At 48.3% G+C, this 60,948-nt stretch overlaps 3 protein-coding genes and 1 long non-coding RNA gene across 4 annotated transcripts; all 4 read right to left on the bottom strand.

The window, feature by feature from the left end:
• Positions 1 to 6,626: 6,626 nt before the first annotated feature.
• On the bottom strand, positions 6,627 to 11,413 carry FMO4 (flavin containing dimethylaniline monoxygenase 4). The gene is made up of 8 exons (XM_054384388.1): positions 11,267 to 11,413; positions 10,777 to 10,965; positions 10,244 to 10,406; positions 9,732 to 9,877; positions 9,185 to 9,384; positions 8,658 to 9,010; positions 8,286 to 8,355; positions 6,627 to 7,014 (listed from the first exon to the last, which is right to left on the bottom strand). Exons 1-8 carry the CDS (start codon positions 11,396 to 11,398, stop codon positions 6,627 to 6,629), a joined length of 1,641 nt encoding a protein of 546 aa, XP_054240363.1. The 5' UTR covers positions 11,399 to 11,413.
• Positions 11,414 to 14,168: 2,755 nt separating this feature from the next.
• On the bottom strand, positions 14,169 to 19,588 carry FMO1 (flavin containing dimethylaniline monoxygenase 1). The gene is made up of 8 exons (XM_054384180.1): positions 19,463 to 19,588; positions 19,062 to 19,250; positions 18,815 to 18,977; positions 17,996 to 18,138; positions 17,463 to 17,662; positions 16,590 to 16,945; positions 15,708 to 15,780; positions 14,169 to 14,511 (listed from the first exon to the last, which is right to left on the bottom strand). Exons 1-8 carry the CDS (start codon positions 19,586 to 19,588, stop codon positions 14,169 to 14,171), a joined length of 1,593 nt encoding a protein of 530 aa, XP_054240155.1.
• A 9,620-nt stretch (positions 19,589 to 29,208) lies between these two features.
• Positions 29,209 to 35,107, bottom strand: LOC128969353 (flavin-containing monooxygenase 3-like). Its single transcript, XM_054384179.1, has 8 exons — positions 34,976 to 35,107; positions 32,933 to 33,121; positions 32,215 to 32,377; positions 31,543 to 31,685; positions 31,212 to 31,411; positions 30,713 to 31,071; positions 30,200 to 30,272; positions 29,209 to 29,557 (listed from the first exon to the last, which is right to left on the bottom strand). The coding sequence occupies exons 1-8, from the start codon at positions 35,105 to 35,107 to the stop codon at positions 29,209 to 29,211; spliced, it is 1,608 nt and encodes a 535-aa protein (XP_054240154.1).
• A 15,670-nt stretch (positions 35,108 to 50,777) lies between these two features.
• Positions 50,778 to 55,621, bottom strand: LOC128969568 (uncharacterized). Its single transcript, XR_008489160.1, has 3 exons — positions 55,561 to 55,621; positions 54,275 to 54,337; positions 50,778 to 50,901 (listed from the first exon to the last, which is right to left on the bottom strand). It is a non-coding gene; the product is annotated as an uncharacterized LOC128969568 (long non-coding RNA).
• Between the last annotated feature and the right edge of the window lie 5,327 nt (positions 55,622 to 60,948).

The following is a 60,948-nucleotide window of genomic DNA, read 5'->3' as shown; positions in this document are numbered from 1 at the left end:
CAGATGGATGTTGAACTAAAGATTTAGTTGCTCTTGGCTCTCTGTTTATTCCACTTAGCAAAAAAAAAAAAAACAATCCCACATGTCACTTGATACTCTGCTTTCAAGATGCAGTAGGTAAATAATTAAGGCTCAATATATTATCACAATACCTACCAATAAACTTTGCTTTATTCACAGCTAAGTGCATCGCACTACAAAGCTCTGTCCGTGGCGATAGCTTGATTTGTGGCATAAAAAAATATCCTACCAAGGTGACTCCATAAAATCAACCAAGTAGCTATGCCACAGGCCAAAGGCAGGTTTTTCTTCCTAAAACAAGTTTTTCCTAATTACACACACTGGTAAAAGAAAAATGTTATTATTCCTTCTTAAACACTTGCACTCTGCACCTGTACCTACACCTAGATACATTTGTACAGGAACCACAGACTGTCGTAAACACTATTATAAAAAAGCACTGTAAATACAATAATTTTTGCAAATTGCAAGCATCAATGCATTGATCTAAAGATAGAGAGGTCCTTCAATGGAATATATGGTTACTTTAAAACAGAAGAAATATATTAAGTTCTAAAGCATATCAAGTCTTATAATGCCTTCTCAAACAAAATTAGTATGTTCCTGCACTTCAACTTTAGCTCAAGACTCAAATGAGTTAAATCATGTCTATTTTTCCAAGAAAACTATTTAAGTCTACAGTAATAACTGTGAAGTACAAATAAAAAAATTGGAAAGATTAAATCTAGGACTATTAAGGTCACATGCTTAGAAAACATTAGTTCTAGAAGCTGTAGCTGTTTATGTGATTTAATGAGTAAAGCCTAAAAAGGTCTGCTTTTCTAAATAGAGAGCAATAGCTTTCCTACCTTAAACAAGTAGTGCCTATCCTTTGTTGGCTTTATTATGAAAAACCATTTGGAACCATTTGGAACCATGATGAACTGATTATTACATCCCAATTAACTAAAAATTGAGTGAAGCTGCCATTTCACTTCGGAAATCAGCTGTATACCAATTTAAAGAGAGATTTAGTAGACTTCTCTCAGCCACCCAGCACCAGGTGATACCACAGTTCTTCAGGCACTACTTGTGCATTCTGATGTATCAGAACATAAAGCGCAGTAATTCCTCTCTCTGATGCTGTAAGCAGCTGAAAACATGGCCCATGTTATTTCCAAATACACAGCAGTTAAAATTCATCATCAGCATGCTTTGGATTATATATATATAAAATGTTGATTCTGCACTGCAATTTCACCATTAAACAGGCCAGTGTCAGACACAAACCCTGGAGCAACACAAACGATACACAGCTTCTCTCTTTAATACGTGTTTGCGATCTGTAATAGACTCATTCGTTAGTGTTTAGTTACAATGTTATGTAATCCTTGAGGTATTTGTAATAAAAACAGTCTATTTCTGTCAGCCTGTTCTTCATAGACATGAAGGCTGTCTTCATCTGATTTTTATTAGGACTTCATCATCCTCTGCTCTTTATGCATTTTTTTAGACTTCTGTGCACTCCATCTTCATTTCACCAACACAGAGTATTATCCCCTTCCACCTCCTCACACAAACTTCAGCTTTCATTTTTGCACCTGCTTTTCACCAATGAGAAGTTTCTACAGTGTTCTCTGAAATCCAGACTGCCCTCAAAAATGAAGGCATGAAGCTCAAAGAAAAAATTTCCTACAGAAGATGAACAACTGGTTCTACCAGTAAACCACCACTGGCATTCCCATCACTACAAGCCCAACATCCATCCCTAACTAGTGGAAAGGTGGTGCATTTTCAGAGTAGAGGTATTTTCTTCCCCTCAAACTCTCCACTTACTGTATATGGTCTCTGAAGATGTTCCACTCTCCCTTCCACAGAAGGGCAATGTTTTTTCTTCACTTATGTTTCCATAACACTACACAAGGGTTTATTCCTCTGCAAGAACACACTGCAAGGGTTCAATTCTTCTTTAAGAGCCACCTTTTTCTTTTTATCTCTACATCTAAGCTTCTTATCCATGCCATCCTTATATGGTATTTAGACTACATTTTCCACCCTCTTGCCACTTTCAGATAGCTGCTATTAGTTAGCCTGGACAAAGAGCTTGTATTTTCAGCAACTCAGGACACCTGGCCTAAGTCAATGCCATACAACATACCCACTGCTGTGACTTACATTCTTTCTCTTAATTGACATATAGCATTAGTTTAGACAAAACAAAATCTACACAAGAGCTCCCTTCTGAACTGCTTTGTCTTTTCCTTGCTCCTTGTGGCCCTAGGAGACTTGAGGATGTGGGAAAACAGGACCTAAACTAGATGCACACTATAAATATGTACCAAACAAGGACTCCAGTAACCAACTTAAAAATGTAGACTGATTTAACTATTTTGCTCTACAAAATGCTTCAAAAACCCTTACAAGGGCTCCTGTTAAGTCTAAATCAGAGTAAAGAAATCATAAATTGCTACTAAGCTGCAAAGACAGAATATTTATATTAGCAAGACTCACAGAAGTGACTATGTATTGATTTATTCATATTTTACAATCTATTGTTTACCAAAGAAATAAACTTTATGCAGGAAACATATACACACTAAGGCAGAGTTCTAGGTGACAGAGCCACACACAGACGCCATAATCATGGTCTCCACACGAGTACTGGCTTATGAGACAACTAAGGTCTCACTTCAGTTTAAACAGCCACCTCCTAAGCTCACATAACCAAAGCAGTCATATTCCTCAGGCACTGAGCATGAACTTCTGAAGGACAAACTGCTCTTTCACCGAACATTCACTGAGTTCAAAGAACTCACAAAACTTTGAGATTCTTTAATCCCAAGGAGGAGGCTACATCAGAGCTGCATTCAAATACCTCAAAATTAACATTGAAGAAAAATTCTCTAGAGTAACTAATTCAAAGAAAACTGACAGCCATTCAGCTCCTAGCAATCACTATTAAACGGTAATCCTTTTGTTTCCCACTGATGGGCAAATGAGATCACGTCCTGTTTCCTCCTCCCTTCAAAAGCAGTTTCTTGTCTGAGCAGAGCTTTTAAGACTAGACAACGGGCAGGCCTGATGCCTCACTGCAGAGGTATCAAAGCTATTAAAAACCAGGCCTATCCCTCCTGTTGGAAATAATGTTAATTTCTACTAATGTACTTATATGACCCAAGGAATCAAAAAAGCAACAAGAAAAAACAGTCCTTTGATGATAACCAATCCTAGACCTTTCACAAAGGAACACAGCAGCAGAAAAACTAGAACGTTCCATTTAACGCCCAGCACCCCAATCTCATGCACTCACCCATTCCTCATAAAGAGGGCCTGAACTAGAAACCAGCTGGGGCATCTTTAACCCCAATATTTTCAATCCCTGCACCCCTTGGCGATGGCTCCCATTATGCCCACTGCACACTAACTGCGTGAATTTTACCCATGTCATCTAACCATGCTCTCAAACTCCTTTAAGCACTATCAATAAGAACACTCCTGACTCTGTTCAATTCACCCCTGCATAAATCTTGTCCTTAAAAGCAGAAACAATACCATCCTGAAAGGTGCTTCTCCGAGTCTGATATCCAACAGTCCAGGAACAGCCTTCTACCTTACATCTCAAGAGCTGTGGATGAATATTTCAGAGTTAAAAAGCCAAAGCACTGTGCCCTGCGTGTGCCTCCAACATCCCATAAGAAAAGGCTCTCCCTCTCTCTACGGTTCTAGAGGAAGAATCACAAAGTGAATGCACATGCACAGAGGGAACGAGTTTCTTGAGTAATCTCCCTCGAAAGAGGGATACTTGGAGCCGTTAAAAAAGGAAAAAGGGCGGGGGAAAGGACAAACTGAAGGAAAGGCGGGAGAAAAAAAAGCAGCACACCCGCAAATGCGGGCCTCAGCCGCCCCAACCACAGCAGCCCCCTCCTGCCGCCCCGAGGCAAGGCCGGCTCTGCGCCCGGTGCGAGGCGCGCCTGGCCCCAGGCGGCGATGCGCTGCGGCGCGGCCCGGCTCGGCCCTGCGGCGCGGGGAAGCCCGCCCGGCCTGCCCGTCCGCCGCGGGCCCAGCACCGCCTCCGTCCGCTCGACTATGGCGTACAGCGAGATACCGTCTCCCGAGGTCACCCCATTCCTCGCCGGCCGCGGACTCGTGGGTGGTGGTGTCGCCGCCGCCGCCAGGCCGGGCGGAAGCCGCCCCCGCCCCGGGGCCATGCGGCGCAGGCCGCCTCCCGCTCCTCCCGGCACCGGTCGGCGTCGCAGACACGCGGAGCGCTGCGGAAAGCGGAAGAGCCGCCGCTTACCTGGAGGGCAGCGCGGCAGGCCGGTGCTCCGGCCTCCCCGGAGGCTCCCGGACTTGGCGAGGCCGCTGCCGCTCCCGGCACCGCGACGCCTCGCCCCAGCCACTTCCACACAGGGCCAAGATGGCGGGCGGCCAAGCCGGCGCCAACGACGTCTGACCTCACCGCGCCGCCCGCGCGCGCACCCGCCAGCGGCCCCACCCCCGCGCAGCCGCTCACGTCGTCACGCTGTGCCGCAGTCGGGCGGGCGCGCGACTTCCGGTGCGCCCCCTGGCGGCGTGGGATAGCGGGCGGGGCCGCTGCCCCACCCCTCGCCCCATGCCCGGCTTTGGCCCCAGGCTTGGGGGATCGGCGGCGGCTTGCTCTCGCTGGTGCCGCGCCAGAGTTCCTCGGCTGCAGACACGCTCTCCTTGCTGCTCAGCGCCTGTCCACGCCGGCACCCGCGGACACGTGGGGAGGCTACGTCTTGTTCCCGTAGGCTCCAGGTTTCCCTACGAGGCTGGGGCTGCTCGGGCCACGGCAGGGACACTCGTCCATCTGGGTTTGTCACTGTACATAGGATTTCTTAGGATAGGACTCTCTTAGAATCACAGCCTTGTTTGGGTTGGAAGGGACATTAAAAGGCCATCTAGTCCAACCCCCTGCAAGTGAGCAGGGACATCTTCAACTAGATCAGCTTGCTCAGAGCCCCATCCAACCTGACCTGACTGAGGTATCTACCACCTCTCCTGGCACTCTGGGACAGCGCTTCACCTCCTTCAGATTAAAAAATGTCCTTATATTTAGTCTAAACCTCCCCTCTTTTAGTTTAAAACCATGACCCCTTGTCCTGTCACAACAGGCTCTGGTAAAAACTGCCCCTATCTTCTTTTTATAGGCCCCTTTAAGTATTGAAAGGCTACAATAAGGTCTCCCTAGAGTCCTTTCTTCTCCAGGCTGAAAAACTCTAACTCTCAGCCTTTCTCCATAGCAGAGGCGCTTCAGCCCTCTGGTGGGTTTTGTGGTACCCTCAACCCACTTCAATAGGTCCATGCCTTTCACATGCTGAGGACCCCAGAGCTGGACACAACACTGCAGGTGGGGTCTCACTAGAGCACATGTTGCCAATTCACGTTCAGCTTTTTGTCTACCCGTACCCTAAAGTCATTCTCCACAGTGCTGCTCGATCCCTTCACTCCCCAGCCTGTATTGATACCAGGGATTGCCCCAACCCAGTTAGTTGCAGAATCTTGCACCAGGCCTTGTTGAACCTTATGAGGTTCATATGGGCCCACTTCTGAAGCCTGACACCCCCACTGAAAATAAACCATTAATAAAACCAGCCAAGAAGACCAAATCCGTGAGGTTTATTTGGGGCTCCCTGCTTCATGTTCCAAAAGTTACCAGACTCTGCTGGTTTGAGGCCAGCCAGAACATCTCTTGCCCCGAAAGGGACAAAAGAATGACACTCACACAAATGGATTGGAGAGTGATGGAGAGTTTAAATGGAAAAGTGATTGGTGAAACTACAGAAAAACTACAAAGCATAGTGGCAAAGAATATCCCAAAGCATATACAGTCCCTTACATAATTCCCAGAGGCTTCCAATCCTTCCCTCCTCCCACCTGAGGGTATACCCAAACCCCCAGGGCTTTCTTCCCCCCTCCCACTGCTAGGCAAGTCTCAGGCTGGCCAGGTCTGAGACTGCCCCCCCTCCATTCTCCTCCTGGCATTAGGCCTAGACAGGCCTAAGGGGCCTGAGATACTCCCCCACCGTTACCCGATAAGAGAGGACATCTCCCACGGGGGCAGAGAGGGAAGAAAGAGAGAGATAACGACTCTGCAGATGGCTTTATAGGGCGCAGGATTCATGTGTAGAAATACGACATTTCCTGTGTCCACCCCTATTGGGTAGGCACCTGGGACACCAGAGGTGTATCTCATGTAGCAGTGGCAGGGGGCACCCAGCCCAAACTGCCACACAGACAAATACAAAGACTTAGTGTTTCAGAAAATCTCAAGATGTTGTGGATCTTGCTGAAATGCTATGAAGCTCTGCGTGAGCAGAAGGGAAGGAAAGCTGGCTCTGTGCACACCAGCCTGTCCCAGAATGGCTCTTCCCAAAAGCCCTCTGGAAATCCAGCCTGGTGCTGGTGCAACACAAGCAGAGATTGCAGCAGGTTTGGGGTACACGCTCTGTACACCCTTGGTAGGTGTGAAACATTTGCAGGAGGAGCTCAGACCCCACGTGGCACCAGGATCTAGGGTCCTGTGGGTACTGGGCCAGCTCCAGCCCTGGTGATAGCACCAAGCAGTGGCACAGCTTGGCACCATCCTCAGAACTGGGTTTCTTCTACAGCTGTAGTCTTGCCCAGGTACTCCAGCCTGGTCGGGGGTATTTAGAAAGGATGAAACCTGCTGTTAGAGCCACTGGCAGGGCCAGGAGACACAGCCAGTGCCAGCTGTAAGAGCTGTTGGAGGAGTCATCCACCACTCGAGTTCTCAAGGGCTTCAGCGTCCTCTGCCACTGGGTCAGGATGGCGTCTCTGGCCCCACTCCACTTCCCCCGTCCCACCAGTCGGTACTGGTAGGGTGTGCAGGGCCCAAAGAAGACAGCCAGGGCCAGCCGGGGGTCCGTCAGCAGCAGCCTCAGCACACTGGGTTTTATGCCAGCATGTGAAGCTATTTCATCCATGTAGCTGAGAAAACTTAACTTCAAGTTCTCTCTCTCAGATGGATGCCTTCAGTGGGACAGAAAAGAGACCAAATCAATAGCATCATCACATCGTGGTGCCCAGCTTCACAGAACACAGAAGCTCTGGCCATTAGCGAAGCCCTGGTCTCTGGGGCCCAGCTCCCTCAGCCCTAGGTAACCCTAAAGGCATCCAAAGAGCCTCTGCACGGTTGGTCCCCAGGAGTTACCTGGGGCAGGGAATAGGCAGAAGATGGTTTTGTCTCCACAGCCTAGTTGTGGCCTCAGAAACGGTTCTGGCATAACACTGCTGTCACTGTAATGCCACAAACACCCCTGTGTTTGAGAGGCACAGGAGTAGGCATTCACAGATAAGACTGCCAAAGTGACTGGAGAAAACTGGAAGATACGGAAAGCTTCCCATGCTGGGAGGGGACTCCAGGATTTTTCTGCTTGAGGCCTCATCACCCTTGCGGGAGGGAGGACATGTGCTCAGTCTGCTTCAGCAAAGTTGGGACAGCCTTGTGTTGGTCTCTGTGGCACCTCAGACTCCCCATATTTCTGTGTAACAGCATTGTGTCTGCAGTTGCTGGAGCTCCTGATGATAATCCCCATGGCTGTGTTTTGTCCCATATTTTCATCAGTGTCTTAAGAGCCAGCTCTGTCTTGCTGGCAGACCTAACCCATCCTAAATCCACCACTTGGCCCAAGGTCCCCTCCTTGCTCCAAGGCAGTGTGTCCACCATCACACGTGTCACAGCCTTGAGGACATGTCTCCACCTCCTGTAAAATCCCAGTGCCAACAAAGCAGCATGTTAGCTTCCACATACATGATTTCCAGCCTTGTCTAATACTCATCCTGACATATCAAAAACTGCCACCAGACTGTCCCCAACCTACATCACCCAGTGGTGTTTCTGGGTGGGGCTTGGCCCTGACCCCAGTGCTCCCAACTGCCTGGATTCGGAAGAGAGAAGCCACAAGATGGCACCCTTAGTCTGGAGGAAACCAAACCTCTGTCTTGGCACGCTGGAATAAGGACATGGCCTGGAAGCCCGGTAGGGGAGATCTGCAGGTCCTAGGTCCGGCCATGAGCTGATGCAGAACATTCTGCCTTGGTGTTTTAGTCTGTCACCCATCAGGGAGCCACAACAGCATTTCCCCACCTTGCTGCAGGCGGTGAGGGAATAAATACATCCAAGGCAGGATGGGATGCAGAAGGACCTAGGCATGTCCCTCCTACAACCACTACATGATAATCCCTGGGATTATCCTGGCACATGGTGACCATTGCAACCCCAGCACAGAAGCATCATGCACCTTTTGACCGGCGGCTTCTTCTTCAAAACATCAGCCATCATTGTGGTGGCGGGAGGGAGCTTGTTCCAGCCTGAGGAGAACACAGAAAGCAGATATCTCCAGCAGGACCTTAAGATGAAAAATTTGCCCCTTTCCCACGCTCAGAGACCCTTTACTGAGAACATTTACACTTGCTAGTTACAACAGCATGTGTGAAGCAGCAGGAATATGAGGATGTGGTTAGGGGGCAGAGCCTATGGTGCTTTTAATGGCCATAGCCACCATGGATACTGTGGCAGGAACCAAAATATGCCCTAAGCTCTGTGGACAGCAGATCAGGCTTCCCCAGACCTCCCAGCTCAGCAGATCCCAACTCTACAGTCCATCTCCCACCTGCAAAGATCCCTGCCACCCAGCGCGCCTGCATCTCTGATCCCACCATCACCGAGCCTGTCAGCTGGACTAAGCCAATGATGGCCAGCGTTGGCTGCTCCAGCTGGGGAGGGAAGATGCGTTTGTAGAGAGAACGGTTGTCATCAAAGAGGCTGCGAACAGACTCTTCCAGGAAGGGAAATGTGAAGATGTAGCCTGTTGCAAAGAGCACCACGTCGATGTTGTCTTCGGCTGTGCCATCTTCAAACACAGCAGAACTTTCAGTGAACTCCTTCACGTTAGGCTTCAACACAACAGTGCCAGAGAGGAGGCAAAACGGCAGCTCTTCGTTGACAATTATGCGAAAGTTGGAGCTTGCAGGTGGAAAAGAGTACAGCAATATTAGCATCTGGGAAGGACCCCAAATGTCTTTTGTGGCCAGTTCCCCTTCAATGGTTTGCTATTTCTCAAGTATCCCTGAAATTAAAACTTGAGCATTTCATACCATTAACCCCCTGATCAACCAGCAAAACAGTTAGAAAGAGCACCTTTTGGTGGAAGCCAAGCCGTAGTTTGCATGGTTAAACCAGGAATTGAACTTCCAAAACCTGAGCCTCTTTGTGAGGGCTGATGGGAGAAGCCAGTCAAGAAGGTGTTTGAAACGAGTGGTGTGCACCATGTCAAAGGGGAAGCCATGGTCTGAGACCCGGCTGAACACCCATGTGCTGCTCCTGGCGCTGAGGTACACCTGTGGGAGAAGACAGGTCTCAGCCTTCTGCCCAGACAGCTCCTTGCCAGTTTTGCCCTTAATGGCAAATCTCATCTGTACTTGGGAGCCACGACCTTTATCCTAAGGGAAGGACAAAGCATCCAGATGAGCTGAGCAGCTTGTGGTGGCTTCTGCAAAGTTCCCACAGCTGCTGAATGGCCACTCCTCAGGTGGCCCAAACTCTTCAGGAACTGCAGAGCTTCTTCAATTGCCCTGCATTTGAAGTGCTATTTATTGAGAAACTGGTGAGCAAAGTTTCCTGTGTATTCCCAAGCTGCCAGCTCTTGTGGTCCCTGCTTGTGCTCAGCACCACTGCAGACCTGTACCTTCGCAGCCACACGGCTCAGCTCCACAGCAAGGTCACCGCCGGTGTTGCCAATGCCGACCACGAGGACTCTCTTTCCCCGGAAAGCCCCCACATCTCTGTATTCCTGGCTGTGCAGGTACTGGCCTTTGAAGCGACTGTTGATACCTAGGCAGAGATCAGGGATCTTCTCCTACTGCCAGATAAGTTACTTGTCCCAGCCTCATGCCTGGACCTTCTGTATCCCCCCAACCCTCTACCTCCCATATCTTGCAGCTGAGAAGCTTGTGGAAGTGTCAGTTCACTAGGTGATGCCACCCTGCAAGAGCCTGGCTGCATCTTTATGAGGTGTTTTTCCCATTCCCAGGAATGCCCCCTGCCATTCCCATGGGGTGAGAGTCATGCCTGCCCCAGCATGCAGGCTTTGTGCAGCAGGAAGGCTTATAGATGAAAATGCATCCAAGGGGCCCATGGGTGCTTGGTGAAACTCCAAGGGGCAGCCCCAGCCCACCCCACTGCTGAGGCAAGGCTCACCTGGGAAAGAAGCCAATGGCAAGTAGGGCTCCTGGTAATGGCCAGTGCAAACCATGACAGCATCGAAGATGTGCAGCTCCTGGATGCCATCAGTCTCAGTGACCACCTCCCACTGGCCTGAGGCAGCGAAATCTGGGCACTTCCTCACGCTCAGAGCTGTTGTCTTGAACCAAAGTCCAACAAAACAGCAATCAGGGACTGTGCTGTGTTTTGGGGAGGATTTGCCTGCAAAGGGTTGGGGCTGCTGGGAGCAGGCTGGGTACCCAGGTAGCTGCATTTCACCTCTTAAGCTGTTAAATCCCACCCTGCACCATTACCCTGGTGATGGCATTGTGAGGAGGATTTACCAGGCAGCACATGTTTGAGCAGCCTAATTAAAAACATGGAGCCAAAAAGGCTGCATTCAGGATGCAAAAGGCAGGTGGTCCCTGCAGGACTGCACTTGGCATCGTCCCATCCCACCCAGGTGGTGCTCTGGTGTCTGCAGCCGCTGCCAGCTCCTCTCCCCAGTGCTGCCTGGGGTCTCTGCTCACCTTGAAGCGTATGTGCCGCAGGAGGTCAAAGTGCTGGGCGTACATCCCAAAGTACTCCAGAACGAGGCTGTGGTGTAGGTAGTTGGGAAAATCCTCTGGGAAGGGGAAGTCACTGAAGCAGGACATCTCCTTGGAGGTGTTGGTAATGACCGAGCGGTACACACTGATGCCCCTGCTGTCCATGGTGTCCTGTGTGAAGCCAGTGGTGCCATGTGCAAGTGTGCAGAGGACTTTCTCCCCACAAAATATTTGAGTATTTTTCCCCCTTATATTTGGGTACAAGGAATAAACCAGGACTAACACCTATTGAATGTGGCTTCTACTCCCTTTGTCTCCTTCTCCACCTTGGAGTCGGAGAGGGCTCAGTGTCTGGGACAGGGACAGTCCCTGAGGACACGGCTACCCTTTCTTCTTTGCTGCAAGCAAAGGACATCTGAGGAATAGGAGAAACCCAGGGACAATCCTCCCCATGCATGCAGTAGCCACTGACCATGTAGTGCCAGACACCCCCGATGTCCTCACTCCTCTCGAAGCAGGTGGGCTCCAGCCCCTCATCCAGGCAGCACTTGATGGAGGCCAAACCGCCGACTCCAGCGCCGATAACAGCCACACGCCGCACCATGCTATCCTGCAGCAGGCAGTGGGGCAGCTTGTGAGCAACTGGAAATAAAAGCCCAGGAATTAGCAGAAACACCAGGCTCTTCTTCCCATTCCCAGCAAAACACCCCTGGTCTTCTCTGGCTGCAGGTGTCCACAGGGGAAAACTGTTCTTTGGAGAAAGCCATTGCTATTGTCATGGACCCATACTGCTCACAACCCTTCCCACTTTGCTCAGCCCACACTGAGGGCTCAGCAGTTCTCCTGCCAGTGGGGGGAAAAGGAGGCACCTTTAAACCTCACCGTGGTACTGCTTATATTTATTCCCTTTCCTGGCCCAAACCAAGGCATGCCAAGAAGGGAATGGGGCTCACAGCTACCACCTACTGCCTGCATAAGGTGATCCTCCTGGAATCTTTTCAAAAAACAATTTCAGCCAAGCTCGCTCATTTTCATGCTTTCAAGTTTCTCATTAAAGGGAATTATTTTGAAAACTAAAAGGTGCTTTGTTTTTCTTTTTTTAATAAAATAAAACAAAGGTGCTGCCTGACTGAGCAGGGGCAAGGAGCAGAGATTCAGAAGTTAGCACGGTGGCAGTGCAGCTGGGATTATACAATACACAAAAGGTAAGAAACCCAGGAAACGCAGGGTATAAATGGGAGGAACTCAGAGCTCAGGGTGTGTAAACTGAGCTGGGCTGAGCTTGATTAGAAAGCAGAGAAACTAGACAAAAATGGAACGCACATGAACTTTGATTACATAACAAACATTCCTACCCCAGACTCTGAAGAAAGAAGAATTTTAAACATTTTCCTACCCATTTTGTGTCCAAAAGAAAACTAACATAATCAGGAACTGTGGGAAAGTGCAGAAAACCGTGGACAAATGAGGGAGGTGAAAAAAAACCAAAAACCTTCTGCGTCCAAAAGCCCAGTTTGAGCCACTCCTTGAATTGCATGAACATGGCAGAACGTACCAACATTCACACACACCCCCGCCCCGCGCCATTCCCAAAGCTTCCCTTGGCATTGGGAAAGGGAAGCAACATGCCCAGGGTGCTAAAGTCACCCCTCTTTGCCAGCACTGCCTACAGACAGCTTTGCTCCAGAGGGTCCCCACGACCCCTCCCCCCCCCCCCCAGCACCTTCCAAACCCTGCCAGCAGTGAGGTGAAGCTGTAGGCGAACACCAAAACCCCGGAGAGCTGTCTGGCCAGTTTTAAGACCTGCAAAGCCCAGACAGAGAGAAGTGAGGCGCAAACCTTGTGGGGCAGTGCCCTTGCCTTCGCTGCTCAGGCTTCAGCCAAACTTTGTTTTGGAGTTTCTCACTGCAGATTCAAGGGGAAGGCTGAAATCCGGGCAGCTCACCACGACCCTTGCACTGCCGACCTTTACACCCACGCTCTCCCGCTGTGCTTAAATGTTGTGGCGGAAAGCGAACAACCTCCCCGTGGCAGTAAATCCGGATTGTGATCCCAAGAAGGCCGCTTGGCAAGACCCAGTGTGCTGGGCTCACCGCTGCTCTAGCAGCATGGGACTGTCCCGCCACCTGCTGCCTGTGCTGAGCAGGCGCTCCTCAGCATCCCTGTAAAGCCAGCAATGCATTCTGTGCGTCTGCATGCCAGCAGACAGCAGGGATGGGAGGCACGGTGCGTAGTCCAACCCAGTTTTCATGGTCACAAGTCCCAGGCTTGTGGGTCACCCACAGCACCCGCTGGCATGTCCCCAATCCCAAGCATGGCATCTCCCAACTCTTCCTGTGCACACATGGAGGTGAAAAGGCAGCAGCCTGCAACATGCTTCTGCCACAGCCCATGAAATTTTATTGATTGAAAGTCTCCCCACGTGCCAAATGAACCCCCCAGCATTGCCTGGTGGTGGGAAGTGCAGGGAGGCAGAGCTATCAGTGCTCAGCCCTGCAAGGTACCAGTCTGGTGGTGGGAGTCACAGACAGAAAAGGAGGCTTGATAATGTGCTCTACAATTACATGAAAGGAGGTTGTAAAGACGTGGGGGTTGGTCTGGTCAACCAAGTGACAAGTGATAGAACGAGAAGAAATGGCCTCCTGTTGCAACAAGGTAAGTTTAGGTTGGATAACAGGAAGAATTTCTGCAGTGAAAGGATTATCAGGCATTGGAAGGGCTTGCCCAGGGAGGTGGTGGAGTCACTGTTCCTGGAGGTATTTGTCATGCAGATGTAGTGCTTAGGGATATGGTTTAGTCAAGACCTTGTCAGTGTTAAGCTAATGATTGGACTCAATGACTGTTAAAGGTGTTTTCCAGTGTGGGCAATTCTGTGAAACCACCACAGCCAGGACCCTTTCACTGTAAAGATGCACCAGCTCAACTCAGACTGGGATTTTTGAGTTGTCAGGTTTCAGGTTGGAAGAAGAGACAGCCTGACCTATGTAGCCAACCTAGATAATCCCTCTCTGGACTAAAGGCCCCCATTCCTAGGCGATTCTCTTTGTTCCTTTCAATCTGTAACAGTCAAAGCCATTTTTGCTGGTCTTGTCCTCGCTGCCTCCTGGTCAGCATGGGCTGGACACAGCCAGGCCACACAGTTGTGCTCTGCTCACAGCAGCAGGCAGGAGCACAGAAGAGGGGCAATGCATGCAGGGGGAAGGCTGCCATCCCCAGTTGTGCTTGAGGGTGAACTGGAGCTGTACTGCTAGTTAAAGTTTTAAATTTGTTGTGCTCCACTGAAATAACTTTTTCCTTGTCCCATGGCACTCTGTGGGGCTGTATGACCTAAGACAATATTCCTAGGGACAAAAACCTAAACAGGTTCTAAAAATCTACTGGAAACCTAAAAACAGGGCAGTCAGAAGCAGAAGCAACCCTACCACAACAAGAATAGAAGGGCACAAGCTAGAGGAGCTAGCAGGGACTCGTGTTCTCGTGGGCTTCAGGATTCGGTCCCACTGGGTGAAGATGGCCTGGCGTGCCCCCTCCCAGCTTCCAGGACCCTCCAACCGATACTGGTAGGGGGTGCAAGGGCCAAAGAAAACAGTGAGTGCCAGCCGAGGGTCTCTGCAGAGCAGCCCCAGCAGGCTGGGCTTGGCGCCGATGAGCGAGGCGAGCTCGTCCATGTAGACCACCCACTCAGTTCTGAGCACTTCGTCAAAGGACAGCCCAAACCTGAACCAATCAGAAAAGAAAAAGAGGTGGGAGTAGGACAGATGTCAGTGGGGCTGAGAGGAACTGAAGGTCAGATTCTCTACATCAGTATTACTGCATCTGAGCTCAGCTTGTTTCCTCATAGGAAAGGGCTGGGTGCACATGCACTGGGAGCCAGGGTCTGTCCAGGCCTGAATGCTGCCCATGACACAGAGTGTATGAAGCTATGCTGGCTCTGGTACACACCTTTCTCACATGCATCAGTTGATCCTTCACTTCATCACTCACAAGTTGTGTCTGGACCACTCTCTCTTCATTTTGGTACACCTTCTCTAAAAGGTTTTGCCGAACCAGTTATGTTTGTTTGGTTGGGTTTTTTTGTTGTTGTTTGTTTGGGTTTTTTGGTTGGTTGGTTGTGGCTTTTTTCTGAACTATCTTCCCTTTGCCCTCTGCGGCAGGAAAAAGGCAGAACCCTTTATTTTCCCTCAGACTTGTTTCCAGTGAGGATTGTAAAAGCACATGGTGAACCAGAGAATTTCTGCCAGTTCACCTTCAGAATTCACAGCTTCATGTCCCACCTGCTGTGGGCAGAAGAAACTCAGGTGCATTTAGCCTCGTGTTGCTCTCTGCAATTCCGTATTTCATTCTTCTGCACCTGTTCTGTTCTAAGTGATCTAGATGAACCACGGATTAATACACCACTCTGGGTTTATCTCATTCATCATTTCCTAATGTTTCTTAGCCTTTGATCTGACCTTTTGTCTGCCTGTGAGCCACACCAGTGTGCTTAGAAACCAATTCACAGTGAATCAGACAGCCATGCTGAGATGGTGATTGTGTGTACACCTCGGGTTGGCTTTTACTTCTCTTGCTGAATTACTTTGCATTTATTACCATTAATTTATCCACCATTTTATCTTGGTCTCTGGAGACCCTGACACACTTCCCCAACTCCCAAGCAAGCAAGCTTTAATCTTGACTACCTTGAATTAATTTCCTTCCATTGTCAACAGGCAGAATATCAGTGTCAAATCAAAGGTTGCTTTGGTTCAGTGCAAGCAAATACAGGGGTGGCTGGATTTGGGCATCCCTCCCTTTGCCTCCACTATATGTGCAGGGAGCAGCCACAGAACATGAGCCGTGTTGCTCTCCCCTCGATTCCTGGGGCTTTTCAACCCTCCCCCCAAACCCTTCAGGGCTGTGGTGGACTGGCTTACCTTCGCACTTGGTTTTTCTTCTTCTCATTTACTTCCTTCTCCATGACAGATTGAGGTGGCAATTGACACAAGCCTAGAAGAGAGAAGAGAATGTCCTGCAGAGTTGAATTCCTGGAGGAGCTTGTGAACTTGTTCAGTGATGCAAACTCATTTTGTGATGCAAAGCATGGGAAGCCCTTCTCTGGGAGGGCAGGAAAATCTCATTGCTCAGATTTAGCTTGTCAGGGACAATTCTGCCAAAGGCTAGCCCTCCACTGTGGTACAAATTCACCTACACTTCCTTCTGCTCTTAAAGATTTGTGCTGTCAGGGCACTGCCAGTTGATTTGGGGCGAGATGGGAAGAGAGGATCTTCCCAAAAAGAAACCCCAGAGCCCACCCTTAAAGAGCAGTGGATCCTGCCAAGATGGATCCACCACTGTGTCTTGAAGACAACTCTTATCTGTGCATCCAGGTTTATGTTTCCATCTCTGTTGTCTGGCTTCCGAAATATTTTAGGGAGAATATACTATCTTGAACAACCTAATTCAGACCATAGTTTGCAAGTTCAGGTGCAGGACTGCACATCAGCTGTGTCACAGTAAGGAATGGAGTACTCACTCTTGGCTTGCAGCAGGCATCAGCTTAATGGGCAAAAATGTGATTTAAAGTAGATGCCATCAGCTTGCATGTAGCTTGGACCAAGCAGGCACTTACATTGCTATAGCTCTGCTGAAGTAGACTAACTCGCAAAGTCTGAGCCCTAGCAATACTTCCTTGTCCCCTTTAAAGTGATCTTCTCAGATCTAGGGTTTCCAGGGACAGAACTCCCCCTTGCTGCGCAGAGGGGACAAGCCACGTCCAGGCTGAGCTGCACTGTGGTACGCAGGAGCTCTGCTGTTACCTTGGAAGATGCGGGTCGCCCAGCGCGCTTGCATCTCTGCCACGGGCATCATGGCTCCCAGCGTCTTGACCAGCCCAATGACGGCCAGGGAGGGCCTCTGCAGGTGCGTGGGGAATATGTATTTGTAGAGGGATGCATGCTTGTTTTCCACCTTGACCACCTCTTCTTCTAGGAATGGGAAGGAGATGTCATAGCCCGTGCAGAAGACGACAATGTCTACAGGCTCCTCCTCAGGGCAGTTGTGGAAAACAACCACATTGTGCTTGAACTCCTTCACACCCGGCTTGATGGTGATTCTTCCCGTCAGGATGTAGCTTGGCAGGTCATCGTTCAGCACAGGCTCACGCACCAGGCAGCTGTGGAGAGCCGAGGGGCTCTGAGCAATGGAGATCACCAAAAAAGCCCTGACAATGTCCCTGCTCCTCCCCCTGAGCCCTCCATCTCTATGACCTCCTGTTGTCATTTGCTCTGAGCAAACAGCTCTACTCCCCATCTCTCCAAACATTTACATATTTCACCCTTGCACCAATGTCACCTGGTCCATAGCCTGAGTGACTCATGGGCATCTCTTGCCACCTTCTTCTGTTCACTCAATTACTCTTTAAACCATTGCTTTTCAGAGCTGATCCATGTTATAAGTCTCCCTCTTTCACTCTTCCCAGGGAGCCTCATCAGGAACACTCCTCTGGTCCCTCCTGGGCTTTTCCAGCTTGCTCCATCTCACGCTACTTTAGGGAGCTACTGCTTATCTTCTCCTAATTGGCTATAAACTCCTTGCTGGAGTCAGTCTGTGCACTGATTGCTGGAGATTTCCTCCCTGCCCGCAGCACAAACCCTGTGACACTGCATGGTATGGAAGCCACCATGAAGTACCTCTTCTCTGGTTGAAGGCCGTAGTTTTCATGATTTAATCTCTGGTTCACCTTGTAGTTAATCAGCTCCTGTGAAAGGGGTCCAGGGAGGCTGTTTCTGATCAAGCTAGTAAGGCGAGTGTTGAAAACCATGTCCCATGGGTAGCCATGGTCATGCACACGGCTGAGCAGCCAGGCGCCTCGGCTGGTGCTGATAGTCACCTAGGAGAGAGCAGAGAATCAGCAATTCAGGAGAGGAATTTGCTGCTTTGCCTTTATGAAGTAACCCCAGATGGGCACAGTGCAGACATCTATGCAATCGAAAACCAGGAACAGCATCTTTAAGACCTCCTGTCAGCTGGCAGTGGAGACGAAACAGGAGAGAACAAAACAACCAGCTTGCTTTCAGGGTAGGATGCTGACCAAGAAATACTAGTTCAGAAAGAGTGTTTGCTAAGCAAGGTAACCCCAGCTTGCTCTCCCCACAGTGATGGCAGACTAAGTTGCTGCCCCAGCAGCACCCTCCCTGCAGCCCTGGGTGGGTGGTGGCGGTACCTTCGCAGCTACACGGCTGGCCTCCACCGCAATGTCCACTCCTGAGTTGCCCATGCCCACCACGAGGACATGCTTCCCCTGAAACAGGGCAGGATGCTTGTACTGCTGGCTGTGGAAGTACTGCCCTTGAAACTTCTCGATGCCTTGGAGGAAAAGAAACAAAAGCTTTTTATACTTGAGCATTTGTGGGGTTTGTTGGGAGAACTATCCAGATGGCAAGAGAAAGGAAATGCAGTCAGTGGCCACTAGGGACTTAGAAAGGCCCAGCCCTACATCCCACACACACAGACCTGGTGCTTCCTCTCAAAAATCGGGTCTCATGCGTGCCTGCAAGGCAGTGAGCAGGGACACGTGTGCTGGGGGGGACTTGGAAGACAAATATGTACAAGAGCTGTGCTGGTACCGTCTTGTGATGAAGCCTCTACAAGATGTAGACAAGGAAGTTCAGAAAAGCTTGCAGCCCTTCTGCCCTACTAGCAGCTATGGAAGCACTTGATAATACTGAGGACTCATGGAGATTGATCACAGCAGTGATGAATACAGCCCTGTCAAAGATGATGGAGCTTCACTGAGAGGACCTTGTCCTATCTCACATATTGTGTGAACAGCTTCTTTGAGGCTAAGCCACCTTGCCTTGAAAGTTTGCTCTGAGGTGACCAGAGCCTGTGAAAACAATGCTGCTGAAGCATGAGGACTGCTGTTCATGCCACGAGGTTTGAAAAACAGAAGCAAGAAAAGGAAGTTTTCCCCTAGGAACTGCTAATTTTCCTTCTCCCCGATCCTTGGAAGCAGGTAACTGCATGCAGCTGTGTACTGTACCAGGAAGAGAGTGCAGGGGAAGGGACGGCTCAGAGTGGTTGCCAATGCAAACCATAACAGCATCGAAGACATGCAGCGTCTGCTTCCCATCCAGCTCTGTGACCACATCCCACTGGCCTGTGGTGGCAAAGTCAGGGTGTTTCCGGATGCTGGTGACAGTGGTCTGAAACGTGGAAGTGAAGCAGAGTTGTCACAGGCACCTGGCATGCATGAGGAGCTGGGCAGTGCTGGGACACTCATCACTCACCCCAAATTTGATGTGCTTCCGGAGACTGAAGTGCTCAGCATAACGCCGAAGGTATTCCAGGAACTGGGCATTGGGCAGGAACACTGGGAAGTCCTCAGGGTAAGGGAAGTCAGAGTATGATGACATCTCCTTCGAGGTGTTGCTGATGACTGATGCATAGACACTTGGCCGGCCATCCTCAATGTGCTCCTAGCATAGCAGCGCAGGGGGCATCAGCTCTGTGCCCTGGCATGGAGACCGTTCCCCCTTTCCCCTTCTCCTGATCTTGGGGAGTGCAGACAGGGGAGGTCAGCACCCAGCTCTCATGCCCCTTCCCCACCTGCTGGAGCCCAGCTCAACCTGCTCCCCAGCTCTCAAAGCTGCAGCTCCAGTGGGAAGGAGGACAGGCACTGCTGGCTCACCGTGAAGCGCCAGACCCCACCGATGTCCTGGCTCTTCTCGAAGCAGGTGGGCTCCAACCCCTCATCCAAGCAGCACTTGGTGGCAGTCAGCCCACTGACACCTGCACCCACCACTGCCACTTTCATCCTCGTTGTCTCCACTGGGATTCCACACTGCAAATGGCACCTAACCTGGAAGAAAACACACAGATGGTCACCACTCTTTTAGGGAGCAGCTGTCTGCATAGGGGATTTCTCTGTATACTACCTCATTCCCTTCACCAGCATTCTGGGCTCCTCATTTACAAGTTAGGTTAAATGTCTTTAAATCTTCATTTTTCTCTATTTTTAAAGGTGTTTTTTTGTTTCTTAAATAAATCCATCCAGCTCACCATCTTGCTTCCAAAACCCTGTAGTTGCCCTGGAGACTTGCTTTGAAGGAATGTAGCTAAGCCACAACTTGCTGCCAATTTTTCTTTCCAAGCTATGTTTAAACTATCCCTCCTTATCAGTCTGGCAAATATTAGTATTTTACCTTTGGAGATCTGCCCCTGCCTTTCTCAGAAAAGAAAACAAGTCATGCACCACGTCTGCTCTGTCTGTGCATCACTGATGGAGTCGCATCCCCTGTCCCCCGGGAAGATGCTGTTGACTTTGACATGGCTATCAAAGCCAACAGAGGGACTGTGGGGGTAGCACACCTTGGCATTGGGGATGCTTTTGTGTCTGTTACCCCAAGGCTACCCCACTGGAGAGGTCTGGGCTGGACAAGCAGGCTGTTTCAGGGCTGCAAATGCCTCCACCCAGGTGTTTGAAAGGCAGCAGCCCTAGGGTTGATGTCCAGCCCTACAAACTTCCAGGGATGCAGTGGAGAGGATGAACCTGAACTCTTCCTGATAGTGCTGGGCAATGAAACAAGGGGTGATAGCAAGGTGCTGTGGCTCAGGCTGGACATATCCAGAATGGGGGGTGCTGCAACCCTTGGTTTAACCCCAGCTCTGGTTATCAAACTGAGTTATCAACCTGGCATACTGGGATGGCACTACGGCCAGGTGGCACGAAATCCTCTGCCACAATAAGCCTTCACTGGACACAGAAGATGGTATATTCATCAGAAAAAAAACCCCAAAGCAATCAAAAAGACAACACCACAAAAATAAAACCACCACAACAACAAGCAACTAAAAGAAAAAAAAAACAAAAAAAAAAAAAAAACAAACAAAAAAACAAAACAAAACAAAACAAAACAAAACGACCCACCACCCAAAAGTCTTCAGTAGAAAAATGGGGTTAAACACAGTATTTTCTAAAACCCACTGAATTCCCCATGAACAATTTCAGCTTTCAGTAGGAAGGCAGTATCTAATGAACGCTCTGCCTTTCAGGGTGGGAATGAAAACTGAGCTCTTTGCTTTTCACATGAAGAAAGTGCTAGCAGAAGCTGTTGATCATTAACTGCTTGGGGGAGTTGTTGTTGGCATGGTGGGACTTAACCTGTATCCCAAACATCTCCCAGTCATGGATGATATTGAATCCTTTTGCAGAAGAGCCAGGAAAAAAAACCTCTAGGAAACATTCTCTTTCTGCTCCCCCATGCCTGTTTCTGCCACACTTTCCATATTCTCCCTGCAAGTATTTGTAGCAGCTAACCTCAGAAGTCTCAGTTTGCGGGGTGCCTGCATGGGGCAGGGAAGGATGCAGCCCCCGAAGGGCACACTTACCTCCCAGGCTCAGCTGCCTGTGCTCCGTCTCACTGCTGGCTGGGGAGAAACCCTCTTGCTCCCAGTTTATAGGCAATACACAGTGCTCTGGCAGAGGCAGGGGAGGGCGGGCAGCTCCCCCCGCCCTGACATGGGCAGCAGACTCCCACAGTGATTGCACAACCCGGGTTTGCAGTGGGAGGTGTGGCTGAACTCTCCTGCTGGTGTTCAGGGTGAGCCAGATGACCTGGTTGATGATCCCTCAAGGGGGCTGAGTGGGTTGGAGATGCTGGAGTGGTCCAGATGTATTCCTCAGTCATGCAAGGAGGAGCTGTGGTGGCTCCAGCTGTGGATTTTTTTCACTTGCCTCGTTGCTGGCTTCCGGAAGAGAAGCTGCTGATGGACAGCAGGGTTTTGGTAGGACTTTGCATCCAAAGAACCTTCAGAAAGAGTCAGCTGGTTTTGCAGTCACTGCTCACGGGATGCTGAGGCTGCATCCTGTCATTGGCCACATGGGCAGCTGCTGGTGAGGGCAAGAGGCTGCTCATGCATACTGGGAGAACATGCAATGGCCACAAACACCAGTGTACCAAGGTCCTGTGCACAAATAAAGTGAAAAAGTGAGGTGAAATATGAATGTGGGACAGAGTGCTCATCCAGGTATCTCCCAAGAGTATATGACATTGGAAGTGAAAGGGACAAGGGTGGTTTTGGATGAGACCTTGCCCTTAGCTACTCAATAGAGGTGACTGGTGACAAAGAATGAAAGTATGGACACAGGTGGACAGTTGATAGAGGACTGGGTATTTAGGGAAATTGGTGTTCAGAAAAATATTAAGTGATATTTGTGATATGGGTGACAGCACATAGCTCACTGAGGCTCTGCAGTGTGAGTGCAGGGAACATGGTGACAGCTGTCAGCTCCCTCAAGGCATCACCTTAACAATGACAAAGGTACTCCTGGACTGGTAGACCCAGATTTGTAACAGCTCTTTAAGAACTAAATAACCAAGGAGGCTGCAAGAGAGAGGGAGAAAAACCCATCCAAGGTCCACAGAAAAGAGAGAGTGGTAAATAGAGCATCTCCCTCCAACAGAGACATCTGCTCAGAGGCTGTGCTCAGATCTGCAGAGGCAGGAGATGGGCCTATAGCTGGGAGTTGAAACTAGAAGTGGAGATAGGATGCACATTGGTTACAAGGAGGGTAATTAGCTGCATGAAAGGTCTGAGCTTTGCACCAGACCCAGGTGCTTGCACAAAACATATTTGGTTCATAGAGGGACAGGACTCACTGTCCCTGTGGTAGGCACTGTCAGGAGTGTAGCAGCCAAGAACTGCCACACATCTGCACCACCCACAATGACATCAGCCTTCTTGGGCTTCCTCACCCCTGGGTTTCCCACTGTGTCTATCCAGAACCTGGCTTCCTGGGTTTGCCCCTGGGAGCACATCAGGTCTGGAGCACACACCCAGTCTGGGGTCAGCTGTGTCAGCCACACTTCAGCAGTGCTTGGCCTGGTGGTAGCCAAGAGCCATGTGCTTGCAGGGGTTGGAACCTGTGAAATCAAACTCATTCATTTGAATTCAGATTTCACACCACTGTCATGAACATGAACACCCAGGTTTTGCTCTCCTACACCAATGGGACATGGTTACCAAGACAAACAGGCAGCTTCCATGCAGCTGGGGTTTCCACAGGCTACATCTCCAAGCTTTCCCTCCCGCTGGACTCTTCTCCAGATGCACAAAACATTATGTTTTCAAAGATGCTTGCCAGCACTCAGAAAAGAATGTGGGGAATCTGGCAAATATTTTCCTCTTCATATGCTCCTGCTTTTCTGAGCTTCCCAGCAAGCCTCCAAGTGACTTGTAGTAAGAGAGACATGGTGGAAACTTCCCAGGTGTGGTGCTAGTGCTTTTGGGAGGGCAGTTCAGGGGAACTTCCTAAAAGAACAAGTTGTGTTTTGCTATAGATGAGCTACTGTCAGAGAAATGGGGCCAAATACCTTTGCTGCAGTTGCTTACACAGTGGTGGATCTAGCCATCCCTGATGGAGAATCCAGTCTGGAGACACAGGATGAAATGTAGTGAATGGTACTGTGTGTGCCTAGGGCAGAAACACCTCTAAAGCTTCAGTGCCCTGCCATTAAAACTCACTTTCCTGTGATCTGTCCCAGGTCTGTGGTGTTCCCCTCCACAAATATCTCTGCAATGGTCTTGACCAGGAATGCAGAACAAAAAAATCTGAGTGGAGATGGACAGTGTGATAGGCAGTTACTGTAATTATGCACAGGTACACGCATGCCCAGGGTGCTGAAAAGCCCTTGGAAACACACAGGGAAATTCTGGTTGCTCTGCTCACCTCTGCTGCTGACACACTAGGGAATGTCATCTTGGGACACCTGGGACCCATCTCTCCAGCTTCTGTCCAGGGACAGTCAGTGCAGAGCAGAACAGTCTAGAGCAGACAGCATATCACTGGGATTTTATATGTTCTCAAAGATGGAAAAAAGCTTCATGGCCTGGCATTTAAGCAGAGCATCCCTTGGCATGCTTGGGTCAAGTCACCTTGAATTTCTGTTGTTGCAGAGACAGGAAAAGACACGGCCTCAGAAATCCCTGTCCCCGTATCTGAGCAAGCAGTATCTGCTGCCACTCCATCACAAAGAGATGGACTCTGCCATCACCATCACACACACAAACTGCTGGGGCAAAGGAGCTTTCACCAAGGGATGGAGTGAGCCCAAGGGAGGGCACGATCTGGGGAACCATTTTACCACCTTCCCTCTGCACAGCCTGGAACACCAAACAGCTGTATTTGTCACATGCTGGGGCACAAGCCTCACTAGATTTTGGGATTTATCAGCCACAGGGGATCATAGGAGAAGCCAGGAGCTGCAAATAACCACTGGTGGCTCAGGATGAGAACTCGGATCAGTACATTCGCAGGCCTGCCTGCTGCTGAGCCCCTTCTCCCTTTGAGAAGTAAAGCTCCCTGGCATTGTGGCAGAAGCTTGGGCTCTACAATGGGCTTTTTATCCTTGGAAGGAGAAACTGAATATATCCCTTTAGTCTTAATCAGATGGGAAAGGCACCTCCTCTACAGAACTCCAGCATCAGTTTTGCCACCTCCGATTAAAATAATACTTTAAGCCAAGGAGGGGCCAAGCTGTATGCAAACAAGTCTCAGCACAGCCTGCTTTGCTGTTTTCTAGGCTTGTGTCAACAGGTTTTGGTGTGTGTCATGGTGAAGGTAGGCAACAAAAAAGAAAAAAGGGTAGGGGCTCCTGTTAAGCCAGTCTTTAAGCAAAGTGGGGTGCTCACCATCATACAGCCACCGCAGCCACACACCCTCAGGAACCGATAGGATGTGGAGTCTGGGCTCATCAGTGAAATGATTGATTTTTCCCCTCTCCAATATTGTCACTGCCTCCCATTATTGACCAGAAGGCTCTGACCACCATTGCTTCACTGTACATGGAGGTGAGGCTGCCCCAGAGGTAGCTGTTGCCTCCCATGGCTTACTGTGAGGCTGAGGCTGTGGGATATGGCAATCCATGGATGGATGGAGGCTGCAAGAAGCTGCTGGTGGAAAAATGTGTATTCCACCCCCCATTTCTAACAGTCTGGATTTTGGCCCTGAAAAAGATTATTTCTGCTTTAGACTAGGGCAAATTCCTCCTTGAAAAAAAAACAACAAAACAAAACAAAAAAGACAAAACCTATCTGCCAAGCAGCAGGGGCTGCTCTCCCATTTACTTTTCTATTCCCAGGACGTAAAGGACACTTAGAATTCTTTTAAATCAGATCAATATCTTAAACTCTTTCTGAAACCTCTCAAGAGACATCACTGTTAAGGAGATTCAAAGGATCTGCTGGAGCAGACATGAGCTGTAGCAGCTTTGCTTGCTAAACAAAGAGGTCTCTTCATGGAGTGCACAAATATTTCACTCCAATGTATTTGGTAAAGTTTAACCTGATTTAATAAGTCACCATGTTTTCCAAGCATGTAACCTGTGGAATTTGTCAAGAGGAAGCTGCTGTCCTTGTTAAACAGATGTGTTAACCTGGAAAACTGCAGGTTTAAACCTCTTGTTTTGGGAGGTTTTAAAATGTACATTTGACAGCTTCCTCAGACAACTGCTCAAAAATCTTCACAAGAACAGCCCTGATGGACACACACACCTTCCCTTGCCCACCCCTTCTGTGTACCAGGACTCCAAGCAGATAAACACATACCCTCCCCAACTACCATGGGAGACGCGCTCAAAAAGCATGCAGCACAAGGAAGGGCTCGAGACCCTCCTCAGCTCTTCTGAGCCAAACCTCAGTCTTAAAGAGTCTCTCTCTATCATTTCACAGCTAACTACGTATAACTACTGAGGAGACCATCAGAGCAGACAGGAGTTACAGTTAAGGGCACCTCTAAGCAAATAATCATAAGGAAGAGCTGTCTCAAAAGCAGAGGGTTAAGACATGCACAGCCTGACCAGAAGGCAACTTCCTGCCACCACCAGGCAAAGTCAACCATCAGCCTTCAAGTGTTTTCAAAAATTCAGTCAGTGCAGGTGACCTCTTCCTGTAAATATTTACCAGGCTCCCAGGCTGAGCAGTCTGAATGCTTTCAATTCCTGCTGCCTCTCCAAGAGCATCTCCTGCAGAGGTGTGCTCATGGCTAACAGTCCCATCCCCCGGCATGGGGACTCAGCAGCACTCCTAAGTCAGCCAGAGACTTGCTCCTGCACCATCTCAGCCTCCCACCCAGGAGCATTGCTGTGCATTTATCACCAGAAATCAGGTTTTTAAAGAGGATTAACCCCCCAACATTAATCAAGGCACTACACCCAGACACTCAGAAATACCTTGCTGAGGAGCCAGCACGTGCACTGTGGAGCTACATTAGTTCAACATCGGCTAGCAGACCTTTCACCTCCAACAGCTTCACCAAGCCCTAGGAGACAGGATGGGAAGGGAGCTCAGGAACATCTAACCCATCTTCTCCTCCAAAAGCAGCTCTAGCTGACCTTTACAACCTTATTTCCTCCACCTGTTTCAAAAGCTTCTGGTGATGGAGACCCCAGCACCTTCCTCACAACTTAATGGCTGCTTTGAAGTGGCTGTCAAGTTTTCTCTTATTCTCACAGCAGAGACAAGCTGTTAGCTGAAATTTCACTATGACTGAGGAGACTCTGCAGAACCAGCCCTCCAACAGTTTGAGTGGGAAGTTCCAGATTAAATCGATAGAGGAGCTCTGACTGGTTCATTCCTTGGCTCACTAATTGATCTGAGAAGCTGATGAGCACCCACAGGTGGTCTTGAGAGGGCTGCTCAGCACCACTGAAGATTAGCCCCCCTGGCTGTTTTCCTATTTATACTCTGGAAAATATTTTTTTACAAAGAAATTGTTCTGCAAGGGCCAGAGTACTGGATTATTTCTCTGGGAGCTTCACCCATTTGATGAGATTAGGAATGGGAGAGGCTGCACCGCTGTGGCCAAGGCAGGCAGACTTCAAAGAAACAAACATACTGATGACAGGAGAAGGTGGATTTCAGGAGGAGAAACAACAACACAGATTGGTGCAGCAAGGAGATGCGATGCTGCTTGGGAAACTTACGAGCCAAACTCTGCTTCTTTTGTTATCTTTGACTGGAAGGAGGGATGAAAATAAGAGGGCCTAGGACCTTCAGTTTAATCCATACAACATGGAAATATTTGCCCTTGAACTCTGCAAGAAGAGGTGGAAGGGCTGCAGTGAAGTGCAGGAGCCTTGAATTGCAACTTTAAGCACAGCTTTGGGCACAGCCTAAAATCTGAGCGTGCTGGGACCCAGGCTTTGGTGGTGGTGATATGTCAGATTATATCTACTAGATCAGGAGATAAAGGAAAGGTGAGAAGCCTTCACTGAAGACAGAGCTCCAGTGAAGCATCAATGAAGGTCATGGTGTTTGGTCTGTAGGACACTGCAGGTTCACTTGATCTTCATCCTGTAGCTATCCTCAGTGTTGGTATCCCCAAGGTGTTCAGAGTGGCCATGTCAAGAAATTCTGGCTAAAATTCTCACTTTTTGGAGCAAATTGTTAAGGGGTGAAAGTGTCATGGGTGGTTATTGCTTCTGCATGTGGAAAAGAATTAATTGTTCAATTAGCAGAGAAAGGTGGGTGCAGGTGTAAAATGAAACATAGGACATGTGCCTGCTCTGCAAAGGACTGGTGGTGTCACTTGGAGAGATGCTGTTGGGTATGGCCCTGCAATGGGCTTGCACACTTGAGAACAGCTGCAGAACAGTGGAATTCCAAACCAGCAGCCAGATGTACCTTCCCTATGATCCTCTGGCCAGCAATAATGCCCTGCACTCTGCCAGGGAAAGAGCAGTGCAGCTGAGGTGCCCTCAGCAGCACAGACAGAGGCCATCACCTCATGTTTGACAATGATGAAGTTATCCACCCTGTTTAGCCAGCCCTAGAGAGCTGTTGTGACAGCCTGGCCCACGTTCATGAGTTGACCATACCTAGGGAAGGCAGCACTGCCTTACCAGAAGCCCAAGAACCTTCTTCCTTCATTCCCTGACATCATCTCTGCTCCCATGATTGGAACCCTGGCACCTCCCCAGTTCACCCTACAACTGCCAAGGCCAACAGCTGCCTTCTTCCCCCTTGCCCTTAGTTCCACATCACCTGGTACTTCGGCTTTTCAAAAGCAAGGGCTCCCAACTCCCATCATGTTTCATGTGGATCCTACCAGCACCCTGTGAGCTCAGCAGCAACATCCTCCACCAACGTTGTCTGTGTCCTAGCTGGTTAACAAGGCTGCCCTCACCATGTAGAAAGAAAAATCACAAGGATAGACCATGCACAACTTGCTAATTGCAAAAGAATTACAAACCCTGCTCAGATGATATTTTTATTCATGTTTGAGAGAGTGTGTCTGAGATCTTTAGAGCCAGACCACAGTCAAAGGAAGAGCTAAGAGCTTGCTTCCCATCATGGGAAGTGAACACAGCATTTGGACAGAATAAATAAGAGCAGACAAACCTCTTCATCTGGTAGGAAGCAGCATGCAGCGTGTTAGCAGAGTGCTCAGGCAGAGGAAAGGGAACGTGGCTGTCAGACACACTTCATCTCAGCTTTTGGATGTTTATACGTTCCAACAAAGTCCAGAGGTTGTTCGGAGAACACTTTGGAATACCACAGTATTCCTCTCGATATTTTAATCTGATTTTTTTGTTTGTTTCATTTGGACATCTTCCCCCTCCCCCCCCACCCTGAAAAGGTGCGAATGCTTTTCTTTGCTTGTTATGAAAGTTATTTTTCAAAAGGGCCAATTGAGGCAAGCTCTGTTTTAGCTAGAGCACAAGCTCTACACCAAAACTTACTTCAGAAAACCCAAACACACTGACTCAAATTTTCCCTGCAAAAAGCAGCAGCAGACAGAGATTTAAAGCTGTGTAACAAAGTGCTACTACTTGGAACACGTTTAGAGGGATAAGATAACCAGCAGTTACTGGGGTTGGTATTTACACTCTTTCAAAGCCCTAGCCGAGAAACCTTCCAAATTTACCATGTGTGGAGATTGCACCTGATTTATCAATGCCATTTTTTAGGGATCTCTTGATGAATTATTTTTGGGTAATGAGCAGGGCAGCAGCCCACATTGCCAGTTGGAGAAAGCATCCCATGCACACACACTGCACAGTACTTCCACATCCCTCCCAGCATCATAGAATCATGGAAGGCATTGGGTTAGAAAGGACTCTTGAAGGTCATCTTGTCCCAGTCCCCTGTAGTAAGCAGGGGCATCTTTAATGAGATCAGGTTGCTCAGGGCCTCATCAAGTTTAACCTTGAATGGTTCCAGGGATGGGATCTCCATCCCATCTCTGGGTGACCTGTTCCAGGATTTCACTACCCTCATTGCGAAGAACTTCCTTCTTATGTCCAACCTAACTCTACCCTGCTCTAGTTTAAAACCATTGTCCCTTATCCTATCACTACAAGCCCTTGTAATCAGCCCCTCCCCAGCCTTTCTGTAGCTCCCCTTCAGATACTGAGATGCTGCAGTAAGGCCTTCTCAGAGCCATCTCCTCATCAGGGCAGCAAGGAGGAGGAGGAGTGGAAGAAAGAGCATCCCCAGCACAGCCAGCCAGGGAAAGGTGGTGGGGGCGGCAGGGGTGATGCGTGTCTGCGTGGCCCGCAGGGTGCGGTCCCACTGGGTCAGGATGGCCTTTCTGGCCCCACTCCACTTCCCGGGGCCCACCAGCCGGAATTGGTAGGGCGTGCAGGGGCCAAAGAAGACCTCCAAGGCCAGCCGTGGGTCTGTCAGCAGGAGCTTTGTCATGCTGGGCTTTACTCCAATGGCCGAGGCCAGCTCATCCATGTAGGTGACATAATCTGTCTGCAGCATGCTGCTGTTCCTGTGCCTTTGGCAAGGGGGGAGGAGAGGAAAGGAGAGGCTGCTTTAGGTTTTCCCTTTTTATGCATTTTTAAATGTATAAAAAGCACAGTGAAGGCAGAATCTGTCCTCTGCTCTCCCCCCTAGACCTGGGGAGCTGAGCTGACAAGGGGTCATAGCTCCAGGGGATACACATCCATGTCGGTGGAGGAATCTGGCTAACAAGAAAACCTTGCACTTTGAAAGTTCCTACCATGCAACAGTTTCTAGAAACCAAGCACTGCTTGGGTCAGATTCAGCTTTCACAGGCTGTGTTAATCTTTTTAAAGTATGGCTTCAATGTAATATCAGACATACTGAGAGGGGAAAGCAAGGCATGTCCACGGGCTTTGTGGGGGAAAAAAAATTGTCACTTTGAAAAATAATGATGGAAATGTTCTATTTCTGCTGGGGCCTCACCCTGATTGTGTGAATGAGAAATGCTTTTTCAGTCTGATAACACTCAGTGATGGCAAACGAGCATTTTCAGACAGGAAATCCTTCCATCACAATTTTTCCACCCAAACTTGCCTGATTCAAGCCTCTGCAGTGCCTGTATCCAACTCACTTTGGACTGAGATGATGGCAGGGCTCTTCTGCCAGCACAGGAGGTTCCATGAGCTGCACTTACCCTTTGAGCTTCTTCCCCATCTTCTCATCAATGTCATCCATCATCTCTCTGATGGGAGGGAGCGTGCACTGCCCTGCAAAGAGCAGGAAGAGCATTGGCAAATGAGAGCTATGCCCAGGAGATCTGTCCTGCAGCAGACTGGGTTTGCAGGGATTGGCTGAGCCCTTGGGTGCTTCTCTTCCCTTTAGTGTCAAGACTTGGGTCTTGAAGTTGTGACTGCATTGGCTCCCCTGTTCTTAAAAGTGTGCAGTGTTGCCCAAGGGGCTCTTCAGCCCCACCAGAGGGACTTCATTGATAGCTGCAGCAAGCTGAGAAGTGGCCTTGCTCCCATAGTGAAACATACCCCATCACGTGGAGACCCCACTGCAGGTATTTCTGACCAAACCTGACTGTGCTCCTCAGCACTCAGACACTGTCCTGGCTGCCAGTTTGAGCCTGCCCATTACTGCTGGGAAATGCTGCTTCCTGTCAACAGAAAACAAATCTCCACTCAGCACGTGGCTCTCCACCTACCCTGAAACACCTTGATTGCCCAGCGGCATTGCAGGTCCACCGTTGGCATGATGGCTCCAAGTGTCTGGACCAGCCCAATAACTGCTATGGTTGGTTTCTCGAGCTGAGGAGGGATGATACCCTTGTAGAGGGTGACCTCATTGTCCCTGCTTTTGATGATGGAATGATCCTCCATGAAAGGGTAGGAGCAGATGTAACCAGTGGCAAAGACGACAAGGTCGACACCGTCCTGCACAGTCCCATCTTGGAACAAGACGGATTTTTCTCTGAACTCCTTCACGTTTGGCTTGATCACCACCACGCCGCAGGCGATGCGACCTGGGAGGTCATCGTTGAACACTGGCTCCTTGCGGGAGGCTCTGCAAGGGCAAAGGCGGAGGGGCTGTAAGAGGCTGTCGCAGAGGCAGCTTCTGTTGCTGGCCCAAGAGAGGCACACAGTTCAGCCCCAGCCAGAACCATCACCCTTATGGTGTCTGGGAATGGATGGCCCCATGTGTACCTCTCCAGTGGCATGAGGCCAAAATTCTCGTGCTTGAAGGACCGATTCATGCTTCTCACATACAGCCAGTTGCTGAGCGCCCTGGGAAGGATTGTCCCCAGCCAGGACTGGAAACGAGTGATGACCAGCATGTCCCAGGGGTAGCCCTTGTCCCAGACACGGCTCATCACCCAGGACCCACTTCGAGTGCTCAGGTAGACCTGGAAGGACAGCAAGGTAGGGGTAACCTGACCCTGTCATAACGGCTGTGAGCCCTGGGGCTTGTCTGGTGGGGGCAGTGGCACATGCTCCTGGACATGGGGACTCTCCCTTCCCCAGTGGCTCTCCATACCTGAGATGCCATGGTGCTGAGCTCCACAGCAATGTCAGAACCAGAGTTACCCAAGCCTATCACCAGCACCTTCTTCCCTCTGAACTTCTCTGGTTCCTTGTACTCTCGGCTGTGAAAGTAGCAGCCTTTAAACTTCTCTATTCCTGGGGAGGAGAACAGAGAGGGTTGTAATTCACCCCAGGAATGAAAAGGAGAGGCTGTGCTGGTTTGGGGATCTCCCTTTCCCACAAACACTACTGGGGCATCCATCTGGCCATTTCTCATAATGTTCCTTGCCAGAGAGAAAGCTTTACCTAGCTGTAGCTGTAATAATGTAGCTGTAAACAGAGAGGCAAAGGCTATCGAGTAATGCACGTGATGTTTGAACTAGAAATCAGGAAAATGCCCCAAAAAGTGGTTGACAAAATCCTTCTATGGAAAGTCTCTGGTAAAGGAAACAGCCTACAATATTTTTGTTTTTTTTTCCCTGGGAAAGATTAGCATCGACCCCACTTTGATATTGTTTGATTACTGGAGTATGTTTTCTTTTAAAAACCAGGCTGTTGATTCTCTAAACAAAACCCCACTCCCCAAAATATTGCTCTCCTAATGCTGCAAAGGTATTCTTCCATTGTGATGGAAGGCATTTGCCCAGCTGTGTCCCAGTGGATGAACTCCCTGTGTGCAGCTTACCTGGAAAGTCAGCGAGGGGGAGGTTTGGGTAGACTTGATGCCCAGAGCAAACCATCACAGCATCAAAAACAGCTGTCTCTTCCTTCCCATCCCTCTGGGTCACCACCTCCCATTGCCCCGTCACAGAAAAGTTGGGATGTTTTTTAACCTTGGTGACCAGGGTCTTAAAGGAAACAAAGAAAGAGATTGGTGGATGTGTGGAGCACACTGAGAGCTTTAAATAGGATTCAGAGGCCTCAGGAATCCCAGAGGATATTTGCCCTGTGATTTTGTTCTAGCACCTCCAAGGAATGCAGAGAGAAGGGAGCTGATGAGACCTGGTTTAACAAAGCCAGGAGGTTTTTTTCCCCTGAATATTTTCTCCCCGGATTTGTTCTCCCCAAGTAACTAGTACAAGAGGAAGCAGCATCAAGTTGTGCCAGGGAAGGTTTGGGTTCGATATTAGGAAAAAATTCTTCACCAGAAGGGCTGTCAAGCCCTGGCACAGGCTGCCCAGGGAAGTGGTGGAGTCACTATCCCTGTAGGGATTTAAAAGATAGGTACTGAGGGACGTGATTTAGAGGTGACTCAGCAGTGCTGGGTCGGTGGTTGGACGTGACCATATTGAAGGTGTCTTCTAACCAAAATGATCATATGATTTTATGGTTTTCCCTGTGGCAGGGAGACCTGCCTGGGTCCCCCTGCTGCTCGCTGTCCCTCTCCACTCCAGGCTTGTTACCTTGAATTGTATGTGCTGGAGAAGGCCAAAGTGCTCGGCGTACTTGCAGAGGTAGTGCTGGAGCCTGGTGTTGTGCATGTAGTTGGGGTGGTCATCAGGGAAGGGGAAGTCAGGGTAACAACTCATCTCTTTGCAGGAGTTGGTGAACACGGTGCGGTAGATGCTGGCTCTGCCTTCCTCTGCTTTGTTCTGGAGTGAAAGCAGTGCAGATGTGTCCCTTTAGGCAGGACATGACCCCTGCCTGTCCTGGAGCCCTGAACTAATTCCTCCAGATGCTATCACTCCCTGACCTCCACGCTGAAGCCTGAGGAAAACAGCAAAACCACCAAGCACTACCACCAAATAACCCCCATGAGCACAGAAAAGTCCTAACAAGTCAAGAGGAGGGATTGCACCACCCAAGGCATTTATGAGCCAGTTACGTGCACATTTGCCAGGGAAAGTGGAAACCTCAAAGGAAGGGAGTGTTGTGGAAGGACCATGCCAGAGTCTCTCCACTGTACACCCAGAAAATCTCAGGAAGTCAGGTGTGACACAGCTACAGTCAAGCACATGGACACCCCCAAAATATCACAGGAGACAAGTAACATAGGATCCCCCAGTATCCAGCTTCCTTGGGGTCTGTCTGTAAAGCTTTCAAAATGCTGTGGGTGCTCCTGGATACTGCTCCTTTGTGCCTGTAGTCTCAGTGACTGTACAGGTGAAGGCAGAAGGCCAGACAGATGCATTTCCTTTGGTGCAGCAGCTTGGCTGCCTGTGCTTTATACCTCGCTGCCTATGGGACAGGTTTAGCCAGGAACATGGATGGAGGCTTGTACTTTCTGCTAGCAATGCCCATGCCAGCTGGCCAGCATCCCACTGACATCTAGAAGGGCAGGACATGGGAGATCTGCCAAAATCCCCAAGACCACCATGCATGCAGTGGGGTCTGAGCTGGCCTGGCCCAATTCTGCCCAAAATAGCCAGCCTCAGGCATCACCCTGTCCCCATTGTGGGGGGCAGCTGCTATAACTGCACTGACATTTGGCTCTTTACAGCAGTTACTGCATTTCCTTTTGCTGGTGGCTTTGATGCCAGGACAGAGCTGGGAAAAATGCAGTGAGGTTTCTGTGCCAGAAAATTAACATTTGGGTTGGCCAAATGATTACAAACTTTCAATAAAAGAGAAAGGCCAAACAGCTAAGGAGCTGAAGGGTTTTTTTACTTTTCCCCTCGACATTCTGTTATGAAATTCTGCATTATACATATCAAAAAGTACTGCCAAACTTTCTGGAGGAATTTGCTGGAGCCCTCCCCAGAAAAGAGAGAAAACATGGTCCATGTTTTGAGATGGATTGAATGTTCCAGAGCATCCAGAATAAGCTTTCTGCCCTTCTCCTCCACCCTGGGGTTTAACTCAGGCAGGCTGAGTTCCTTTCTCAAACAGCACCCTGAGCTGCTCCTGCAATTGTGGTCACACCCCATACTGTCCCCTCAGCCCTGGCCTGCCAGCAGTGGGGCACCTGGCATGAGGTGGCTCTGGGCCTGACCCTCTAATTAACTTTGAACTCCTTTTTAGCTGTGTGGTGTGTGACTGTTACCTAAAAGCACGCTGAGCACTGCCTTGAGCAGCAGTGAGTGCTTCCCAAGGTGGGGTGGATGCTGCCAGCCCCACGGGGTGACTTTTCAGGATCTGAAGGCTTAATTCCTCAGAGCTGTCCATGTCTCCGTGGACTTTGAGGGGAGCAGGTGCATGTCTTTGGTGCAGCCCCGAGGGGCTTGCAGCCCCATAGTTGGGAGAAACTGGCAGCTCCCTTCATTCCCAAAGGAGAAGGGTTGGAAGTTTGGTGGGGATTTGATTCAGCAAGCCAAGGGACAGCCAGGCTGTCCCTAGGGTAAGGGAAGGAATCTGGGGACTGGTACTGAACCAGCCAAGCCCTCCCACATGCAGCCATCAGAGCAGAGCAAGTAAATCGAGACACGCGGGGTGCAGCCAGGTACAGCCTCCCAGCCCCGAGGACGCAACTGTGGAACAGCCAGCCTCGAACCTAGGCAGCCACTCACCGTGTAGTACCAGAGCCCCCCGACATCCTCACTCCTCTCGAAGCAGGTGGGCTCCAGCCCCTCTTCCAGACAGCACTTGGTGGCTGCCAGCCCGCTGACGCCGGCGCCCACTACTGCCACACGTCGCACCATGCTTCCTGCTCGGATGAAGAACCTGGCTGTGGTGGAGTGGGCACAGCTGGGCACGCTCACCCAGCTGCCTCTGCACCCAGGCAATGCCCCGGAGGAGCCAGCCACCTCCTCCCCAGCGCAATACCTCAGCTCCTTACATAACCCCGGGGGAGTTCTTCCTGATCCTTGCTTACCTGTTTGCCTTGCAGCCCCCAGGTAAGTGCTTAAGGGTTTTGGGCAGGGAGAGGTGTGGTGGCTCCGGACAAGCTCCCCTGAAAGAGGAAAGCTCTTTTATGCAGCGCTGCACGGGAGGCAGGGCCAGGGCCAGGGCCAAGGGGTTGTTTCAGTGATTGACTTCTGCTGTTTGGACTTCAGCAAGCCTGGAACTGTAACGTGAGGAGGAGCTGTGGGCTCAGAGCTCCGAAATTACAAACAAAATGTTGGACTGGAGTTATTGCAAAATAAACCCCAAGGTCCCTGAGCAACAGCAGCCACAATGAGCAGCATCTCTGATATGCATGCACTCATCTCTCTGAAATGGCACAGTGATATCCATGTCATCAAGAACAGCAGGCAGGACCAGGCTTCCCAACCTCATCCCATCCTTCCACCCCAGCACTGCAGGTATTCCCCTGCAAAGAGGGCAGCTGGCAGTGCCACCCCTGGGACAAGCTGCCCTGGCATCAGGCATGTTCCTGTTTGATGCATCTGACCACTTTCTCCTCTTTAGTAAATGAGGCAAGTGTGTTTGAGAGGAGACCTGTGCAGAAGGACAAAGCACAGGCAAGCATGGAGGAGCCTGTCTGCAAATCCCAGTGCATCTCTGCACTCTTCATGTAAGTCTCACTGTGTGAGTTCATCTATCAAACCCCTGCCAGGCAGGGCCTGGGGGGAGAATTGTTCATCTGGGAGCATGCCCAGGTGAAAGCTGCTGGAGCCTTTAAGGCTGTCTAAGCTGAGCTGCTAATTCATGCTAAACTGACTTGAATTAAAATAGAGCAAAGAATGTAAAACCCAAACCTAAACCAAAACAAAAAGCTTGAACAACCAAAGTGAAAAAGAATTAAATCACCAATTTTTTTTCCACTATCTACGAGACTGATTGGGCTTTCCAAGGGACCACCTTGGGAATTATGGTTAAGCTGACTTAATACAATAACCCCTGCAAGTTAGCTTTATGAACTCCCAGTCTGGAGGATGTGTGGATCCTTTTCTGCAGGACAGCATCTGGAGGAGCAAAAGGACTTCTGTGAGTTAAAACGTTTGTCAGAAAACTACTCCCAGCAAGAGAACCTGCCTGCTCCTGCCCTGTCTGGGGGGATAGGAAAGGTCAGCACAGGGCAGGAGGAGAGCAAAGGTGCAGGTAGGGTCAATCATTTACTTGGAGTGACACAGCTGTCAAGCGCTGACAAAGAAAGAAGAAAAGGCTCTGGACCTCTTAGAGCATAATTTTCCAGCTGTCATTCTCCTAAAAAAAAAAAAAAAAAAAAGTACATTTTCCCCCTCCCTCAAAGGGAAAACAAAGGGAAGTAGAAAAGTTAAGGTGTTCAAAAGTCCCTGGGGTAACAATAAATCAAAAGCCAGAGATAGTTCTGCACAACACCTGGAAACTCCTGTTTGACTTTTTCTCATATGCTGTAGGAAAGTCAGAGCAGAAGAGGGCTCCTAACCTCCAAAGGAGCAAGAGCAGTCAAGCAAAGTGGTCTCACCCACAAAAGCCTGCCTACTTCCAGCTCACAGCTGCCTCACACCAGCAGCACAACCGAGGCTGGAGGTGGTTTCCTGACATGCCCCCAGGGGGTCACAGCATGGCAACAGGAATCCTACTGGGGACAATCTGCAGTGACAGGAGCCACCAGAGGCCAATGGCACAGTTTGCCTTAATGCATGCTGTAACCTAAGCCCTGTGAACCACTCGTATGATTGCATCTCTGTTTGCCCTGGCTGCCACCAGGGCTGCTCCACCAAGTGAGACATGTACTCATTAACTAAGAGCCAGGGTGGATGGTGGGTCGGGGTCACTGGCCACCATACCCAGCCCCTGTGCAGTTGCTCTCAACCCTCCTTCTGGTAGCAGGAGTAAAGCAGAGTGTGAAAAATCCTCCAGTTTTGATCCCTTTGCTGCCTGCAAAAGCTCCCTGCAGCAGCAGCTGGAGGGATGCTTGGCACCCTCATTCAGGGCTTGGCAGCAGCTTGCCATGCTGCTTGTCCTGTGTCTGGATCAGGCTTGGTGGCACTGGATGCAGCACAACACCCACAGCAAGAGCCATATGCTTCTGCATGGAGCATTTCAGTCAAAACAGCTGGGAAGAGGATGTTCCTTCACTGTACTGACGGAGAATGCCTCAGTGCAGTGCCCCGGCCACAGCAAACAGACCAGGACCAGCTGGGCACTCTGCCAGCTAGCAGCAGCCTTCAGCCTCATGGAGGTCATTTCCCCAGGGACTCCTCTGATCTTACCACCCGGTGTGACCACAGAGCTGCAGCTGGGCAGCCCAAGATGAACCAAACTTCCCAGAGGTGCTGCTTGGCCTCCTTGGGGAGCAGCAGGGCCCCTCGATCCATGGGCACCCATGGCTCCCCTGGGACCAGTGAGAGTCATCCCTTTGATGTGCAGCTACATTCTTCAACCATCTTTGAAGTGAGAAGTGAGAAGCACCCTGCTGGAGACTGGGCAGAGCCCTCCAGAGCAGCCAGCAGTGCTGTGGCAGCCAAGGTTGGTCTGGGGACAACAAATCTGCAACTGGAGTTACACAAAGCCAGGAAGCAAACAAGAACCTTCATCTCACATTTGCTCTGCATTAATTGCGTCACAGTGGTTCCCTGGGCAGCTCTCATTTCTCTTGAATGTGACTAAAGATACGTTTTCCCATCTGCTTTTCTACACTGTTTTTCCTCATTTTTGTAAGAAAAATCCTGCCAGGAAAGCACTGCCGGAGCATTCCCATAGGGTTTGGAATTGATGGATGGAGTGCCCCGGGGGCCTTGTGATAGAGAAGCAAATGTAACAGCATCTCTTTGCTCTTGTTAGCCCTAAAAGTTGGTTTTGCCATTCCCTAAGGAGCTCTTCTAATCTGCAGCCTTTTTAATAGAGGTGGGAGCTCTGAGGGCATTGCTCACCCTCAACTTCATATCTCACCAGACACCTTCTCAGATGAAGATAAACCAACCAAATAACTCACCATGCCTCCAGGAAAGCCTTCTTAGTTACAGCAGTGGGAACAGAATAGCACATCTCACTGCACCTATCTCAAAGCAATCTCTCCTCTAAAGTCCCTCCCCCTTACATTACCATGCAGGCTTGGAGCTTAGTGTCCTGCAGACTTCAGGTCTACCTCCATGCTCTCTCTGGGATTCATTTTCACACAGAGTTTGTTGCTGTCCTACCACATTTTTCTCTCCTGCCCATGTGCTAGAGGTTCTGTCTGGATGCAGGCGGGATCCTTAGAGCACGCAGAAACTGCTGAGAGCATCAGGTGAGACCTCATGGGAAGCCACAGCTACCCTCTTGCAGTACAGGCTGCTCAAAAGTACCTGGCCTTCAGGTTGTCACATCTGATTCTGTTTTTCATAGAATCATAAATGCTTCTGGTTGGAAGAGACCTTTAAAGGTCATCTTGTATGAGCCACCTGCAGTGAGCAGGGATATCTTTAACAAGGTCAGGTTGCTCAGAGCCTTGTCCAACCTGACCTGGAATGTGTCCAGACATGGGGACTTCTGTCACTTTTCTGCACAACCTCCACCTTTCCTTGGGCAGTCACCTGGCACAGAGGTGCCCAAGCATCTACCTGGCTTCTACTCTGCTCCAAGCCTTACACAACCCAGCAGGGAGGAGCAGAGGCCCACAAGAGCATGTCAAATGCCTTCATCACAATCCAGATGAAGAACAGCTCCAGCCAGTGATACCTAACTCTTCCCACACAGAGGGCTGCTGCCACTCTCATGGAGATTGCTGCAGCTATCCTGGAACAAGACACCCTGCAGACATAGACTACCAATGGAATCTGCCCCCAGCTGTAAGCATTGTCTCAAGGGTTACTCCTCCCTCAAGAATACCCTTTTCTCCTCCTGGTTGCTTTGCCTTCACCTGCTCTCCTGGTATTTTGGCAGGCAATTCCCTAGGGAAAGGGCTGTCCTCCATCACAAATGTGCAAGCCTTGCTTGGAGTCCCACTTCTCAGTGAGGTCTCAGGCTGGGATTACAAGGTTTGAGATGTTTCTCTGCACAGCTCTGCCAAGGAAGGAACAAACACAGCCTTTGTTCAGCAAACAGGACACCAGCACTCAAGTCATAGCACAGAACTGCTCCAGGGTGCTGTGACCACACCTGCCTGGGACAGGTTTTGCGGCTTTAAGGATCAGTAATCCCTGCTAATTAACCATGCTTTCCCTTTTGGCCCTGGGAGAGAGGTACCCCCAGTAGAAGGCAGCTGGTTTAGCTGCTTGGAGTGGGAAGGCAGTGAGTATCCCCAAAACAAGCTTCCATGGGCACAGGCTCATCCTTGCTTTGTGCCTTCCAGCCCTGATGGTACAGCCTAGTTCAGTGGCCAGAACCATTGCATTTTGCCCAGGTGCTACAGGGAAAAGCAAGGTTCTCCTCCTTGCTTTAGTGGAAAAATTTGCCAGAGGTTTAAATTCTTTGGTGGGACAAAGGCTGCTGTGTAAAACATGTTCTTTCTGGAGATGCACCCCCAGGTACTGATGTCTATCTTGTCATACTTGATAGGGTAAATTTGCAGTATACCATCCATTGTGATTTAAGCGGGTAGACAAAATGTTACATGCTTACAGTACCATTTTTCTAACTACTTAAATCCAACAGGTTTCCTTTGTCTTACTTATTTTTAGTAGTTCTAGCACTAAATGAAAAAATATGTGATAACACTGAGTTCTAAACAGAGAGGGGTTGTATGTAACAAGATTTCTTTTTCCTGAGGCATTACTTCTGCAAATAGATCTTAAAATAAGTGTTGGAAAAGAGCCCTTTGACAATGCAAAGCTTTCAGGCATAGCCTCTATTATTTGCTTAATATTACCAACATGGAATTTTTCGGTGAAGCAGGATTAATGAATACAGAAATTCTTCTTCATATGGAATGAAAGGTGAAGTTCTACAAGAACTGAAGACACTTTCATGGACTTGCATGAAAATGTCCATATCCATAGCAACGATCGTGACCGACACATCCGCACTGACAGAGCTGTGCTACAGGGCATGCGCCGAATCCATAGCAACGCTCGCGTCTTAATCTCTCTCCTCCTTTCCCTTCTCTCCTCAAAGAATTTTAAAGGCATTTCAAGCCTTCAGCGCACTTAGAATGGAGGCAATCAGCACGGAGGACTGACACGGCGGCACACGCCGCTGCACTCCTGCAGTACCGACAAGTGCACAGCGGGTGGCAGCACTGAGCGATGCCCTGGGCATGGGGAGCAGCTCCGCCTGGCCCCGTTCAGACATTCTTCTATTTAAATGACAAAACACCACACACGCACAAAGGAAAAGCCACTATTTTTAATTTATATATACACAAGTTGTAGTTATATTTCAAGCCCCTATGTCATTTTTTTAAATTCTAAAAGCCTTGAGAGAATAGAGGAGATAGAGGGGAGTCATTTAAAAATCTTTTTTTTACATATAAATCAATACAATTCTTCAATTATCTAAATAAAAATGAGAGGTTTCTCTCTGCGTCACCTCACACTCATACTTACATTTTTCAATAGTTTGTGATCCCCTCTAAGAATTTTCAGCATTCAGCATTTTGGGGGGGGGTGCTCCCATTTCTCACTCACCTACTCCTCTGCTGCATCATCCCCCTGCACCATCTGACATAAGCACTCCACCCAGAATCCCCCTACTCCTTTTGATTCACCCCCAAAAAAAGGCACAAAAGAAAGGAAATTGCCCAGCAAGCAGCTCATTACTTTAATAGTTTGATGTGTACACATCCCTGCTCCCCCAAAAGGGGAGCTCTGCCAGAGAAATAAAGGGGGGGAGGAGGCTGCAGCTACACCAGCCCCTGTGCCGCAGGCTGGTGGCTGCCCCACAGTGACAAATGGGCCAGAAGTGGGTGCCACGTCTCTCACACCCTGGTTTGGTTGGAGCCCTCGGCAGTGATGCTCACCCCAAGGCATCCATCACGTGCCGCAGGCAGGTTCCATGCTGCTGTCTTTGCATGTCAGAGCCATGCACCCCTTGATCCTCCTGAAGCACTGCAGCTTACTGTGGTGCTCCAGCACCCTACAGTTTACCCTGAAAGCTACTTTCTAGACTTTTAAAGACCAGAAAGACATCTGAGTTTTCTCTGTCTAAGAACATATAACTCCCAGTGCCCTGCACACCTCCCCCCACAGGTACACTCTACAAAGCCAACACACATTCTCCCAGAGAGATTTTAGAGTACAGCTGGATGGAAGATGCAACACAACACACCCAGCGCTTCTTTCTCGCCAGTAACAAGCACCAACTTCTCAGCCATGCTCAAGATACTTACACAAGGTGCTCTAAAACGTGCTTCAGATCCATCTCCACTCATCAACTGATTCAACAAACCCTCGTGTGGGTGGGAAAGAGAATGAACCTTTTCCAGGGAAAGTGAGAGCATTTCCTTTCCCTGGAGCAGATGGCGGCTTGCAGGGGCCCAGGGCTGCTCAGCAGCCTGCCAGATGCCCAGGCCTGGGCTCTGTGGCTACAGCTTCCTGCAGCAACAGCAGACCAGTAGAACAGCAATGACATTCACTTACCTGTCCTTTAAGAGTGTGCTGCAAGCGTTTGGGAACAAAACCAAATCTTACCAACCTGCTGCATCTCATCTGGCCAAACTCTTTGCAGAGCGGGAGACCAACAGGGGCCAAGAGTCACAGAGCAGCAGACACCGAGCCTAGAGAGAAGTTCATTTCCTCCAAGCAAGCTCTAAGTGAGAAGGGAAAGGTGGTTAGAGGTGAGTCCCCGAGGCTGGCGCTTCGCACAGCTCGCCACAGTGACATTTCTGTCCCCATGTGCCAAAGGAAATTCCTTTCTGAACCACTTGCAATGAGGACCTTGCTTTCCAACTGTGATGGTTTGAAACTGTCTTTTTAATTTTTCCTTGCAAAGTTCAGAACAGAGAAAGTGAAAGAGTGTAAATAAGTCACTATTGGGTGTAAGAAAGCAAAATAACGATTGTTCTAAACACTTCCATTGGATAGATAGAAATGTTTAAGAACTATTACCCAAAACAAAGTAGGCACTCTGCACATTCTGCGTTCTGCAGTGGGGGCAGTTGCTGGGCTGTCTGGCTGCTGTTTCTTCTTCTCTTATGGCTGAAGATAACACACTGACCTTGGCAGCTAAGTTAACAACTTTCTGATTAACAAACTCTGCTTCTCTGTCCAGGGGGGTCTGGGGGGAAGCTCCTGGGAGAGAGAGAGAGGCCCCTTTGGAAGGGTCCCCTTGGGGGGAAGCAAAGGGAGATCGGTTGTGCTTTTCTGTTGATTGTATATATTTGTGAATGTTGTGAATTTTGTATATTTGTACATATTCATTGCATTTCATTGTAGATTTTAGACTTTGCTTGTAAATACAGCTTTTCATTTGCTCCCAGACTGAGCTAGCCTGGTTATTGTCGGTGGGGGGGGGAATTTCAGCTCACACCGACACACCAACAGCTCCACATTCTGGTACCAAAGCATCCCACTCTATGTCAGGGTTTGTGGCTGAGGTCCAATACAAATCTGCAACTCGTCAGGCAAAGCAGTTAAGCTCCCTAAAAACAGGAAAGGAAAAAAAAAAAGTGAGACAGTGTTCAAAACAAAACCAAAACCAACCCCCAAAGCCATTTTCAAGAAGCCTCCTCCAGTAACCCATCCAATGCTGGGATTCCCTTCCCTTGTGGCTGCTGGCTGTCCAAGAACTGTGGGATATGAAGCAAGGCACCAGCCTGTAGGTACCTGCTGCCCTCTAGCCACCAAAACCAGAGCAACGAGTCACTACCAATCCCAGAGCAGACCCCAGACACAATAGGGACCCCAGAGAGAGGGTCTAACCCTAAAACCTCACAGAGAACCCTGCAACTCCTTCAGGATCCCCCACGGATTCCCCAATTCAGATGCCCACAAAACCCCTTTTGATGCACCCAAAACCCCATTTGATGCACCCACATCCATTTTAGGTACCCCCACACGTTTTAATGCCCCCAGACCCACTCCAGATGACCCCAGAACCCTGTAACACTGCCCCAGACTCTTTTAGGGGGGCCCAGATCCCTTCTAGATGCCCACAAAACCCCTTTAGAAGCCAAAAATCCCCTTTCCCTGCCTCCAAATCCCCTTTGGAGGCAACTCAGACCCCTTAGCAGGAGGTGGCAGCAAGCAAGTCTGTTGCTCGGATAAATCAAACCCTTTAGTGGTTTCGGCGTTCTGACCCTGTGTCGGTCCAAGTCCTCAGCTGGGCACCGGAAACAGAGAGAGACAAACCTTCATCCTGTCAAATAGTTCCAGGAAGAGTCCTGGCACTTGTAGGCAGGCACCAGTGACACCGGCCTGGCACTGGGGCTGGGTGTCCTGAGCAGCTGAGGAACCCTGGGGAACACCTGCAGAGAAATGCTGGTTCCTCTGTCAGGTAGCGCTGGCCTTAGAGACAAAGCCTTCTTTGATCTCAGCACCAGCTGCTGGGAGAGAAAGGGCCTGCACCTTCGTCCCCATCCCCGTGGAGAGACAGCTGCCAGGAGCGCAGCTTCTCTGCTCCGGCTGTGGCATCCCGAGGGGCCGAGCGCAGCCTCGCCGACAGCCTCTGCCAAAGGAACACAGCCCCTGGCAGAACCTCCCGCTGGCAGGGGACAAACAAAAGCAAAATTCCACAAAGGAAACCAGGGGAGTCTCTTTGCCACCCCCAGGATTTCCATCAGAGGTTTCTGCTTACCTAACTGCTCTGTTAGAGTCTACACTTGACAGAAACTTCAGCTCCTAGGGGAAAGCTTTGACTGAACAATTTCCTTCTCCACCTTTCCATCCTGACAGGCAGAGATCAAACCCTCCCTGGAGCCCACAGAAGCCAAGCAGAAGGAGATCCCCTGCGAGGCTGCAGGGCGAGGCTGCACCATTACCGGCATCCACCCTGAGGGAGAGCACTGGGAGCACTAGGAAGGGAATATGGAGTTACTGGGAGCACTGGGAGGGTCTGGGGGTCACTGGGTATTACTGGGAGACATGAGGAGGAAACCTTGGTGTTACTGGAAGCAATTTTGGAGATACTGAGAGCACTGGAAGGGATGGGGAGGACACTGGGATCACTGGTAGCACTGGGAAGGGGATTTGGAGATTACTGGAAGCAGTGGGAGGAACTGGGAGTATCCTGAGGCCGTACTGGCATCACTTGGAGGAGCTGGGAGGACTGGGGCCATACTGGAAATACTGGGTGGACACTGGAGGCATACGGGAAGCACTGGGAAGAGACTTGCAGATACTGGGAGGACACTGCGAGCACTGGGAAGGAGATTTGGGGGCTACTGGGAGGGACTGAAAGAACACTGGGCCTGGGACTCACTGGGTATTACAGTCAGCACCAAAACCTACTTTGTGGTAGTGAGAGGGGCCACACTGGGAGGGACTGGGACAACACAGGGATCACTGGGAGGACTGGAAAGGGAATTTGGGGGTTGCTTGGAGCACCAGAAAGGACTGGGAGGACAGTGGAATCACTAGAAGGGACTGGGAGGGCACATAGTGTTACTGGGAGCACTTAGGTGAGATTTTGGAGTTACTGGGAGCACTGGCGGGTCTGGGAGGGCACTGGGAGGGGCATCTGGGCTTTACTGGGAGCACTGGGAGGAATGGGAAGGTCACTGGGTGGCTCTGGGAGCCCTGGGGATTTAGGAATTACTGGGAGCAGACTTTGGGGGCATCTAAAGGGTTCTGGGGACATGTAAATGCATATGGGGGCCTTTGGAGGGTCTCCTGTGGGCTCCCAGGGGCATCTTAGGAGGGTCCTGAAGGAGTTGGGGGGCCCCAGGGGGGTCTCTCCCTTTATCTGGTGTCTTCAGTGGAATAGTAGGGGTCTTTCATTTTGGGGTTTTGCAGGATTTGGGCGGTCTCACTCTGGTGTTCAGTGTCCTCCCATGTGAGGAAATGGCCTCAAGCTGTACCAGGGGATGTTTAGGTTGGGTATTAGAAGAAGCTTCTTCACTGAAAGGTTCTCAAACACTTGAATAGGTTCCCCAGGGAAGTGGTTGAATCCCCACCCCGGCAGGAGTTTCAAAGAGAGATGTAGTGCTGAAGGACAGGGTTTGGCATGAGACTTGGTAGAGTTTGTTAGCTCATGGACTCCAGAATCTGAAAGGTCTTTTCCAGCCAAAGCAATTCTATTGTTCTATACAGCACTCACCAGGAGACAAGCTGATGAGCAACTTCACTCTGATGAAAAGCTTCTTGAGATTGTCACCAACCTCACTAAGTCAGCACATGAAAACCACGTCCCTTCTGCATGAGTGTTCCTGTAACCTCACTGGCATTGGCACAAAAAGGTATCTGTGTCCAGGGACACACCAGCAAAACCACACTCATGTCACCAAGGAAGAATCATTTCTCTCCCATTCAGTGCTTCCACGAGCAGGGAAGGTGCATTTCCAGTTCCCCACTATGTGCAATCAGCCTGACCAATCTTGTTCACCACAGCAGAAATGAATTACGGTGTGGCCTGGCTTCAGCTCTGAACTCTCTCAACATTGAGCAAGGACAGCTTATAATCACAGAAAACACTTGGAGGGTTGCATGTGAGGTTCCTGTAGAACTCAGGTCTCTGAGCTTTCTTTAAAGCTGTGCTTAGCCCAAAATCAGACAGTTTCACATGACCCTAAAAAAAATTAAAGGGGGAAAAAAAAAGTCAAAGAAAAAATTCAGAAAGATTGTGCTTGAAAAAAAAAGGTTTAGCAACTGCACATCTTTCTGAGGCCATGGCAGACTTGCACAGAGCTACTCAGAGCACTGCTCTGCATGGCATCAGCTGCAGACTGTGGGGTTTCAAGCACAGGTACTTCACAGGCACACTACCTACCCTCGCATCCAGTAGATAGGCTCTCTGGTTTACCATCCTTGTGGATGGCTCTCAGCTGGTGAACAACATCTGTGGCCAACACAGTTTCAGGCAGGTAAAACTCTGTCTCCTCTCTTGATAAGGTGTCTTTCTTCATGAGTGAGGTCATCCTGTCACCTAAGCAGAGAGAAGAAAATACAGCTTTGAAATCAACACTCAAACCATGAGACTCATTCTGTGTGAAACCCCAGGATAAGCCAAACCTAACCTCGTGGCTGGCCTTAGAGCTCCTCTGTGGAAAACCATCACTGCCAAGACCCACCAACCCAACACACTCTGTCAGTAAACTGGATTTAAACTCTGAAAAGTGTCAACAAATTGTAATCAGGTAGCCCAGGAAGATACTGTGAGGTTTAACACACCAGACTTGGAATGCACAAATGAATTGCTTTAACAACTTTCTGTGTGTGTTAACAGCTTCAGTAGCAAAACAAAGCAGAACCTTAGGAATTATTGTTTAATCCAAATAACCCTTCACAACCTTTCTCTCCTTGCCTGAAAAATCAGGAACGGTTCCATCACTGCCGCTCAATTTGAAAACAAAATTCACTTTTTTGTTGTCACAAACTACACAGAACTTGTATTGCCCCACGCCACAGCAAACAGCTTACCTGCAGGTGAGAGCTCTGTGGTAAGGTCAAAAGTTCCTTTATCCTGAAAGCTGTAAAACATTTTCACTATCCAGGCTCCAGCTGCTTCAACCAAAAGCTCTCTTTCTGCTCAGATGTGGGCTACCTACCATTTATTTTAGAAGTACTCATTCTTAAGGGACAATTTAAACACTTCAACAAGGAGCACTGGATGATATTCCCAGTCCTACAATCCATTTCCATCTTCTTTGGCAAACAAACCACTTTCCATGCTCTGCTCACAAATCATGGTGTTCGTAACAGGGAAGGGGCCGGAGAACAGGTCTGAGGAGCAGCCAAGGGAACTGGGTTGTTTAGTCTGAAGAAAAGGAGGCTGAAGGGAGACCTCACTGCTCTCTGCAGCTCCCTGGAAGGAATCACGGATGGGTCAGGTCGGAAGGGACCTCCAAAGGTCATCTAGTCCAAACCCCCCCCAGTGTGCAGGGACATCCTGCATACAGAACAGTTTCAATTGTATAAACAGCCTGGTTCCAAACTTTTGATTCTATATCCTTTCGTGAGTTTTTCTACCCAGACTCGGGGACCTGAACATGATGAGCACATAATAAGATTGTGCAGGTGAAGATTCAGAATGCTGCACCAGTCAGAAAAGACACAAAGTCTGACTTACTCTGAAGTCTGTCGCTGAAAGTCAAAATTTGCTCAAATGTTACACCTAGCTGCAAGCAGGGAGAGTGATTAAAGCCTGAAAGAGGAATCAACAGCTACAGATAAGATAATTTTTGAGACATGAAAAGAATGCTGTGTCTGCACTCTTCAAAGCAGAGTATTCTGACTTAGATGACCACAACCCTCCCAGGGATTGCTTCCTTAGATGCTCATCTAGGCTCAGACAGCCATTCCCTTCATCCCTCCTCTCTCTCTCGAGCAGCACATTTTGCCAGGCTCCCTATCCTGACCTCCTGCCATAGAAAGGAGGCCACAGTAGTTATGATCAAGACAAGTCTGGAAGAAGGAAAAGGACGAGAAATGAAGACAAACTGGGGGGAGAAGGAGGGAAAAGATAAGGTAAGAAGGAGCAGCACTGCTCAGCCATGATGAGGGAAGGAGCGAGGACTGGTTTTGAAGGCAGGAAGGTGGTTTTGGCAGCCTGGGCAGCACTTGCACTGCCAGCTGCATCTATTCCGTGGGCTGGGTTCCACAGAGCAATTGCACTGAGTCACTGAAAAAGATACTACAATAAATGTACTTAGATGCACATCTGCAATAGAAGCTACAGGAATCAACAAAGGCCAGTGCTTGCTTGCTTTTTGCTTTAACTGAAAAGTTTATCACTTTGTTCTAATTCCCAAAAGGTTTTCACTGCATTCATAGGGCAATTAGAGGCTTGCCCTGGCTGTATTTAACACCTAGAAATTCCCATCAAAATCTCTGCAGAACAACAAGAGGGAAAAAAACAAACCAAACAAACCACAAACTGCTTTAGTTGTTAAGGAGGACCTTGAAATCCTACAGGAACTGTATTTTTATGACAAACTATTCTTTTTCTTTTTTCTTTTGGTGTCATACCAACAAGTACATTTTCACCACCTAATTGAATGTCACAGTTGTAACTCAAAGCCCAGCAAGATAAAGTGTATCAAGGAAAAAAAAAAAAAGAGAGAGAGAAAGCTAAGGAATTCTCATTCTCTTCCCTTTTTTCCTGGAGAGATCAAAAACTGTAACAAGATAGATCTGAATTTCATGAGGCTAGGGAAATAATTTTTTTGAAGTTTATGGTTCTCAGGTTCAGCTGTAGAATGACATACTTCTAAGTCCCTTACAAATCCTAATTATATGTAATTTAAACTGTTCATGGCTTTTACCACAGATTGGTCCTAGCATGTGACTTTCTGAACCTAGACGAGTCTTACTGCTGTATCCCTCTGAGCTGAGGAAAATGTGCCAAATCGCTGGCTACACTGCAGAAATTGCATTTATAGGACTGAATCGGCCCCAACTTTATATTTCAGACAGCATCTATCTGAATGCTGTATTCCAATAAGTGTGCCTAGGAAGATCACACGAGCAGGCTCCACGTTCATCCCAGCCCTGAGGGCACTTGCCAGCTAGCAACTAAGCATCACACAGCAGCTCCCTGCACCCAGCAGGATTTGGGGTAAAGAATAATAATAGTAATAATAATCCTAAGAAGGGTAAGAAATGCAGATGCACACTATTACTCACCATCAGCTGACTGATGTTAATCCAGTCCTGGAGCAGCAGCCCACTGGCCAACCTGCCCTCTAGGTTTCTTGCTGAGCGTGTGGAATATCCTTGCTAACTATGGAATACCCTTGCTCAGTACGGAACGTGCCTTTGGTCAGCTGGCATCAACCCTCCCAGCTGTGCCTCCTCCCAGCTTCTTGTGCACCTCAGCCTTCTCACTCATGGGGTGCTATGAGGAGCAGAAAAGGCCTTCGCTCTTCACAAGCACTGCTCAGCAGCAATCAAAATATCCCTGCGTTATCATCTGTGTTTCCCGCACAAAGCCAAAACTTAGTCCCCTACCAGCCGCTATGAAGGAAATTAGCTCCACCCCAGCAAACAACAGGGACAAGGTTGGAGCCAGGTGGGCGTTGGTCCCTTCTCCCTAGCAGCCAGTGCTAGGAGGAGAAGTGGCCTCCAAAAATCCTTCACATGCCTCCAACCCCCCTTTAGAGGCGCCTCAGACCCCCGAGCAGCACGTGGCAGCAAGCTGCACCCTGCCGCGGGCACGCAGTGAACGCCAGAGCCGGCGGCACTTTGGCACCGAGTCCCCAGCACGGCCATGAAAGAACCCAGACACTGTGCGGACCCCACAGACACCCCAATCCCACACTGAGACACCCCCCAGCTCCTCCGGGACCCTGCAGAGGCTCCGAGAGCTCCCAGGGGATCCGCCGGAGCTCCCCAGACGCCTCTATGAGCCCTCAGACCCTTTTAGAATGCCCCCCAGGAAGTCTGGATAACCCCAGACCCAATGCAGATGACCCCAGGCCCTTTTAGGTATCCCCAGACGTCCTCTGTCACCCCCAAAAGCCGTTTACATGTCCCCAGATCACCTCTTAGATGTCGGAGGGAACACGGCTGGGGGGCCCGGACCTGCAGCGACACCGACAGCCACAACGAAACCTCGCCGAATCCCGCGGTACCCCTTACCCCTCGAAAGGATGGAAGCTCACATGAGCACCGAGGCCGCTCAGCACACTGTCAGACCCCGCATCGAAGACAACCCGTGACAATTCCCGGCCCAGAGCCCGCAGAGCGCAGCACTGCACTCCATGCTGCCTGCGACGAAGCCATAGAAGCAGACTCGTGCTAGGGCGCATGCGTTGAATCCATAGCAACGCTGGCGTCTTAAGAACCCCCGTAGAAACTTTAAAGGCATTTCAAGCCTTCAGCGAGAATCGAGGCAGCAGGACGGAAGACTGACGGGAAGGCACAAGCCGCTCCATGGCTGCAGTGCCGACAATTACACACGCGGGGGCAGCAGTGAGCACTTCCCTGGGCGTCGGGAGCGGCTCGGCCCCATTCAGACTTCATTTAAATGACAAAACACAACACACGCACAAAGGAAAAGCCACTATTTTTAATCTGTATGTACACAATTTATATTTCTTCGCACTTAGAATGGAGGCAATCAGCACGGAGGACTGACACGGCGGCACACGCCGCTGCACTCCTGCAGTACCGACAAGTGCACAGCGGGTGGCAGCACTGAGCGATGCCCTGGGCATGGGGAACAGCTCCGCCTGGCGCCTGGCCCCGTTCAGACATTCTTCTATTTAAATGACGAAACACAACACACGCACAAAGGAAAAGCCACTATTTTTAATTTGTATATAGACGATTTGCAGTTATATTTCAAGCCCCTATGTCGTTTTCTTTTCTTTAATTCTAAAAGCCTTGATAGAATAGAGGAGATAAGAGGGGGGTCATTTCAAAATCTTTTTTACATATAAATCAATACAATTCTCCAATATCTAGATAATAATGAGAGGTTTTTCTCTGTGTCACCTCACACTCATACTTACATTTTCAATAGTTTGTGATCCCCTCCAAGAATTTTCAGCATTCAGCATTCTGGGGAGGTGCCCCCATCCCTTGCTCCCCTGCTCCTCTGCTGCATCATCCCCCTGCACCATATGACATAAGCACTCCACTCAGAATCCCTCCACTCCTTTTGATTCACTCCCAAAAAAAGGCATAAAAGCAGCTCACACATCCCCCCCTCCCCCAAAAGGGGAGCTCTGCTAGAGAAATAAAAGGGGGGAGGAGGCAGGGGGCTGCAGCTACCCCAGCCCCTGTGCCCCTGTTCCCCATGGTGGGGAACATGCCAGAGGTTGGTGCCACATCTCGCACACCCTGTTTTGGTTGGACCCCTCGGCAGCGATGCTCACCCCGAGGCATCACCGGTTGCAGGCAGGTTCCTACTGGACCCATGTCTGAAGTGTCCAGGGACCAGTGCCTGGCTCATCAGGATGAGATTTTTATCCTCTAACAGCCTCAGCCTGTGGTCTGCAGAGGAACCTGCAGCAAGGCCACACTCCCACTCCAGTTCTTGGCACAAACTGGTGCCAGCAGGTCTTGCAAAGGGGGAAGAACACAGACAGTTGATGCCAGCAGCACATTCTGCTGGTCAGAGTCCATGGCAGGCATGCTTCCATGGAACCATCCTTGGAGAGCAGCTTCAGAAGCAAGCACCAGACCTTCTGTTATCAGTGACTCATGCTTCCAAACTTCCTTCACAGAGCTCCCTGCCCTTGGTATCTAGAGGTGCTTTTGAAAGACAACCAGAGGCATCTCAGCAAGCTTTTAGTCTCTGCTTACTAACACCTGGTGAAACTGAACATCTTCTGACACTGAGGTGGTGTTTTAAAAGAGTGTTTTATGTCATTTGGTTCCCACCGGCCCACAGCTCTCACACTGATTATTTTTGACACAAAATCAGTGTTTGCATTGATCCCTCAGCTCAGTTCCTGTCATGACTTAGAGATGTGTGCCACTGGTACTTGCTGCAAACCTACAGAAGGCTGTCTCCAAAATGGCTTAGTGCTGACTAGAAATATTGTCAGGCTTTTGGACTGTTAGTTCCACAAGGCCCTTCTCTTGGCCATCCTCCTCTAGATTCAGGAGTTCCATGAATCTGCTTCAGAGCTTTGCCTTCATAAAGCTGCCTCCTGCTACCCCAAGTCAAAGAGAATTTATCTCCCAGCACCTCTCTCCGGTGATCTCCTCAGGGCTTCACCAAAACAGAACCTCTCTGAGCTGATCTGGTCGCCCTGTATAGAATCCATGCAGGCGGAAGTCTGTGTCTCTCCTCAAGAGCATCATCCCTGGCTGAACACTGCTCAAACGCTGTATCCCAGCACAGTCTCCTCACCTTGGGACCTTCCAGAGCTCCAGAGGCAGTGATGAGGGCAAGTCATGACTTCACATATTGCCCCCTCACTCCCCTCTCACTGGCATGGCATCAGCTGCTCGGAGACAAGGAAGGGGACAGCTGACAGGGTCTGAGCATCAAGGCCCACAGGAGCATAAGCTCCTCACATGGATAGAGAGATAGAGAGAGAGAGGAAAGGGCAGGCAGATAGGTAGGTAGATGGGGGAACAGCAGGAGGGGAGGACAGAGAGTGGGATAGACAGGAGGATAGATAGATAGGAGGTGTTGTCAATGGGACAGAGTCTTGGTGGAGGCCTGTACCTAATCAAGGGCTCGGTGCTGGGACCAGTACTATTCAATTGATTCATCACTGACCTGGATGAGGGAGCAGAGGACACTGTCAGCAAGTTTACTAATGACACCAAACTGGGAGCAGTGGCTGATGCCCCTCAGGCTGTGCTGCCATTCAGCCAGCCCTGGAGAGCCTGGAGAGTTGGGTGGGGAGAAATGGAATGAAATGTGAGAAGGCCAAGGACAGGGTCCTGCATCTGGGAGAGAACAACCCCATGGACCAGGATAGGTTGGGGACTGACCTGTTGGAGAGCAGCACAGGGAAAAGGGACTTGGGAGACCTGGTGGTCAGAAGGATGATCACAAGCTGGCAATGTGCCCTTGTGGCCAAGAAGGCCAATAGCATCCTGGGATGGATTATAAGAGTTGTGAAGAATAGGTCAAGAGAGGTTCTCCTCCCCTTCTACTCTGCCCTGGTGAGAACACATCTGGAATATTGTGTCCAGTTCTGGGCCCTTCAGCTCAAGAAGGACCTCAGGGAACTGCTTCAGAGAGTCCAGCACAGAGTCACAAAGCTGCTGCAGGCAGTGGAACATCTCCCTTGAGGCCAGGTGGAGGGAACTGGGGCTTGGAGCTTGGAGCAGAGGAGCTTGAGAGCTGCCTTCATGGCTGGGGCTAACGATCTGCAGGGCTGGAGCTAGGCTCTGCTCAGGGATGTCCAAGGACAGCACAAGGGGCACTGGGGGCAAGCGGGAGCAGAGGAGTAGCCATGGGAACAGGAGGAAAAGCTTTGTTACTATGAGGATGACAGAGACTGCAGCAGGCTGCCCAGAGAGAAAGTCTCTGCTGGAGACTTTTCAAACCATGTGTGTTCCTGTGTGACCTGCCCTGGGTGACCCTGCTCTGGCAGGGAAATTGCACTGAACGATCTTTCAAGGTCCTTACCAACCCCTAATATTCTGTGAACCCTAACCCTGACCCTAACCCTAATAATAACCCAAACCCTGACCCCAACCTCAACACTAACCAAACCCAAACTCTAACCCCTAACCCTAGTGGCCCTGACCCTGACCTCACTCCTACATTATTATATCCACTCTGCAGTACTTTTCCAAAATTTTGGGGGCCAGTTTGCTCCCCCTCAGGACAGTTCACACTTATGTTCCTGCAGCAGTTTGTGCATCGCAATCCTGCTGCCTATGGCAGCTTTTACTGTCACGTTATAGGTACGATGCCAACATCTGCCTGTCCCAGAGCCCCAGGGCTCCTCATGGAATGGTTTGACAAAGCCAGCATTTGCCTCTTTGTCAGTGCCCAGGTAAGGACTGGCACTGACACAGGGTCACAGAGCTCAAATAATTAACAGGTATCATTTGTTAAGGTGACAGAGACAGCAGAGTAGGGACTGCCACTGCTCAATGCACTGACTGCAAGGGATGCAGCTGGAGCTGGCTCATCCCAGGTGAGGCCTGGCACAGACACAGATCTTTGCCCTCGTGCTCACAGAACAGAAATGCAGCAGTCAAGGCACAACTCTCACCAAGCAGGCTCCCCCGGCTTAGGCAGAGGGAAAGGAGCAGAGCCAGGCAACTGTCCCCATCTCTACTAAATCTGCAGGCTTTGCCCTACACTGTGTGAACATTTGTGCTCTCACTGTTTCAAAATCTCTGCCTGTTAAATGAAATGCCTTTCATCTTAGAACAGAAATACTGAGTTTGATTTTATGTGCAACTCCTTGAAGTGAAGAGCATCCCCTTTTTTCAGTTAAAATATGGCAAGATACCAACTTATCATTCAGGCTTGAACTACAATAGCAACAAATATTAAGCAGTTACCTGCTGTTCAATTTCACTTGATGCATCACTTGTGGAAGGACCTGTTATTTCCTTGCTCATGAGCTGAAGAAAGGATACAGGAAACAGAGGTTAAATTAGAGGTTAAGTATTTCTAAATTCACTGTTTACTGAGTACCAAGTGTATTTTTCACCATTTCTTTGCATCTCTTCAACATATCAAACCAGATTAATAATTACAAAACCTTCATGGACAGTGAAGGTTTTTTTAAACAATCTAGAACAAGGTGACTTTTTGAACCTCCTCCCTCCCCAAATTAAACAAGTTAGCAGTAACATTTCATTGGATTAATCTGATCTGTTGAAATTATTGCTATTCAGGAGTCAAATTAAAATGGAGTGAGCCAGAAGACAGGATTTCACCCAATTAGTTTAAATAGTTACCACACTTTGTGTCACATTTATTGCCACTAAGCAAAGAATGGGAACATTAAGACAGCTCTCACTTATATCCAGTACAAAGATGTACACAGAATGTTCATCAACAATTAAACAGCTCTACTTCTTACTCAGGAATTGCAGTATTATTTATAATCAAACTTTTTGAAGAAGGTCTAGTCATAACATAACAAACAAGAAGTTTACAGATTTGTTTCTCCCAATGTGACACTTAGAGCTAAAGACCATATATTCAAGTTAAAGCCAGGTTTTAAAGCCTACTGCCAACTCTGATGAGGGTGCAATTACACATTACATTTTCTTTGAAGTCAGCATTTGGTTTTGCCTCCCTCCACACTCCGCTTCGCAGTCCTGAAGTTCACAGATGTGAGTGACTGCAGAGCTGTGGCTATGCTGTGAGCTAGATCAGCAAGATGATACAACTAAGAACAAAGTTAACTGGCAGGGGGAGCATGGCATAGCAAGAACAGAGGAGATACAGAGGGGAGTTTGCACATCAGATGCTGGAATGGTCTGTCAGAACAATGCAGCCTCACAGTTGGTTACATTCAGCTGAACTTTCAGTCTGGGACAGAAAATCCAGAACCTGACTCACCATATAATCAGCAGCTAGCAACTAGGTGCACTTCTTGTGTTAAACAGGACATCTTAAGCCTTTGTCTCCACAAGTTGTTTGTTTGGACATAAATACATGAGATTAAAGTTAAAACCCTTTTGTTTGGTCTGGGGCCTCTTGGTCCTGATCTTTCCAGATAATTTAGGGAAGTACTTGCGCTATTCCCTTGCCTTTGCTTGTATGAAAGAATTCAAAGACGAATAAATGGATATTCAAACTTCTCAACTGCATTAGACTATGAGCTCTTACTTACCTCTTGAATGGCAGTCATGACCACATGCTAAATAGACTCCTCAAAGGTCATATTTTGTATATGTTCTGTGAAAAGAATTCGTAGTGAGTCCTGACACTTCCATATCAGTAACTTGAGCAGCATGAAATACTGTCTGCAGAAAGATCTGTTCTCTATAAAGCTTCTTCAAAACAGGTAGCAGGCTTTTTATAGACAGCACTATCGTTAACCAGCAACATTATCACCCAGTTATATGGTAGATAAGAGATTATCATCCCCTACATGAACAACTTTATACTATGCAGAATAAAGACATTAAGATAGTTACATGGTTCCTTTTCGTGTGTGCAGCCTGACAGCTTGTTTCCCAAACACTCTTTGATGCAGTAATTTCTGACTAGCTAGAAACTGCATCTGTTCTACTAAGAGAATCATGCTGAGGATTCCTTAGCCAGAGCATTAAGCATTAGCTTATGGGGAGAGTATGTATGGGGAGAGAAAACAGCCAATAGTATGGGGAGAGAAAACAACCAATTTGGTCTTGAGCCTCTGCAAACAAACAAGTGTCAGCTCCCAATATAAGTTTTCAATTTAAATTGCTTTATTTGCACTTGAATATCTTGGCACACATTTGAACGAGTATGAATAATGCACACACACTTCAGACAATTTTTTAAAACCTACCCTGAGCAAAGTTTTGAGTTTTAGTCACAGAAATTTCCCACAGGTTCTCTGATTTTACGTGAATTCCAATTTCAAAATAAGCATGCAACACATTAATAAAGACTTTTTTACTACATGAGGAAAAAAAAAAGTCATATCTCTTCCACCTCATCAATCACCTGAGGCTGTTTACTAAACAGATTAGGGTAGTGTGTGCCTTGTTTCCTTTCACAGTTGACTGCACAACCTAAAATAAGCTGCAACAGCCTGCCCAATTCAGTAGGATCCGAGTTCTCAGATATCTGGTTTAAGTCTGGAATAAGCTATTCCGAAATCTGCTGACCCAAGAACTGAAAACAAAAAAGAGAGCAAGTAGACTCCTACTTTTGTACAGCAGAAGTCTGGACTCAGCAAGACATCCAGAGAAAGTAGTCTATTAATAAGTTTGTTACCATAAAACTTATGGAAGGGAAAGATTTTAAACATGAAACATGGAGATGCACACTAAAAATACTGATTTATGAGAGAGTACACAGAAGAATCAGACTAGGAAATCTGAAGAGGCCAGATCAAGTAGATGTTATCTATTTTATGTAACTCCTTTGTTACAGGGCTTCATACACGAAACTCAGATGTTGTACACTGAGGCTCTCTCTTACACCAGCAAAGCTCTTCCAAACATCTGTCTCTATCCCTCTGTCCCTGATGTGAGTTTTGGGGAAGGGGCACTCCATTCACTGCAAGCCAATGAACCTTACCATATTTGGCATCTCCAATTTTTATACTAGCAATTTTTATACCTAGCAACTATTTAGTGCAACGAAGATAGCCACTTGAGTATGAGTTCCAGAAAACCGCCAGACCACCAATACAAGAAAAATCAACAGCAATAAAAGTTCTTGAGATAGACTAAATTATTTCACATTGGAGGTCTATCAACACAAAAAAAAAAGTATTAAAAAGACTTCCAAATTCTTCAACAAGCTCCTCACAAGCCTAAAGAAGTTCTACTTCTGGGCTTGCCAGAGAGCATCAGTCCTGGCAATACAGAAGGGCCTGGCACTTGATACTGCAAGGTAAAACCAGGGAGCTATAAGATGATCTGGAAAGTTTATCTATACCATACTCATTACAGAACTGTTACCAAACTCCATACAAAATTCAGCAATTTCTTGGTTTAAATTCAAACTATAGCTACCATAGTCATCCTGCAAGGGGGAGGACAAACTATAATCCTTACTATGTCCAGGAGGATTTGCAACTTACCAGCTTCCAAGTCAGTATCATAAAACCTAAGCTGGGCTGCCAAAGCTGTTCTGTTGTGCACAAAAAGATCAAAACATGACTAGACAAGAGCAAACACAAACACACAGAAATCAACAGGATTCTGCAGCAGAGTCCATATGGAATTCACCTGGGAAATGACAGAGACATGGTTTCCATATTTCAGGAGTCCTATCTAAAATAACACCTGCTGAAATTATATCCATTCAGACCTCTCACATAACCAGGTAGTTATTATATACTTTCTGCCAAAAAAAAAAAAAAAAAGTCTTTAAAACATATTATTTTGCCAAGAAAAAAAAGCTAGGTGAAGAAGAACAAGAATTACAATGTTTAATGATTAGAATTAAAAAAAAAAAAATGCTTTTTCCATACCTCATGATAGTAGTCCATAATTGCTTGCAGTACCTTCTTCAGATTACTGGACTAATTGTTGTACATGAAAGAAAAGTTACAGGCTTTTATCAGAACTCTTAATTTTGCTGAAATTAAGTGGTAATTTACAATAAAATCTTTACATAGCAGCTCTATGAAAGGACCCTAGAATGACAGGGGAAAAGAAACATCACAATAAGAATCCCCATGCAACAATGGTAGAAGCACTTAAACTGTCAGACAGTTCAAGTTCATTCAACAAAATCTAATAAAGTCTGATCTTAATGCCATAGGTTTTGGACTGTTGGATACTATCAGGATAGACAAGATACTCAACCCCACAAACTTTTGCTTACTTCAAGGTTTTGAATACCTTTATTCTCCAGTTGTCACCAACATCATCTTTAATGCGATTTAGCCATGATGCATCAAAGCAAGCAACATCTCTGAAACAAAATTGAATGATTAAACATCAATAAACATAGACTTAAATAAATGAGATACCAGATTCCCAGCCTTAAATCATCAGATGTTTGACTACAGTGCCTAATCAGGCATGAATTCCTGGAGACTGCAAGTTATGTCACAGGAAATTTCCATCCTGCTGGCTGTATTAAGACACCAGCTTCCAGGGCAGGAAGAATTTCCTTGCATGCTTGAGCTAGCTACAGCTACACAAGGATCTGAAGGTCACACTGAGTATTTTTACACCCTACAAAATGATCACAATGATGTAAAGCAACATCCTCTTTTAATGTTTTAACATGTTTAATGCCTACTCGTGTACACTTTGACAAATTGAAGCAAAGGTTGAAAAATTCAAGGCACTTATCAAGTTAAAAAACACACCACATTTTAAACTATTGGCATTTGATGTTTTTTGCAGGTCTGTGATTCCCTCAGGCAAAAGCATATTCAGTCTGCCAGCATAAATAAGGATGAGCTGCTGATGGAGGCGTTTGCACACAGTGAGCTGTCAAATGTTACAATCACAGCATATCTAATAATACCTTAACTTTTACACTGTACTGTTTATTCACTAATCTCAAAGCACTTAAAAGACAATTACTATCCTCACTTGCATATCACCCAACTTGGTTGTAAAGAAGTCTGACCAAAGCCTGTGGCAACCTAGTATCACAAACACGTGGGAAGTGACCCTCAGTAAACTTTCACTAAGCAATCCTAAATCAATCAATTTTTGCCATGCTCTACCAAAAGGGTGATTTTTTTTTTTCCCTTACACAGCACTTTCAAAACCTTTTCAAGCAGATGGGGGTTTCTGGGTTTGTATTTATCAGGGGTGCTTTTGTTCAGAGTTGGTTTTGGGGGTAGTGGCTATGTTTAAATTTCTAGGTAATCAAGAATATAGTTTGAGCAAGAGATGGCAATTCAGATTTCCCCTTTATTAATTGAGCCAACGACAATAAAATTACAGTGATGGCTTGTAACCAGACACTCGATGGAATACTCATATTACAACCCTCTAAAGTAATTGCAAATTTCGAATCTAGAGTGTGACTCAACCCAGTACCATTTGTCATCACAACAATAAAAAAGGAATTATTTTTCTTTTGATTACCAAACTATTTTTTAATAATAGGATTGCTATTGAAGTTTCATAGTTCTTTTTTCCATGAAAATAATAAGTCATCATTTAAATCCTAGAACTTAAAACAAAATTAATTGAGCGGTCTCAAAAGAAAAGAGTACAAAGACATGCCCTCTGAGCTTTTAGTTCCTCAGTCCTATTTCCTGAAGCATGGATATCAACAGAAATGGTGTGGATGAAAAAAATAAAATAGGCATGGAAAGGAGGTTGGTAGAAGCTGCCACATACTTCAGGATTGTAGTAGCACTCTCTTTTTTTTCCCAGATTTGATCAGTTTTACTAATTATAGCTGCTCATGCTGAAAACCATAAATCTGGCTGAAATGCACCCTACCACTGGCTACTACAAGAGAAGCAAGCATTTTTCTCTCAGACACACAGCTATTACACTCACACTGTACTCCTGAAAAATTTATTTTCTATCACGTAACACCTAATGCCTTTTCTCTGGATCTGCTGAAGGCTCTGCCACCAACAGCTGTAAGCGAAACAAGAGTGTTCACATTACCCAGTGGAAATCAACCTATCCAACTCTAGGGAATGCATGCCCTCAATTTCATCCAGAGGATGCAGGGTTGGTGTTCTATATTTTATACACAGATTATACACACTAGGGATAGAAGTTATGCAGAGTTAGTCAGAGATTTCAAAGCAACAAAAGCCATTCTCATTCTTAATCCTAGAATACAACAACTCAGAGTTAACATTGTCATTGCTGCCAATGCCAAACACAGGTACATCTAATACAGAAAAAGCTTTCTGTTTAAGATATTACCATGCCTCTTGTCTCTAGTTTGAAGACAAAGACAGAAGCAGTCTCAGACCAATACAGTACCAAAAGATATTCTACATCTGTTCTAATGGCACCTAAACACAAAAGGGTCTACTCCATCACTAGGCTTACTGCTGCTGTACTTACTACTCCACTCCTACCCAGAGGGAGAAAATATTAAGGTTTATTTCATATATACTAACTGCAGTTTGTCTTTCCGACTGAGAAAATGGTTTCTGCAACAGATTGGCGAGTTTGATCTTAACAGATATTACTTAAATAATAATATCCCTTGGAAAGTGACATTTTCCCTGTATCATAATCTAGCTCCATTGTGTTATTCCTGTAGCATCCTCAAAACTTTAAATTTAATAACATCTGTGTTGCAGAATTTTCTAAAATAAAAACAAGATCTAGCAGCAGGACACAGGAAATCATGAACATCTCTTCGCTGTATTAATGCCTAAATATTAAATTCAGAAACCTTTAAAACCAGAGAGTTCTAAATCTATTTCTCTTCAGATATACAGCTCTTCATTCTCCCTCTCCCCAACTTTTTCTTTCCCCTATTATTGAAGTTGAAAAAATGTTTGAAACATCTTAGTGTTAACAATCAGCTTCTACTAAGTTGCAAACTACAAAAAGGGTGTTAAATCTAAACCCACACATCTGGCAGTTCATCTGCCATGTAGTGTACAGAAAAT

This window comes from Indicator indicator, chromosome 10 (genome assembly GCF_027791375.1).
Source record: "Indicator indicator isolate 239-I01 chromosome 10, UM_Iind_1.1, whole genome shotgun sequence".
NCBI lineage: Eukaryota > Metazoa > Chordata > Aves > Piciformes > Indicatoridae > Indicator > Indicator indicator.
This window is presented reverse-complemented; position numbering and strand designations above follow the sequence as displayed.

Bases quoted from the DNA above. Each gene is read 5' to 3' on its own strand.
- FMO4 (XM_054384388.1), bottom strand. From the start codon at position 11,398: ATGGTGCGGCGTGTGGCTGTTATCGGCGCTGGAGTCGGCGGTTTGGCC. The intron at 9,385-9,731 runs GTACAGGTCTGC...CTTCTCCCACAG, and splicing joins TGAGCCGTGTGGCTGCGAAG to GTGTACCTCAGCGCCAGGAG. The intron at 9,011-9,184 runs GTGCTCTTTCTA...TCCACCTGCAAG, and splicing joins GGCTTGGCTTCCACCAAAAG to CTCCAACTTTCGCATAATTG.
- FMO1 (XM_054384180.1), bottom strand. From the start codon at position 19,588: ATGAAAGTGGCAGTGGTGGGTGCAGGTGTCAGTGGGCTGACTGCCACC. The intron at 19,251-19,462 runs GTGAGCCAGCAG...CTGCTATGCTAG, and splicing joins GTGGGGTCTGGCGCTTCACG to GAGCACATTGAGGATGGCCG. The intron at 18,978-19,061 runs GTGAGTGATGAG...TCCACGTTTCAG, and splicing joins GGAAGCACATCAAATTTGGG to ACCACTGTCACCAGCATCCG.
- LOC128969353 (XM_054384179.1), bottom strand. From the start codon at position 35,107: ATGGTGCGACGTGTGGCAGTAGTGGGCGCCGGCGTCAGCGGGCTGGCA. The intron at 32,378-32,932 runs GTAACAAGCCTG...GTTTCCTTTAAG, and splicing joins TCCAGCACATACAATTCAAG to ACCCTGGTCACCAAGGTTAA. The intron at 31,072-31,211 runs GTACACATGGGG...TTGCCCTTGCAG, and splicing joins GGCCTCATGCCACTGGAGAG to AGCCTCCCGCAAGGAGCCAG.